Source organism: Rhipicephalus microplus, chromosome 6, assembly GCF_043290135.1.
Source record: "Rhipicephalus microplus isolate Deutch F79 chromosome 6, USDA_Rmic, whole genome shotgun sequence".
Lineage (NCBI taxonomy): Eukaryota > Metazoa > Arthropoda > Arachnida > Ixodida > Ixodidae > Rhipicephalus > Rhipicephalus microplus.
This window is the reverse complement of record NC_134705.1, coordinates 110539411-110611499: the sequence shown is the minus strand read 5'-3', so window position 1 is coordinate 110611499 and position 72089 is coordinate 110539411. Positions and strand designations below refer to the sequence as shown.

At 45.3% G+C, this 72089-nt stretch overlaps 1 protein-coding gene across 1 annotated transcript; it reads right to left on the bottom strand.

The window, feature by feature from the left end:
* Positions 1-33899: 33899 nt before the first annotated feature.
* Positions 33900-42677, bottom strand: LOC142764871 (colipase-like protein 2). The gene is made up of 4 exons (XM_075865415.1): positions 42543-42677; positions 41290-41337; positions 39101-39269; positions 33900-34008 (listed from the first exon to the last, which is right to left on the bottom strand). Exons 1-4 carry the CDS (start codon positions 42621-42623, stop codon positions 33962-33964), a joined length of 345 nt encoding a protein of 114 aa, XP_075721530.1. The 5' UTR covers positions 42624-42677; the 3' UTR covers positions 33900-33961.
* Between the last annotated feature and the right edge of the window lie 29412 nt (positions 42678-72089).

The following is a 72089-nucleotide window of genomic DNA, read 5'->3' as shown; positions in this document are numbered from 1 at the left end:
TTGGGTTACCACGTTGATGTTCTGCGTTGTCGGGCGTCGCGCACTTCGCGGTGAGATCACTAGCAGTTCCGACTTGGTTGGTGAACATTTGAGTCCGGTGGGTCGTAGGCGTCCTTCTACGGCGGCGACGGCTTCTTGGAGGGCTGCCTCGATCTGGCTGTCGCTTCCTCCCGTTGACCACAGCGTGATGTCGTTCGCGTAGATCGTGTACTTGATGTTTCTAACGCGTTACAATCTTCTTGCAACGCCTATCATGACAAGGTTTAACAACAGAGGGGAGATCACCAAGCCCTGCGGTGTCCCCGTGCTCCCTAGCTGCTTGAGCGGTAGTTGTAGTTCTCACAGTGGTACAGAACGAGCAGACGCCTCTACCCACCGCCTCACCGAGACCTACAACGCAGAGAAGCAGCCACACTACGGCAGCTGCAAGTACAAGCAATATGGACCCCCGTCTGGGCAAAGCACGTTTGCCCGGAGGTTTACACAACTGATGTATGCCAACACTGCAAGAAGGCGCGAGCCACCCAGAGACACCTCCTTTGGGACTGTGCACCACCGCCGGGCAACCAAGAAGTAATGCCAACTGCCATAAGCAGCAAAATTATCAGCCGAGAGCCAGGCAATCAAAGAGACGTGTTCCAGCACGTGCTTAGCATCCTGGAACGCCAGCGGCGGAAAGCGGCGCCCCCAAGGGTTTGAAGCGAGTAGGTTGCTGCTCCGGGACGTCCGAGCACGCTAGTGTCTCGCTTTAATCCCCCTACTCCTTCCGCCTTTATGCCGGATCATCAATAAAGTTGTTTCACTCACTCACTCATGCGCTCAAAGCATTTCTGAACTTTCTCAGCTTTTCTATTGATTGTTTGTTTGCTCTCGTACTTTTATCTAACCCTTCACTTGTTCTAGATAGAACGCCTACAAAATACCACCCGTGATGAACAAACCGTACATTGGTGCCGAAACGATGTAGGGCTATTAATGCGGACATTATCAGAAAGTCCATTAAATTTTTCAAGTCCTACGGGCAAAGCTGATGATTGCTGGGATCAAGGATTGGGCAAATTGGTTGAGTGTGCAAAAAAGGGAAAACAGCACTGAATTTAAGACGAATGCAAAGGAAGACATTTCTTCTTTTGTGATCGTCTAACATTCAGGGCTGTTTTCCTATCTTTGGAGAATGCTGACAAGATGATTGCGTTCGTGCGTCCGAAAATGTGTTTGAAAGAATAGTTGTGCAGACGGCGAAACGTTCATGCCGGTAGCGAAAAAGGGAGAGTGGTTATGTGCACACAATATCTTACATTGTATAATTACAACACACACGCAGAAACAACATTTGTGTCATGCACTTTCTTGTGTTTTTTGTGCTTTTTGTGCACTGATTGTGATGGACACAATATCACACTCACACACGAACGCGCGCGAGTGCTTGACACGAATTTTAAAGAAATTCAGACTGTTGCGGCAAATAAAAGCACGAGGGTCGGGAAGCTTTACAGGAGCGTCGTAAGGTTGGAATACATTCAGTATGTTGAATATATTTTGAAAAGTGCTACCATAAATAAGCAACTTCAGTTTCAGTATTGATTAAGGGGCTTCTCAAAGAAGTGTGAGAGCAGTGTGATGCCACGAGAAGACATCAACTGGCGACAAACTAACGGCAAATTTGCAATCTCCTCGTAGTGCACGTCATTACCGCATGTGAATTGTCGTCCAGTGACCCCCCGAGTGACTTCTGCAGCTTATACTAAATGTAGGACGCATAGCATAGAAGGAGGTGGAAAAAAAACTAATGAAAGGTAGAGAGGTCAACCACGCAGACGCGCGTTCGGACGTGGAGCTCACCAACTTATAAACTGTATTCACTCGTCGGAAGAAGGTTCATTGCAGTCTGACTCTGGTATGTGGACAGCGTTGACACTGCCTGCCAAGAAAACGAAAAATGACCTTTTTGCGTTGATTTAAAATCGTGCAGTATTCCTTTATGTAGCTGGCACCTTTTGGTTGCGGATTACTCTTGATTCCACAAAATGCATTATGTCATCATTGGCAAAAAACGATTACAAACTAAAGCTGCTCGCAAGCGAATGTTCCAAAGAAATGTTATGCGGGATATAAAATCGGCGGAAGGTGAGCGACCAATGATGGACAGCCCTTGCGAACGAAGGAAACCTTCATGATTGTGGCTCAGTTGAGCAGTTGGGGTTTGAATACTGGTGGGGAAGAAAAAGAAGGAAATCACAAGTACGAGTGACTGTAAAGTGTAACAATGAGTTATCTAATTAAAAGTCCCCGTTTCGCCAGATGGGCGTAGTAATGAATACCTTAGCAATAAACTCAAGCGCTGTACGAAGTGATTCTTGCCGCTAACACCTTCAGCATCTACCTTTGCACAACTTGACAAAATACAGAGGTAAAGAATTTTGTGTATTGACTTAACTTCAGTGAATTGAAGAGCGCAATCTAGGGTCCCTAAGATAACTCCAGTGATGTTGATTGATTGATTGTTTGATTGATTGATTGATTGATTGATGTGTGGGGTTTACCGTCCCAAAAGCACCATATGATTATGAGAGACGCTGTAGTGGAGGGTTCCGGAAATTTAGATCACCTGGGGTTCTTTAACGTGCACCCAAATCTGAGCACACGGGCCTACAGCATTTCCGCCTCTGCTAGAATTGCAGTCGCTGCAGCCAGGATTCAATCCCGCGACCTGCGGGTCAGCAGTCGAGTACCTTAGCCACTAGACCACCGTGATGGGGCGATCCCAGTGATGTGTCGAGCTCATTGCAATTTAGTTCTGTAGAAAAAGCACCCGCGCGTTTCCTCTCAGGTTGAGCCACGATGGCAAGTGGCCCTCTCCGGCTTTCGCTTGCACATAGACCACACGACGCGGGCAATGACGTCATTGCCCTTGAACTTGTTATCACCCCTTAAAATCAATGCACTGATACACGTGTGTATATGTAATCAGTCCATAAGTAAGAGCAGAAAAAGTATACTAGAGCAGCCAGCTTTTAAACTTTGCATAGGCCAACTTCACATTCGCGCAATGGCACTGGTATGAATGGAGGTTATCAAGGCGAATGCCTTAAATGCCTTGTCAAACACAAAATTTGAGTGGTGCGGAAACTGAGCATGAGGGAAGCAAGGAGGCAAGCAACCGCACCACGCGGCTTGTGGCATGAGAACTACAACTACCGCTCAAGCAGCTGGGGAGCACGGGGACACCGCAGGGCTCGGTGATCTCGAGGAGTTTTAAAAATTACTGTTCAGAATGGTAATGATGGGGGTATAACAGAAAGATTACCAATAGCCTAAAAAGTGTGGTGCCTAATGTAATGCATAGAAATATTTACATAAACAAGTTTATCCTTAGAACAGAGCAATAATCTGATTCTATACGTATATAATTATGTGGACATGATAGGATAATAGAACTGGTTAATTGGGCAACCTTTTACTTTCATCAATATAGTCCCAGACGGCCGCACATATTGTCGCATTAGAGAAATCAGAAATGAATGCTCCATAAGACAGAATGACAAGCACAGATAAGTTCATACTAAAACCACGTAGAGGTATTTTTAAACGGCTTTTTCGTAATGTGTTAAACCACCTGCATGTCAAAAAGAAATGATCTGTTCTTTCCAGTTCGTCACAGAATGCGCACAGTGGCGGAGGTGCATGAGCAGACCCATGTTTTATATAAATTTAGATTTGGTACCCGGCAGCGGAGCCTTGCGATGGCTACTTCTTGTTTACGAGTGCGGCAAAGTCTCTTCGCCAGGGATATAATAAATGGCGATATTCTGTAGAGATTCTTAGTGCTGAACCTTTAAAGACTTCCATAAGCGTACGTCTGCGGAATCGAGCAGCACTCACATAAGCGGATGATGGACAGTGCGGTAAAATCGGTTCGCTGATTGACGACTTAGATAAGGAATCGGATATTTCATTCAGAAATAAATCTTTCTGTTCAGGCACCCAAACTAATCCTACTTTTCTCAAATGCGCAGGTACTAGTGCACGGAACGCCTTTGTTACTTGATTTTCAGCACCAACGGAAAGTGCTGCACAGAGATATAGGGAATCTGTTATTATGACAGCTGATGTATTTGCTGTATCTAACTTGCGTAAAGCGAGCACTACTGCCAGAAATTCTGCCACAAAAACGGGTATGAAATCGGGTAGTCGAAGGGAATAAATCCAATCTAAAATCGGGCTGAAAATACCAACCCCTGACTTTTAGTCATATTGCGATGCGTCTGTAGCAATAATAACGTTCGTTGTAGTACTGCGCAGGTGATCTTGTAGTAAACTATCGAAAAATATTATGGGGAAGTAATTTGGCATTATTAGAAAAAATGTCGTCAAATTGAATTTCCACGGGGGCTGAAGTATCACGACTCGGCACGATGTCGCATATACGTACGTTTAGAGGCTCAAGTAAATTTTGCACAAATATAATTTGTGGTGTGTGAAGTCATGGCCATCTAGCACCAAAAGAATGATTCCAGGGTGGAAATGAAGGCTGTTTCTGAATGTCGTAGCGGTGACTCATAAATTCTTAAGAATGTCCGAACAGTCAGAAGGCAAATTATACAAGAAAGCAGAGGGGCCCTCGATACGAGATAGATACAACACATTGTTAGCAACAGTTTTGGGAAGGCCAAGGTATAGGCGCAAAGCTTCTCTTTCGAGATGAATTATAGGCCGCAACTTGTAAGTTGGAACTTCAGAGAAAAGTACACAACCAAAGTCCAAATTAAGACGAACGTACACGCGATATATCATTCCCAATGTGCCTCTTCTCATACCTATGTGGTAGTTGCTTAGCTTACGTAATATGCTAATGGCCCGCACACCTTTTCCGGTGATATACAGTGAAAGCTAGAAAAGCGGCCTTTCAGAGTTTTTTCTTCACACCTTATTGGTAACTGCTGCATGCAAAGTGCTTCATTCCCACTATGGCATTAATAATAAAAATTTTGGGTAATAGGCTGGCATTCGCTATGCTATATTTCGCCAATCTTCTGAGAAGCGTGGTATTCGCTAAACACTTGGGAAAACTTTCATGCCAATTGTTCATGCAGAAGCTGACGTCGATGAAGAATTATGGCTGAAGTGCGTATGCGCCACAGTTATTAGCAGAACGAAAACAAGCTTTTGTAATCGGTTCGAACCTTGGACGACCCACTCGTTATGCTATTGCCACTGTGCGACGACTGGTTGTTCTGTCGCTCTTTTTAAATGCTTTATAAGTAGTATTCTCACGATTGCTTTCCCAACATCAAGCCCACCTAAGGCAAGTGTTTCAACAAGTCCCAAGCACCGAAGTGGCTCAGTAGTTGAATACTGGGCTGGCACCCTATGAACGTGGATTCGAGCCCCACTTTGTCACTGGTACAATTTTGTTTTCAAATTTTGTGCTAAATGGTTACGCACACTAGCGGCAGTAGTGGTGGCAGCAGCGGCGCCACGCCTGATTCATGTTTTTATCTCATAACAGTTTTCGATGTAGTATTTATGCATATATAAAGAGCGACAGGTTTATTTACAGAAAGGAAAAGAGGTCCGCCTGAGTGATAGCATGCTCTCGCCTGCTACTCGACACGGCGTTAGAGGAGACTGGAAGGAAAAGAAAGATGGATGATAATGGTGAGTCGGAAAGGTGAGTGTATACAGTCCTTTTACACTAGAGAATGTTCAAGCCATGCATGTAGCCCAGTTGTTTTAAGAAGGTTAGGACCGCTCCTACGTCATCAGTTGCACTGTTAGTAATAGGCTAAAGGCCCAACAAAGTCTAACCAGTAAATGTCGTATTGCAAAACTGTTCTGTAGAAAGAAAAATCAGTATTGGTCGGTCACGTGCGTAGGCTGTCAGTCACAAAATCTGTGATCACATTTGTTGCAGGCACCTGAATTATGAAATTTTACACTTTCAACAATACAATAATAAGTACTGAAATGCTAAGTTCTCATTTTGCTAAGTGCACCTACATGCACCTAAATTGGAATTTATTTAGCTTAAAAAGGAATAGATTAGTTGGAAAGGGGAGGCTGTAAAAACCTGTATCATAATTTTAAAGTTGGAATATTTTTGTAACATTTCAATTATGTTCAGCATAATCGAAATAATCGAAAGTCGTATTTTAGCCCATTCGAGTAACGCGTGCACATACTGATATTCTAGTTCTGCTATGTAAATGAGGTGAACACTAAAAGCTCAAAAATTATGCAACAGCAAGGAAACTTTAGTTGTGTGAAAGAAGAAGGGTTCGCTGGAACTTGTAAAAACATACTTTACCGGCAGGTATGCAGGGGCAGTGACCAAAATAAATATTACGGTAGACAAGCGGGCTACACATTCGTCCAATTTTTGCAGCTGGTTGACATGTGGGCATACCCAGGCGCTTTCTCAAGCAGCATGCTCCAGCTGCACATTGACTCGTGGAAGCACACATGTCACCTAACTGCTGAAATAAAAATGCACAAGGAAGTTTTAATTAGCATTGTTCGTTAGCGTGAATTTACCGCACGTTATGCAAATGAATGAAATGTTACCCTAGGAAATCTGATTATCCCTAGACCAAGTGCTCATTTAGCATGACTGCCAGTTGCGCTTGTGCAAATGAACGTACCCAGTGAAATTTATTGAGATATATTAACTGCTAAAGGTTGGCGGATTTGGCCTTTAGAATTCGCCTTTTGGAGTGTAAAGAGAAAATGATATTCCGTCCCCAGTTCGTACTTAGACCACTTAGTGCATAGTTTTTGTTGTATGCGGTTACTCGAGAATCGTAAATTTCGGATTACTACAATGTAATCAACAAAGTTGAAGGTCGCTTGTGTAAGTGAAGCTGTCACACGTAGCTGCGTCCTATGTAATGGGTAGCGCGCTTTAAACTTCGAGTAATGCGCGTGCGTTGTTTTTGAACTTGCTATGCACCATCTACGTAGTCGTCTTGAACGAATACGCACTGCAACGTGTGCGCCTTTCGTTGTAGCTGGCCGACTTCAAACCACAAGGTAGTTATGAAAAGCACCTGTTCTGACACCCGATGTCATTGTGCGCTGCCCCACGCAATATTACTGCAAGCAATATTACATGCTGTATTTTGAAGCCTGTATACAAGTTTCGTGTGTTCTCAAAGCGCGAATGTTATTTTCACTGCATTTCCTACCAAAGAAAGTTCTTTTCACTGTATTTCCAAGCAGAGTTGGTGTGGAAATACAGGCATGTGAACAAGTGATATCATCACGATCCTAGTTGGTACAATTGATTGTGCAGCTAAAGGCCTTTACAAGTAACTTCAGTTTTAGCCGGACAAATATGGAAAGTCCATGAAGTGGACTGCTCAAATACTTTTTTATCCACAGTGCTGTATTGTATGTGTTTTATTATGCCTATTGTATTTTTATCGAAGCGGCTTTAGGTATTTGGTACGCTATGCATTTACGTGACCCACGTTTGTAATAAATCTGCGTAAGATGGGAGAAAGACTTATGGCTGTGTGGCAAAACACCTGGTTGCCACACTGACAGGCCAGAATTTCACCTCGCTCGGACCCGAAAACTTTTATTGATTCTACTTTCATTATTCTTGATTTTTGGTTCATAGACAAGCATAAGCTTTTTCGCTTACAACCAATGATGCCGTCACCTACACAAACGCCTACGCCACACTCGCCTTTATGATTACTAGCGGCGCTGTCTAACACTATTACGTTAAATGCGAATTTCTTTTTTATTCACGTAACTTTGCAGTTGATGTAGTTTGCCGCATAACTCTCTTGAATATTTTATCTAAAATTCGGGGTTACAGACTTTATTTCCGGGAATTTCAGATTGTTGCAATAGCTTGTTGTACTTAAAACAAAGAAAAACTGCTGTATTTGTTTTATGCCCGATGTATTGAAACCTGCATTTATGTAAATGATACGCCCACCTGATATGACCTCGACAAGAGACTGGCTGTATTGTAATTCAAGCAATAAATAAATGAAATAAATACATACAGTCCATAAACTGGACTGGGGATGACCACTATGGTACCTCATTTAGTCGAACCGCTGGACACTATAATGAAAATTTCCCGGTTTTGTCCTATCCAGCCGCAAGTTATTGTTTTGCCCACCTTACTTTTTTATATATTTATATTTAATATTACGAGTATCTTTAAAATCTGCTTGGTTTTCTTGTTAATTGTGATTATTCTTGTTCATAACAAACGAAACTTCTCCCTTTATAAAATGCAAGAAAATCGCATTTTATGTCTTCCAATATTAAAACCTCAAGTTTGGAATTTTTTTACGTGCTTTACAATCGTGAAACGAACGCTTCATCCTACACACTAGCTTTCATTGCTTCACCCAGCTTCCCAGACACACAGGGCACCATGATCCCTAAATAAATTACACATTTCAAAAGCTATATAGGTCTCAGAGAAACAAAGAGAAAACATTCGGCATTGGTGTCGCGAGCGACCTCCATTCGCTGTGCTATCAGTTTCGTTGTCAGCGTCGTACCCAAGCACGCACCCCATTTTGTGCTCAGTCGTGGAGCTAAGCAGGCGCGCACAATTATCTACCGAAAGCTTCTGTATAGGTAAGCCACTGATTCTAAGAACTCTCAAACAGCGGGAAACTGCAAAAGAATGTAGACAGAGGAAATGGGAGAGAGCTCGCATTTGCCGGGCTGATACTGCTGTCCGAGCCAAAAATAGCCCAGGGACACTGAGTGCCGGCAGCAGCTGCGGACCAATTATTCGGTAGCCTTCGAGGCTCCGCTGAATCATGAGGGAAAATTAAAGTGCTGGCGGCGAATAAACCATACAAACTATGCCACCGAGTTATCTCACGAGGTCAGAGCTCTCAACAACGGCCGCCGAAGAGGCGGTGTTGGGGGCACAGCAGCATGAACGTAACGATTTAGGAAGCGCTTTCGCTGGGAGTTTATGCAGGGACACTTTAGCTTCAGTTACGACACCTCCGTGTGGCATTTAAAATTAAAATTTAACCTAAATAAATTTAAACTTAAAATTAAATTAAAACTGTTATAAACCCAAGCCAAACGCGTTCCTAACCGCATTATTAACCACGAACTTGCAACAAGTAATTGTGAATGGCTTCAGTGCAGCGTCGGGTTCAACCCGCTGATAAACACCGGAGCCGTATATTTTAGATTTAGCTGATTAACCGATTGGAAGAAGTGCTTGGGTGCCGATTTTTGCCCTCACACCACAATAAACAGAAATGATTATTTGTTGGCTTCCATCACAGTTCAAACTGTAATAACAATATTTATATTTCCTCTGTGCGTGTTTTTTTGTTTTTTGCCCGCACTCTGCTTGAATCCATGTATGACTCGATGGTTCGCAGCCATCATTAAAAAAAAAAGAAGCAAGAAGCGAAGAATTCACTTGGACAGTGCGCTCTATATTTAGAGGGGCCAGCTCAGCCAGCGTGCATTGCGCTCATAGAGTTGCAGGTGCTAGTGAAATATTCCATCATATTTTGGTATCGGTTATTCCTGTTTTGTGAATTAAAGTAAGTTAATTTTTTACGTCTGTGACTGTGCGGCTAATAAAAAAACTCACATGTTTTCTACTTACCAGCTGCCTGAAACCACTGGCCAAAAATGGTGACTGGTCTGGGTCGAACTGCAAAGGTTTAGTCATTGTTCTCAGTAATTGAGTGGCAAGCTTCGATACCAGATATTTTAAACGGTATTGAAATTGTGTAGCCACAGTTACCAACCAAATGAACCGAGTGCTGCTTTCATCCTTCCCATCACCGTTATCTTCAATATTTCTAATGAAGTGGCTAGAAGGCAACGCAGAAATGTACAGTTCTTATATGCCAAAAGTTTGGTCCTAAGGGTACCTGAGTTTTTGGAGTAAGGAACGTCGCACATAAGATTTAACACACAAGGCTTTCCTGATGACAGTGCCAGATATCTTTTTTGAGTCACTAACAAAACTGTAACAATCTCAAACGCTAGATTCGCCACTCAATAGGAAATATATATTGTGAAGCAATGATATGTACGGCACTACACGTGTGCTTTTTGCTCTTCTGCCTTTTACTTTTTCTTTTTCACCCCATATATATGCTCTGACATTTGCAACAAACGCTAAGTTGAAGCTAAGCGCTTGGGTCGTATGTTCCGTGTATAAGTTGCTGCGCTTTCTACCAAGATGGATTCTTACAAACTGGCCCGATATAACTGTATATTTTCCTAGAGAGAGATGGGTGCTTTGTTTGACTTAGAGGACAACAGTACGAGTCTAACTGACCTGTTCGTGTCAACAAGGTTGCAGTGTACTTAATGGAGTGCATCAGGCGTGTCGATGGTGCTGCTTACGTCAACGGAGTAGTTTCTAGGACTAAAGGTTGTCAACATTGAAAGAAAGCACAGAGATACGTTGCAAGGAGGTAGGGGTTGGGAAAACTATGTTGTCTAACTGACGAAAGACCAGACATCAATCCAGATTCACTATGAAGCATTCTGTGTGGTAGTAAACTGTTCTACGGCACAGCGATGCAAGTGCTTGTTAAACTTACATACGCAGGAAAGAAGTTGGCAACCACTCCGTCTTTTACGCATTGTTTGCGGATGCACTGGGCTGGCCGTGCAGACGTCCTACTCCCAAATTTCTTAGGTAGCCAAGACCGTCGTAATGCGACGCCCTCAGTACGCTAAATCGTTAACCACTTTTTCTAAACACACCAACGTTTGTCATGTTGGCCAAGAAATTACGTCATAACCTATAGATATTTTCTGTGTATCATTTGTAAAATCACTTGAGGTGAACTTCAGCGAAATTCACGGTGAAAGAGTTGTCTAAGAAAGAGAGAGAAAAGAAACTTGATTGCGTGAGTCTTCAGACTTGAGACGAAAAAATCTCAACCAGTGCCAGTCTTAGCCACATCACTAGCGATGTGCTCACTTGCGTAGGTGCACATACAGTCTAGCAGACGCGTAATAAAGGCCTATCTGCTTCGCGAAATGATGACAATTTAGAGCTAGGGCTATATTTTTTACAAATTTAATTTTACTAAACTCCAGAGAGTGTTTGGCACTGCTTATTGTTGAGTGAAAATTGGGGAAGTAACACTGTACGTAAAACCCGACTTTAATGCGGGAGTTTAATTCGTTGTTATTCAGAATATTTATTTCTACAATAATACGATTTTCAAACACAAAAGCAACCAAGCCGGTGAAAATACTCATTTTCTGGGAGGCTTAACCACAGAAATACGTATAAACACAAGCGTAAGTAATTTGTGTAAAGCACCTATGTTTGTGCCTACAACAATTTTAATAATTCTTGTAACACATGCAATCAGTTTTACGAACTGAATGTTTGATGCCTTCTGGTGCACCCCAGTGCCACCTAAGACTCAATGAATCAAGATGGCTCGTGCTCAAGGGCGCCCACATACGTCGATGTCGGTAGTTTTGCGTGCGACAACCCCCCCCCCCCCCCCCCTAATTGCGATGAAGGCGGGCTACAATACATCCTTTTTTTAAAGTAAAGCTTATATAAACCAAACAATCCCGGTGCTAATTACAGCTCAGTACATTTAATTTTCATAAAGAATGAAGCAGGATCATACTAGCCCTTAAAATGAGAGCTCATCGCATAAAACCACATTGTCGGAAAATTCGCTGGAGAGTGTTCGTCAAACTTTGTCTGATTTATCCCAAATTGAAGCCCTATCTAGAGCATGCTAGATACTTGGCGACTATTTTTCAAATCGGCGCCTGAAAATAGTTTTGAAGTGGGCTGTAAAAAGCAGCTCGTCCATCTTGCCTAATGAGAGTTGAAATGCCGTCGCATAAATGGAGTGCATGTGACTCATCTTCTATCATTACTTTACATTCATGCTCGGAGTCGTCATACACTTATGAAGTGCGATAAAATATGTTATACAGGCAGCTAAATCAAGTGGATGCTTATGCCACATGGCACAATTGAGAGAAATTAGACATTTGACGGCTGACAGTATTATGACCTTCTCTGCAGTAAAAGAGAACTTATGATTAGAAATGTATGGAGTTCCTTAAGTATACAGTTTGTGTCATTTGCTTCTGAATAGAAATTCAGCCTCGTGAATGATGGCAGCCCTACTTATCTACATGGATCAGCACAAAGTAGTAGCCTGTACCTCACTTTCATGCAATGATAGTTCACGAGAAAACACCACTGGTTTTAGGCTTTGGAGACAAAGGGTAGTGACCACACCCGACATAACTCAAGAGTGACATTTGTCCAAGCCTCAAATCCTCCAGAGCCGTCCAGTGCGTCGATTCTCAAAAGGCCAAGTTAATCATAGAAGACTCTGTTGGCGGCTCACACGTCCACCTAGGCGATGCAATAAAGAGTGCCATACAGTCCACCACACGTTCGCATTTGGCGAGCTCATCACGCACCGATATGGACTTTAACTCGAAAAACTTCCAGTGATCTGTCTTCGTGCAGAAAGACGTTATAGACGCACGAAGCCGTTTGATGATTTGAGATTGGGCAAATACACACGAAATAAAATACAGCGACACATAGACAAGATGGATAAGCGATGATAAATATGTTTTCACTTGTCCGTGGTTCCATAAAAGCCTATGCCGCTAATCTGAAGAACAACTGGAGTCGTTTTACTCCAGAGTCTTCGTACACTAATCTTGGTGAGCACTACCCATTTAAATCTCTGCCACTTCACTTACGCTGTGAAGAGACTTACGTCGAGAGAATCGTTTAATGAAGGTTCGCCTGAGGGTCAAACTCAACAGGGACCAGGACGCCCGACTGTTCTTTATCTTCACGTGATACCCGAAAGAAGTCTATTTTCAGTAGAAGTAAATGTTGCGCTTGCATGTGTAGACGTTCTTCGGCACCAGGACGAGACGGCGTCACCTGCAGAGCTCTGTGTCACATAGGAGATTAGGCCCGGAACGCACTCTTGCAGCTATGCAATAACTCCTGGCAAACTGGCACGGTTCCACAGGAACAGTAGTGAAGTCACCTGATTTCACACTCAATGCCGACAAGGCACCTTTAGACATTTTCCCCTACCACCTGATTGCAATCGCGAGCTGTGTGGGAGAAGGTATGGAGAGAATGATTTTAGTGCGGCTGGACTCGTATTTAGAGTTCTACGAAATATATACAGATGCCATGTCCGAGATCAGACAAGGCCGCTCATCATTCTACAAAGAAAATGGCTTGATGACACATGTAGAACATTAGAAGGCCTGTAAATGATTATCTGCTGCTTTGTTTTTGACGTTAAAGGAGCTTATGACACTATCATCCACGAAACCATTCTCAGCGCATTAGACAGAGTAAGACTTGGTGGCAAGATCTATGTGTGGGTTCACGACTACTTAGAGAATAGACCAGTTTACGTGTAGAGAGAGAATGGTCCGACACCTGTGTGTTACGGTAACCGAGGATTTCCGTTTGGCAGTGGGCTAGGCAAGACGTTGTTCAGCCTAACACTCATTGATTCAGTTTGCAAATAGCCAAGCAGCGTACGACTTTCTATTTATGCCGATTGCATCTGCGTATGTACGTAAGGTTTGTCTCTACTCAAATTACTCACTCGTCTTTAGAAGGCAGCTTCATTGACATGGCACTATCTATGTAAACAAGAGACCTAGATCGCAAGTGAAAAGTATGCTGTTGTGGCATTCACAAGAAAGCTTATGTACACTTACGGCATATCAATTAACGGGCAATTGGTGTCATCCAGCCAGAGTCAGAGATTATTGAGAGTCATAATAGACTGATACCTGTCTTGTTCCCCACACGTAAACTACGTGAAAAAGCGTCTGATTTCCGTTTCTCACTTGTTCAATTTCTTTGTTCGAAAAACTTGGGGAGTGTCCATCTAGTCTATGCTACAGCTGTAGAAGGTATTTATTGGACTCCTGTGACACAGCCTGCATGTAATGTCTAACTCGTGCCAAACTAACCTGCGCGCACCCCAAAACATTCAAGCCCAGGCTCTCTGTGTATATGCCTTGGTTTGCCCCATTGTGCTTAGACGGCTGAAACTAATGCCATAACGCAGGACTACTTGATCATGACACCTATCATTGTTAAACGATTCGTACTTCAGTCAGTCCTTGTGCAGTCAGTCCTTCGTCGAGGTTGCCATGAACAGTTAACATAAGAGGTTTTCAAGCTTCTTCACCACGTCACAGAAACAGGCCACGAGGTCATTTTTCAGTTCCTACCTGGTCATTGTGGGATCAGTGGTGATGATTTCGTGAACAATGCGGCTCGCACTTCCCACTATGAAGAATACACCCTTCCGATCCTTCTGTTAAGGACACAATCTGCAAGGCAACTTCGTACCCTGGCACATAGTATGTGTCTGCTGGAGTAGAACACCCAAGCATAAAACATACGAAACTCCGCCAAATAAACCCTCGACTGCAACTTCGACCTCCATCTGGACTTCATCGACCTGAATCATCGATGATTTGTCGGCTTTGGTTGTGAGTTAGCTTCGCAAAAGCATATACAACCCTCCTTGGAGTGACCACAATGCGGAATCCAACGACCGCGGCACTGTTGAAGACACTATCTGCAATGCTAATGCCTTGATTCGCCTCTGACAGACAGATACTTTTTGATGCGTTAAGACAATTGGACTATCGACAGCTCTCTGTGCAGATGCTTCTGGAGCACCGTTCTCGTATTTTGTCGTCTGAAAAGACAGTCAAAGCCCGTTTGCATTTTTTGAGGACTACGGGCCTATGTGAACGGCTTTAGGTTTTGTGTACTACCACCGCTACATACGCGTCTGCCCATTTATTGCCCATATTTTTTTTGCATTTTTTCGTCTCTTACCTCTTTCTGTCTTATTTATACTCCCATTTAAAATTACCCCAACTTAGGGTAGAGAACTTGGCTTAGCCAGGTTAACCTCCCTGCATTCTCTCTTGCTTTTCATTCCTCCTGCTTTCTGTAGTTGAAGAATATCCAATTCTTAGCGGCAAACACTTGGCCAGATCAGAGGAGAGAACTGACCTTCCTGTAAAGACTTCGTTGGCGCTTCGAAATTTGCAAAAAGTGGTTGATGATATTTTTTGTGAATAAATCATTCCCACCAAATATTGTCGAAATCGAAACAAAAAAGTATTGAAAAACGAGCACCATGCTCTTGTAAGACGGTCCGAACATAATTTCTATAGGCAAAGAAATTTTGATGAAAGCAGTCACGGGTGCAGACGCAAGCATTAGCACATCGGCTTGATGCCCAGAAGGACTCTCGCATAACTACGCTGACCTAATAAGCTTCACAGACAAATATTACGCAATGCTTCGAATTCATGCTGCCTGGACACACATCGATGACAGCACAACTTAACTAATTTGTCATAATAATTCATAATGCGCCACACACTGAGTATAGATCACTCAAGAATTGAAACACGAAAATAATGTTTGGATATTGCACGTAGTTTTGTTTCTACCATGATCAGTGTGAGTTACATTGACATAGTTTCGACTGGTACTTTTATATCAGAGACAACGTTACCTCTAGTAACCCGACTCCAAATTGACACGCTTCTGTCCAGCAATCGTTTGCAGCAGTAGCTACAACAAAACAAAACCTAATCGCATTTGAACTCGTGTCCAACGTTTGTGCATTACAATTCTACAAACAACTATTCCCGCGAAGCAATACGGAGCCTTCCTTTTCTTTTGAAAATGGAAAAGACGTTGATTTTTTTTAATGAAATTTGTGACGAAAGAGCACTCGAGAATACAATCGGTTGCCGATTTTCACGCGACGTTATGTGCATTATGCATGGAAATATGTTAACGAATTTCGTTTTCTAGTCTGCACGTGTGTGTATTTTCGGCTTCGTAGTAACTGGAGTCTTCAGGGTCAGCACATTGTGTATTGAGCGCCACACTTTTAAAGCAATTTGTATTATTTGATATTACCCATCAGATATTTACTGTGTTTTATTTTGGCTGAGCAAATCCACAATATTTCATACAGAATATTGATAAGCAGGAGTAGCTAAGTTACAGTTAGTCATTTCCAATAAAGTTCAATAACATTCAACTCAATATGTGAGCATAAAGACAAAATATATGACCCAGTAGGAACAATCTGTATGAGAATGGAGCCCACGTAATAAAATATAACAGAAAAAATTTAAACAGAGCATATGCTTTCATTCAGCTTTACGTAGATGTTCGTTTATTATCCGACGATTCATAAAAAAAAATGTGATGGCTGTCACTTACACCTTGAGAAAGAGCGATGCTTAAGTTTTTCCAGAGAAGCAGAAGGCAGAAATAACGTGCGTAAAAAATTACCACGTTCATGAGCTTTTAAACGCCTGCATGCCAAGCGGTGCTGAATGCGGATTGACTTGTCGCTATTAAGAAGGCTCACAGCTTCGCCAGGTCTATGAAGCAATGAAAGTGACGTGGCTAATCAATCCATTGCCTACATAATTAGGTAAAAGAACAATCGTTTTCATGGCCCTGTTTTTATAGCTGCCATGCACTTTACGAATATAAGCATTAAATAGGCTTCTATAACCGTTCTTATGTCGTAGTCCTGAAGGCATGCATGAGGAAAGAGCAGCAGATTCCAGCAATACGTTTGTTTTACACCCTCCATCTCAGGGATTCTAGCTGTCGTTTGACGTCATGTCATGGCGTTGCTTGGTGTGTCGCGGGCCCACTTTTTTTAAACACTCAAATTATTGCATAGAACTTGGGCATTTCTCGTTAGCGTTGTTTAGCGTAAGAACCAAGCTATTGCAAAAAAAATGTGATTTTGAATCCATCTTTCGAAATGGCGAGATTCTAGGCACTTACGCAGAACAACGCCTATCGGAAATTTTTGAACCTTTTTGCATCCAGGAAAGCGGAGAGCATTGGTTCAGCGTGGCTTCACTGTTTCTTCGGAAAAATAGAATGAAGTATCTTCGGAAAATGTCAATCGGCATGTGTCAGCGATAACCTTTCCCTAATACTTTCATTGATTGTATTCTCTTGTACATATTGACGTGTAATTTCAATGATCATGGCTGTTTATTCAGCGCCGTGCTTGCGTCTTCTCGTCTCCGTCCTGTTACAGCGCTGTTACTTCTTTCTTTGTGCGCATGCGGTGCTTACCAGAAGCATGAAATATGCGCAAATGTTGTACACGCAGACATTTTTAGCAGTCACGTATGTTTTGTATACGCAGTTGTTTACAGTTGTGCCATAGTGCTAACAGGAACAAGGGAATGATTCATACCAGACGCCGTGAGGTGATCCATTGCGCGTGTTCTTCCGAGAATGGTAGCCCTGTACAGGGCCGCGTAGCCAAACTTCCGGAGATGGCGCTTAATGACACTTGAGGTGAACGCGAGCTGATGGCCAGATCATAGAAGCAATACGCAATGTTTATAAAGAAATATATTCAGTACTCCGACCACAACTGGCCTTTTATGAGCAGTTGGGTATTTTCCGAACCAGTCGCCTGTCCTGGCGTGGCTCTGTTGTAAATTTTGCAGAATACGTGGTTTGAATGCCTGCTGTGACCTTGATGTTTAGTCCTTGCATTTGCCGAGTCAACGCTGATGATGCCAGTTTTTTGAACTCTTGCGCCTGAATTGCCAATCCTGATATATACAAACTGTCTATCATCTGTGGCTCATACCACACACCACTCCACGTGGCTACGGGTGTGTGCTACACGTGTTTAAAGAGAAGGGTAATACGAGGTACTTGACCGCATATTCATTCATGCCGTGGCTAGCCAGACATTTCGCCAAACACTCTGAACCTCCTATACTCATTTTGTAATAACCCAGGCTAAGGAGGTGACAACGAGAGCACGCAGACTTCGGTGGCTAGATAGATAGATACGCGTTTAGAAATGCTCAAAGTCCACATAAAACACTTCCAATTTAACTAAAATACTTAAAGTTCATATAGGTCAACGTAATGTTTCGCATACGTGTGCGGCTTGCATGCCAGATACACCAATTATTATTATTATAAAGATGGAGGACAGTAATGACTTCAGCTATGCATTGCACTTTCATACTGACTGATTTACGTGGTTCTTATATCTTTGGTATTTCTATTAATGCACTCTTCTTCACCGCAATGAGCGATCGATTTAGGAACGCGTGATGGCTACAGACACTTAACGTAACAGCTGCATAGAAGCCGATGCATTGTTGTCCTCTATCAATGTTATTGCGAGACGCTTTTACTGTGTTTTCAATACAGCTCCATGCCTTTTACGTGGTAAGCTTATGGCTAATTTCAATGCGCTGCTGAGCACATACATGCGTCCCAGCTAACACGCAGCTACAATTAAAAAGAAAGAGGCACGATGTTACGCGAAGCAAACTATAGTGCATGTATTTTCCCAGTATTCTCCAGTAGCCACTACTAGTTTTCGCGTTAATGAAAGTTAGTTAATCGGCCCCAATAATATTCGCTACGCCAGAAGTACCGGCCTAAGTACTAGAATGTCAAGGAGAGAATTGTGCGCACGTGGAAATGACGCCTTTCTGTGCCACTTTCAACAACGTACTGACTGCGCGCTCAATATTTCCTGTTAATAAAGACAGCCCGCGAAATCTGGAGAGTGACTGTTGCTAGACCCCACAGGGGCGCCTGCGGCAACACCACGGACCCGAGTCAACGGGGCGGTTTCAACTCCTTCCCAAGCCTCGCCGTGCATGGCTCAGCTGTGTCCGGGAAAAAGGGGATCCTGGGGGGGGGGGGAGGGGTTGAGCTGATGCTGTGTGCTTGGACCTTTAGGGCTCCCGGCAATGGCAACACACGCCTTTGGGCCCAGATTCACGTGGACGGCACCCCAGCTTTGACCCACCTAGGGCAAATTGGCAGTTGCTTTTTCCTATCTCTCTCTCCCTACATTCTCATCTTTATCCCTGACTTTTTACCTGTCCTGTCACGTCCTCTTTTTCATTTATTTCCACATTTTCTGGCAGCTACGGTTAACCCCGCGTTTTTGCTGAAACTTGGGTAGTTCTATATGGTTCCCGCAGGTTGCGGGATCAAATCGCGGTGGCGCCGGCTGCATTTCCGATAGAGGCGGAAATGTTGTAGACCCGCGTGCTCAGATTTGGGTGCGCGTTAAAGAACCCCAGGTGGTCGAAATTTTCTGTGTCCTCCACTACAGGCTTGGTGGTCGTAGCCACTATCGCCGAAGAACATTATATTCTATTTATGGCACACTACCCCCTCCCCCCGCAATCCTGATCACCGCCCGAAAATGTGGCGCACCGAAGAACAGCTTGTACTTTTCAAACCAAAACAGTCCTTTCCTAAATTTATTGTTGTCCATGGTCAGAAAGACAATCAAACTGTCCGATCAATCTCACCCTTTTTCGTCTCCAAAACGCTCACACAAGCAATAGGGCCAGGCTATAACGTAACCAAGTTGGGAAGCGGCGACCTCCTTCTGGAAGTACGCGACAAGCTGTAATATGACAATCCATTGAAACTCGTAGCATTTGCAGACGTTCCAGTTTCAGTGGGGCCACACAGGTCAATGAATACAGTGTGTGGTGTGGTGACGACCTTCTTGAACTGTCCGAAAGTGAATTATTGGAAGGCTGACAAGACCAGAAAGTAGTCAAGGTCCAAAAAATAAATATACGACGAGACGAAATTGAAACACCCATACAAACGCCTAATGATCACATTGGGTACCAGCGACTTGCCCGAATCAATTGAATCTGGCTACTGAAAGCTCCGTGTCAGGCCATATCGGCAAAATCCACGCAGATGTTTCTAGTGCCAGCATAGTGGATGCGGTCGCAAAGCTGCAGAAGGCCCCTATTTGCGCAAAATGCGCATCCAACCAGCACTTATCAGATACGTGTACCTCAAAACTATTATGCTTTGCGAATCCTGAGGGAGACCATCCTGCCTACTCGAGATTGTGCCCAACCTGGAAGAAATTAAAACAAATCCTTGAAGTAAAGATCACTCTGCCCTATCAAGATCGACGTAAATGGTTCTCCCTTCATCAGTCCAGTCCCTATTTTGCCTTGTGACGCGCCGGGGCACCGCACTACATTTTTCCGTGCCATTCACAAAGACTACCATCAAAACCTAGTATCTGGAGCTTCGACAGTTGAACCGCAAGTAGACGGTGCAATCTCACCTGCTCTGCTGCTTCAACGGAGCTCGAAAGTTCTAGGTTACTTGGCCCAGGTCCAATGGCTTGGGGCTGCGTTGTGTCTGCCTTCTTATGTTCCTGTAGCCAAAACTTGGCTCGTGACACGGCGTAAAAAATTTTTGCGTTGTACTCCCCTGCTGTTTCCACTTCATAATCCATGTTTTCTTCGTCCGTTGCAGCCAGAATGACGTCGTCGAGCCTCGAAGTGCTTTTTATTCTTCAGCGATTCCATGTGACCAGTAATCTGGGAAGAATTTGGATCAAGTTGCTACAGCAAGTCCCCTAACATTGCTAGGGCTTGGGTGACACCACCTCTGATCGAGCCGCGCTTCTTCCCTCAAAGTTCAGCGGTCTCCATGGTCATGACTTTCAAGTAAGTCTCTGAAGGACCGGGTGGATTCCGGGTTTTGTGCGCCAAATGTAGCATATAACCAGTCCGCAGACGTTAGACGGAGACAAACCGTTTATTCTGCATGGAGCCAAAGTTGTTCCTTTTCTAGAGCGTGTCTGTCACCACTTTTTCCTCTTCAACAGCCTGGCTCGCTCCAAGTAAATATTTTACAGCATCTTTCAAGCATGGGCACTACCATGTTGATTTGTAAGCTCAGTTCCTGGCGATTACTGATATAGCCGTTAGAGAAATAGGACGTAAATGTGATGAAAATAAACATAATTTTTGTTGATGTGCATCAGCTGATTCTGAATAAGGGCAAATATCTTAACTTGGTCAGCTGTAAGACAATTTTTTCCGGAACTATATTCTCCAGTGCAAGCATCTGACTCGCTTACACTACGTAATTTTTGCAGAGCTCAGCATCAGTAGTGAGACGTGTGAACATATTTGAGTTTGGTTCAAAAACGAATAAAACCAGAGTATTCTTCTAAAGTTAGGCGTTACCGCAATTGTAATGGCGCATGGTGTGTTTATTGAATACTGGCAAGGACGGCCTTTTGATCCATAAATTCCTCAGCTATGAAGCAACTTTGACTCCCGTTTGATGAATGAATCCCCACTCCCTTTGCTCTGGAGCTTTGGTAACCAAATTTAACCGGTGCTTGTGAGTTCGCAGCCAATTATCATGTCTACTAGATGATAAAGATTTCCCGGTTGTGCTCAAACCAACATTACAGATAGCACTCCGACCACAGTGAGACTACGCGACCACGTGCTGGCGAAACATCCATTTAGTTTTACACCCTAGTCAATTCAAGGGTCGTCGTCACATGTGCGTACCATCAAGAGCAAAAGTTTACGGGACGCGAAATGTTCGATAAAACTAAATTGTCGCTTTATGTCGCTTTGTGAATTTGAAATAAATGTTCCGTACTGCGCTTAGAATTCCGACCTATACATCACCAGCTTCATTTCAAGCATTAAGCACTGATATAGCAGAAATTCGCATTGGCGCAAATTGTTGTGGTTGATAGTACATTAGCTGTGTTAACTTTTTTCTCAGGACCAGGCTCTCAAACTTTCGCAAATATGCTGATCTCTAGATTTTGCTGTGCAAGGCGTAGTTTATTATGGCAAGGACAGTGTAATATTGATTAGCTGTCGGCTGTTCCTGTCCATTGTATGGTAGATGGGAGATGTAGGCACACTGTATTGCGATAGCCACAAGTGCTACTAATTCGTGGTGGTTCATGCGTTCTCTACTGCGCAAACGAAAGGTGTGGCTTGAGCGCTGAAGACAGGAGAGCTGCATCGACGGCTGCGAAAAACAGATGCTGTCATTAGCATTGCCAAATTGTTGTTGCCCAAGATCACAGACTCCACCTAACTGCCACAATTTCTTGGCTGCCTTTTTTCAGCAACCGAAATTTCAACAAAAAAACTGTTTTTTTGCCATCTCAATCCCCATTTGTTCTTTCTCTAACTAATGACAGGGTGCAGCTAACCATGTACACATAGTGACGACCTGTAATTTGTTCACTAGCGAGAAACGAATTTGTTTCTCTGTGTTTTCTACTGTTTTTCGTGATTATTCATAGACTAATAATTACATAACTGTCAGCTGTAGTTGGGTAACATTGCTCAATGCTCATTCTCGTTAGATAGTGACGGCTGACTGATCGTCAAGTCATCTGTGAGATACTCTTGCCGAGCGAGAACACATCTTTGCTAGAAGTGGCTACTTCTAGTTTGCAAGAGTAATGTTTCGGTAATAAAACGTCCTTAGACACAACTAACATTTGCCATAATGTAAGATTCACTATTCTCTTTTTATAGAGTTTTCTAACTCGCTTGCGTGCTAACGTGGCTTTGGCACCAGTGCACTGATGTTACAAGATAGCAACTGGAAAGCGGGTATTGACGCTCCAGATGGGGTGTGCGCTAGCATAGTGTATTACGTAGGCTTGTTCGACGTTGCGTTACAGTAGCCCTAACTTTAGACACCTCATTGTTTGCAACGTTGCCATCAGCCACCTGTACAAAACCAACCAATCAACCTGCACAAGATCATGAATCACAGCTATTCAATGAAAGAGAAGAAATCCAACGCCAGCAGATACTCGCCGCTTGTTACACATTAGAGTAATTACCGGGGTGCATGAATATTCGTGCAACGTTTTCATTACTGAGCACTTAGCTTCGCAGCAGACAATATTTCAAACCTCGTAAGAAGACCGTGTTTTAGAAATCGTTAGAATGCAGAATGAGAAAGCATGACAGCTTTTCTAAGATACCATGGATTTTGAATCTTTGCTATGAAGCTAAAGAATGGATGATAGGAGCAAGCGCATAGCCAGAAATTTCTTTTTGGTGGTTGGAGGGTTAAACCACACAGTATATATTGCCGCGAACCATGCATTGGGTTTGTTTATTTGTGTTTTGTTTTTTCGGCCTGGCTGCGCCAGCCTGTGCTATCGCAGTTTTCACAGCGTTTCGAACAAACGCTATCACAGCGTTTCGAACAAACGCTCTCAAACAGCGCTTCGAGCGTTCCGAACGAACAGCGTTTCGAACAAACGCTATCACGGCGTTTTCGATACAATTCGACTACTCGAGAAACCCTCGCGCCGAGGGATATAAATTCCCGCACAGCCAATGCCGCGACATTTGATCGCCGACGCTCACTAGCGTGCCCGTCGTTTTGCCGGCCGCTGCTTCACCGCCTGTGTATTCTTTCAGTTGTTAGGGGCCACAGGTTAACTCCAATAAACTTGTTTTCCTTATAGACAACTTTGTCGTCCTTTGCTGCGTGACATCTGGTGGAGGTGCGGGGTACATGAACCCTAAGCCATTGCCAAGCCGACAAGGAAGCCCAACACGACAGGCACGCCCAACTCGTGTCAGCCGCCGACAGCAAGGCCTTCAGCCAGAGTTTGGACTGCTCCTGGATAAAAAAAAGGAAAGAAGACGTAAAAACCACGATGATCAACGCAGGCACCATGACCAGCACTACCAACCCTCCCGTCGTTCTGCAACAACCTCGTGAGCCCCCATCATTTCGAGGATCTCCTGGTGAAGACCCGGAAGACTGGCTGGAGAAGCTGGAGCGCGTCCGCATCTTTAACAGGTGGGATGACGAAGAAACGTTTGGTCATGTCTTCTTTTATTTGGAGGATGCAGCTCTAACGTGGTTTTAGAACCATGAAGGCTCCCTAACCGACTGGACTGTCTTTAAGAGCGGATTCCTCAAAACATTCGCTACGGTTGTGCGGAAAGAACAAGCCACCCTTTTGTTGGAGACGCGAATGCAACACCCTAACGAAGGTGTTGTACCTTTCGCTGAGGAGATGAAGATGCTGTTCCGGAGAGCTGACCCCGAAATGGCAGAAGAGAAGAAGGTGCGCTTTCTGATGCGGGGAGTTAAACAAGAGCTTTTCGCTGGACTAATCCGCAGCCCCCCTAAGACCGTCGCTGAGTTCGTCACCGAGGCTTCGATGATTGAGAGGACCTTGGATATGCGTTCGCGGCAATACGATAGACCACTCAACACCCTTTCGGCGAACCCCGTAAACGCCCCTGGATTGGTGACGGAAGAGTTGCGGGAGACCATCCGCGCCGTCGTTCGCGAGGAACTGAGGAAATTGTTCCCAGCAACGCCGCAGCCCGAAGTCGTCTCCCTCACGGACGTCGTCCGTGAGGAGGTTCAGCAAGCACTGGGGAATTCCACGCCGTCGGAAGGATCTTGTGAACCACAAGCGATGACCTACTCGTCTGCTGCTCGTCGACCCCGACCCGTCCCAACCCGTTATCAAGAGGCCCCACCGTACCGCCGCCCAATGTCGCCCGCCCGACCCCCTGTAACCCGAAACCAGGCGCCCAGGAAGACCGAGGTGTGGCGAATGCCAGATAATCGTCCGCTGTGCTACCACTGCGGAGAGGCCGACCACGTCTACCGCCGCTGCCCGTACAAGAGGCTGGGTTTGCGTGGGTTCTCCGTCGACGCACCCCGCCTGCGAGCCGGCCAGTGTCCATTTGAGATCGAAGAATACCTGTCGAACACCAGCCGTGGACCATCCCGTTTCAACCGTTCGCCGTCGCCCTACCCGTACCAATCCCCCAACCATCGCAGCAATGCTGACTTCGCCCGTGGACGGTCCCTCAGCCCACGACGGGGAAACTAAAAGCAGCAACTTCTGCAGGTGAAGTTGCACAACGGCGAGAAAATGAACACCCTCCAACGACGCAAGACCGTGATTCACGACATGCCCTCATTCCGACGACCCGACGACACCCTGACGACACCACCGAAAACGACGACAGCTACACTGCGCGAGTACCCGAAATGACGAAGCCTGCCGCTGAGAAGATGACGATGACGACGCATAGTGCCCGATCGTCAACTCACGCAAGCCGCGATACGACGCCCCGACGCACCCGAAATTCGAGGAAAGCGGCATCCGACGTCCAGTTGTCCATCGACGGCCTTGGCGTAGTCGCCCTCATCGACACGGGAGCCGACTACTCGGTCATGAGCGGGTCATTCGCGTCCAAGCTTAAGAAAGTTATGACCAGATAGGACGGTCCGCACATACGCACAGCAGGATGCCACCTCGTGACCCCAAGTAGAATGTGCACATCGCGCGTCACCATAGACGGCACTACGTACCCTTCGGAGTTCGTCATTTTGCCTAACTGCTCCCGCGACGTAATTCTCGGAATGGACTTTTTGACGGACAATGGCGCAATAATTGATCTGCAGACCAGGTCGATAACGTTTTCTTCCGATCTCTCCACGACGCCGCAGCCGAACCTCGGACACCGTGCTGCTGTAAGGATCGCCGACGATCACGTCACCCTGCCACCCCGCGCAAGCTTGATGATCGCCGTCTATTGTGAAGGTGCTGCTCCTGACCTCGACGCTATCGTGGAGACTGACCAAAGGTTGCTTCTAGACCGCGGTGTGTCTGTCGCAAGACGCATTGCGTGGTTTAAGCAACGCAGATCCCACGTTTTGGTCACCAATTTTACCGAGGAGTACCAGCACCTAAACAAGGGCGCTGCGATTGCGTTCCTCGAAGAAACGCAAGAAGCGAGTCAAGTGATCGCGGTCGCCACCTTTGAACGCGCACGCGCAGATGCTTCCAGGCTGCCACATCCTTTCGACGTGAACCCGGTGCTGTCGCAAGAAAATCTAGACAGATTACTGGAGTTGCTTCGTCGCTACAGCGAGTGTTTTTCCTCGAACTCGAAGTTACGTCAGACACCTTTGACGAAGCACCGGATAATAACCAAAGATGGAGCCCGAACTACCAGACAGTCACCGTACCGCGTTTCTTCACACGAGCGCGAAGCCATCCGGACTCAAGTAGATGACGTGCTCAGCGACGACATAATACAGCCATCGAAAAGTCCGTGGGCTGCGCTGGTTGTAATCGTGAAGAAAAAAGATGGCACTTTAAGATTCTGCGTTGACTACCGGAGACTAAACAAAATCATCAAAAAAGGACGTGTACCCCCTGCCACGAATCGACGACGCCCTCGACCACCTCTGCCACGCCAAGTACTTCTCATTCATGGATCTGAAGACCGGCTACTGGCAAATTGAAGTGGACGAGAGAGACCGAGAGAAGACTGCATTCATAACCCCGGACGGTCTATACGAGTTCAAGGTGATGCCGTTTGAGCTGTGCACGGCGCCCGCAACATTTCAGAGAGTCGTGGACACTGTGCTAGCACGCCTGAAGTGGCTCACTTGCCTCGTATACCTCGACGACGTTGTCGTATTCGCCCGGACTTTCGACGAACACCTCACAAGGTTGGAATCTGTACTCGAGGCCATTCGTACGTCGGGGTTAACGCTGAAGCCTGAGAAGTGCCGTTTCGCGTACGAGGAACTGAAGTTCTTGGGTCACGTCGTGAATGCCGCGGGAGTCCTACCTGACCCAATAAGACCCAATAAGACTCAATAAGACAATCGCGGATATGCTGTCTAGGTACGTCGACGTTGAACATAAGACGTGGGATGAAGTCCTCCCGTACGTCACGTTTGCGTACAATACGGCTATTCAAGAAACCACGCAGATGACACCGTTCGAGCTCGTCTACGGAAGACGGCCGACTACGATGGTCGACGCCATGCTTCTTGGGTCACGTCGTGAATTCCGCGGAAGTCCTACCTGACCCGGCAAAAACATCAGCCATTGCGAACTTCCCAAGCCCGAAAGATAAGAAGGGTGTGCGAAAGTTTCTCGGACTGTGCGCATACTACCGGCGCTTCGTCGCAAACTTCGCACACATTGCAGAGCCACTCACGCGCCAGACGAAAGAAAGCACCCCTTTCAGCTGGGAAAACGACCAAGAAAAGGCATTCTGCGAGCTGCAACAACGCCTGCAAAACCCGCCCGTGCTCGCTCATTTCGACGAAAACGCCGAAACGGAAATGCACACGGACGCCAGTGATATGGGTTTGGGTGCCGTTCCCGTCCAAAGGCAAAGCGGTTATGAAAAGGTAATCGCTTAGCAAGCTGAAATACGTGGTCTGTCGAAGGAGGAGAGAAACTACTCTGCCTCCGAGAAAGAGTGCCTGGCTATCATATGGGCCATTTCAAAATTTCGCCCATACGTCTATGGTAGACCGTTTAATGTTGTGACAGACCATCATGTGCTGTGTTGGCTCGCCAATTTGAAGGACCCCTCTGGCCGTCTTGGGCGGTGGAGCTAGCGCCTGCAAGAGTTCGACGTTACAATATTCTACGATTCCGGCAGGAAACACTCCGACGCCGAATGCCTGTCCCGCGCCCCCGTTGACCCACCACCACAGTACTCCGATGAAGACAGCGCGTTCTTCGGAGTCGTGACAGAGAGCGACCTAGCCGCCCAGCAGTGTGCCGACCCTGACCTCCGCGCCATGATCGACTACCTCGAAGGACGCAACGTCGCCGTGCCTAGGGCGTTCAATCGCAACTTACCAGCATTCAGTCTCAAAAACTCCATCCTAGTGAAGAAGAATTTCAACCCTGGAACGAGAATGAATTATCTACTTGTCATCCCCGAAGACCTTCGTGACGAAATTTTGGAAGCGTGCCACGACGACCCGTCTTCCGGACATCTCGAAACAGCTCGCACGATTACAAAAATCAAGGCGAAATACTTCTGGCCCCGCCTTACATCCGATGTCACCCACTACGTCCGGAGCTGCCTTGACTGCCGGCGACGAAAAACACCACCGACGAGACCCACCGGACTTCTGCAGCCGATCGCCGTCCCAACGAGGCCCTTCCAATAGATCGGAATGGACCTTCTGGGCCCGTTCCCTACATCCCGATCCGCGAACAAATGGATTGTCGTAGCGACTGACTACATGATGCGCTACGCAGAGACCACCGCTCTTCCTAGGGGAACTGCACAAGAAGTTCTTTATTAACCAAATTGTGCTGCGACATGGAGCCCCTGAGGTCCTAATCACGGACCGCGGAACGACCTTCACTGCGGAGCTCATGCAAGGAATCTTACGCTACAGCAACACAGATCACCGAAGAACGACAGCGTACCACCCCCAAATGAACGGACTAACGGAACAGCTGAATAAGACAATCGCGAATATGCTGCCTATGTACGTCGACGTTGAACATAATACGTGGGACGAAGTCCTCCAGTACGTCACGTTTGCGTACAACACGGCTATCCAAGAAACCACGCAGATGACACCGTTCGAGCTCGTCTACGGAAGACGGCTGACTACGATGCCCGACGCCCTGCTTCCGCTCGTAGAAGACGGCGACCTCAACGCCGACGTCCAAGGATACCTCCAACGTGCGAATGAGGCCCGCCAGCTCGCTCGAGCTCGTATAACGGACCAGCAACTGGTGGATGCCGGACGCTACAAACTCCGACGCCGAGACGCCGAGTACCATCCTGGAGATCGTGTGTGGGTTTGGACTCCCATTCGACGACGTGGACTCAGTGAGAAACTTCTACAATGCTATTTCGGACCCTACCGGATTCTACGACGTGTTGGCGAACTAACGTACGAAGTGATCCCCGATGGTGACTCCCGTACATAACGACGACGCACGCGGCCCGATGTCGTCCATGTGGTTCGCTTAAAACCTTTCTACGGACGATGACAAACTTTTATTTTTAATTTGTTTAGACTGTCCCTTATGTTAGCATCGGGTCGATGCACTCTTAGAGGGGGGGTCATGCCGCGAACCATGCATTGGGTTTGTTTATTTGTGTTTTGTTTTTAAGGCCTGGCTGCGCGGGCCTGTGCTATCACTGTTTTCACAGCGTTTCGAACAAACCCTATCACAGCGTTTCGAACCAACGCTATCGAACAGCGCTTCGAGCGTTCCGAACGAACAGCGTTTCGAACAAACGCTATCACGGCGTTCTCGATACAATTCGACTATTCGAGAAACCCTCGCGCCGAGGGATATAAATTCCCGCACAGCCAATGCCGGGACATTCGATCGCCGATGCTCACTAGCGTGCCCGTCGTTTTGCCGGCCGCTGCTTCACCGCCTGTGTATTCTTTCAGTTGTTAGGGGAGCACAGGTTTGCTCCAATAAACTTGTTTTTCTTATAGACAACTGTGTCGTCCTTTGCTGCGTGACAATATGTACGCGCTTTCGCTTGCATGCCTGCGTCTATTGGTACACAAGCAAAATCAGAAACATTTGGAGAACTTTAAATCCCGGCCCACAACTGCTTCCGTTAGGACGAGAGAATGCAGAATGCAACGGTAGCATGCGACAAATCTTAGTAACACTGCTCGTACAGGATGAATTCCTAAAAATTTTGCGCCGCTTCAATTCATTTGCAATAAGCCCTTCTAGTGAACACAGTTCATTGTCACTTGAAAAAAAATTGTTTAAGGGCCACTTCAAAGAGTTCGAGGTTTGAGGAAGGATTCGTAGTACTTTAAACTTAGAAAAGCAGCACATGAAGCCTATTACTCGTGATTTGTCGCTGCATTCTGGGTAGCAACACTTTATTTGTGATGTAAGCTATTCATGCTGCTTGATGTATCTAGTCTTATCACACCGAACCTCATCAGATGGAAATGGGGATATCTTGCTCCATGTCAGAACACTCAGCGATGACTGATCGTTGGTCTTTGAACTGAGGCTTCGCCGTACCTGCCTTGCAATATCACCTGCTTCGTATGTTAGATAAGAAATTCAGAGGATCAAGTTTGTCAGTCAGTCTTGCGAATAAGAACTCTTTCACATTCTCTCTAGTGTTTATTCTAGCTGCTGCAGCATACAAGACAAAAGAACTCACAACATCTCCCACTAAATGAAGCCATAAGTAACATGCGAAGCAGCGCATGTGTTGGCCTAAAGTATCGTTTTTCGTGGGCACCTTGGCCCACGTTAACGCGTCCTAGCAGGAGGAGCACATTATAAATTGACTGCAGTTTCTGTTGCTGTTACTTCTCCCGAACATTTGTAGGAGAAAGTCACGCGGGTTCATGGCTACGTCACGCGCGCACGTTCATCGTGCGTTTGCAGAATCTCGTTCCCCGCCACCATCACGTGAGCCGAAAGAGTGTAAAGGGGAAAGGGCGCAGTGGCTTACACATGCCTAAACGCGCTAGCACCTTTCAGCACGTACTGCCCAAGACACCACGTGTTAGATCATTGGGCGTCTGTAGAATCTCCCGACGCCGTCACATGATTGGTGAGAGTGTAATGGGGAGAAGGGACAGCTTCTTTTCCAGCCCCTTACAGAGATGGGAACGCACTAGAGCGTGAGCGCACTGTCAGTACTTTGGCCAGCAGTTGCGCATGTACAATAAGGGTGGTCACGCACACTCGATAGAGCTCCACCACGACCTGCTTCACATCTAAGAATGTGGTATAACTCGCAGTGCCCGCACGGGCATCTGGAGGCTAATTATGTAGTATGAGGTGCAAGCATCAATTATGTCCACTCCGCCTGTGTTAGTATTTTTTGACCACGTGCAGCTGCTTAACGTGTCTGCCTGAGTTGGCAGCACTGAAAGCTACTAATATTCAGGCGCTGGTGTCAGGTACTAGTAGCGGCTGCCAGTGGCGTGGGCAAAACTTTTTCGGGGTTAGGGGGGCTAAAACACGGACACGCCCTTAATGCTACGTATGTCTTGGCAAAGTGTCTTGCTTGTCATGTTGCGCTCAATGCCCGACCGTAGAAAACAATTTCAAAGGGTAGAAGGGGGAGGGCAATGGTCAATGTGCCACCCACCAGCCACGCCACTGACTGGTAATAGTAGTCAGATTCTAGTTGCTACCGCGACTAGTCAGTTAGGCACCTCGCAGAAACGCGTTTGAAACATGGCATGAAACCCGCAGTGCCCAAAAGTGTATTCTTAACATGCGAAGACTGTATGATTGCGTGCAACAAAAGTTTAAGATCGAAATTACTTTCAATATAATTTTCGTACGCCTACAGTGAACAAAATGTACTAAAAAGGGCGTATTTAGTGCTACAACTAAGCAAAGGATGCTCTTACACATTATGACGCCACTGGTGAGTCCTTTTGCTGTGCGCAGATATAGGTAACAAAACATATCGTGTTACCTATATTCTATTCTACCTACGCGGTACGGCATGCGCCTGGTATGAGACGCATAAAGAAGAGATAACCAGCTAGGACACATGCAAGCAAAAGCTTCATGATTTGAATGGTCGGTCAGTTGCTCGTCAGATAACAGGCAGGCAGAAACGCGAGTCGCGTTTTCAATCATCGATGGAGTCGTACGTCACGTACATTCAAGACGTACTGGCACTGTGCCGGAAGACTGACAAAAACATGTCCGAGGCGGACAAGTTCAGCAACGTGTTGAAAGGCATTGCTGATGATGCTTTCAAGATACTCATGTGTAAGAACTGTACCACTGTCGACTCCATATTATCTGAATGCCGACGACTTGAACAAGCTAAAAGCAGGCGAATAACCCACCACTTTACGAGACTACCAAACACTGCTGCGACTTCATCTTGCGAGGATTCTGCAGCGCCCCGATCACTTGCGCCTCCTGCCAATATCGCAAGGATTGTTCGCCAGGAGCTGGAGGCCATGGCACCCGCTTCCCATCAGCCCCTTTCGCAAGACAACTGGGCAACACTCTCGCTTATTCAAGCCGTCTTACATCAGGAGCTTGATAACCTGGGCGTGCAGGTTCCCCAGCCCGCCAGGTTCATGCCGCAGCACATGAGCACTCCCGTCCACAACACTGACCACCACTCTGTTCCACTTGTCGCTGCGGCAGCTTCGACTCCTCAGTTTTCACCACGCTACCGAAATCCATCTGAGTGGCGCACGCAGGATGATCGACCCATCTGCTTTTCTTGCTCTCAAGTTGGGCACATCTCCCACCAATGCCGCAACAGGTGATATTTCCGCCCAAGCTTTCCTAATGTCGACTGCCGTCAGGACCGCGGACACTATTCGCAACCCGCTTTTCCGGACGACCACGTTTAGGACCCTTAAGCTCGCTGTTCATCTCAACGCTCCGAACCGTCCTACGCTGACGTCGTCGCCCAAAGTAACTGGTCTAACCGCTCGCCGTCCCCTCAGGGTCGGCTGTCACGCTCCCCTCAATGCCACCACCCTCCGTCATCTGCCTATTCTGGTCATTCTCCGGGAAACTGACGAGTACAGCTCCTGGAGGTGGCGCTGCGTTGACGACTTGGAACGAAAACCCTTAACCGGCTACAAATTCAAGACGCAATTTACTTCGGGTGTTCGTTGATGGCCACGCCGTTACTGCTCTAATTGACACTAGTGCCCAAGTGTCTGTTATGAGTTCTACACTTCGATCTCGCCTGAAAAAGGTTCTCACACCAGCTATGTTTTGTACTGTTCTAGTGGCCAACGGAAGTCGAGCATCGGTGCTTGACATGTGCACTGCCCGCGTTACTATTGCTGGCCACCACACTTCCGTTCTCTTCGCAGCCCTCGATGCTTGCCCCCACGACGTCATCCTTGGAATTGATTTCTTAACCACTCACTCCGCCCTCATCGATTGTTCTACCGGTGTCATGCGGCTCGAATTGCATTTGTGCACCGATTTCACTCCTCCAAGTCGCACTCGGCTTCGATCCGTGGAGTCTCTACGGCTACCGCCCCAGGTTGCTATGCACATTCCTCTGTCGCCTCCCTGTCTGTTCCTGATGGAGACTACATGATGGCTCCCCTTATTGATCTGACCCTTACACACCATATTGCACTACCACATACTATATTGTTTGTTGCTAACAACACGGCGCTACTTCCAGTTCTGAACTTCTCTACATCGGCCTAAGTTCTTCCCCAATGCTTCACTTTAACCGATCTTTCCACCCTTGATGAATGTTTGATTTGTTCTTTTACCCCTGACACTAAGACCGTGGCGAAACCTGTCATCACCCTGCAATATAAAGCGTTCTTCGACAAAATGATATTCGGTGACCTCTTACTTTCCCAAGTTGCCGCGCTCCGGGGTGTTCTATTTTCTTACTTCGATATCTTTGGCGTCGACGACCGTGCCCTGAGTCAAACAAGTGCCGTAACCTACCGCATCGACCCCGCGGCGTCGCCAGTTCACTGCACTAACGCCCTTATCGCGTGTCACTTGCTGAGAGTCAAGTTATACAGACGGATGTCGAGAGAAGGCTGAGCAAAGACGTCATTTAGCCTTCATCGATTCCTAGGGCAACCCTGTGGTCTTAGTTAAAAAGAAAGACAACACCTGGCGCTTTTGCGTCGACTATCATCACCTAAATCGAATCACCAAGAAGGACGTTTATCCTCCACCCCGCATCTCCACCAAAAGATGTTACGGGCAAGATTTATTCACCGACAGCTGGTTTTGCTAACGACTTAAAGAGCGCGCATTCATGCAGGCCAACAGGGGAAGCTGGAGAGTCCAACCCACAACAACCACGTTGTCGTCTTCTGCCTTTTGGGTGCCAATTCAGCTGTGTCGGGGCGACAGCTCCATACACGTATCAATATGACTTTTGCAGAGAGACGTGTTTTAACACGTGAATTTCACACTGTCTTAATTTGTAGCCTTTTAAACAATGGTACCTATTTGGGTGTTCTGAGTGTGATCAGTTTTTAATGGAAAGAATATGCACTCTAGGTTTGCTTCACTCAGCGCTGTTCTTGCTTGAACTTGATGGTCCGTCTCAGATATAGGAAATGATTAAGCTGTGTGCTTCGCTCGACACTGAGTGGTAAAGCTTAGACCGACACGGCTTTGAACTAATAACCCCTTAGTATTCTTGAACTATGGTTATAATAATGTTTCTATCGATATTGAAGACGACGATGCACAAGAAAATGTTTTGACTGATCATATTTATTCATTTTCTGTGCAAAAGATGCAATCATGATCTGCGAATATTAGCTCGGCACTCGTTCACAAGTACGCCTCAGGGGGTGGCACCATGCTGCAAGCAAACATAATAAAATAATGAGCAAGAGTAACAAGGTGGTTACTGTTTACTTAAGCTGTGCAGGCATCAACGTTTTTAATAATGTACGGACAGTGAACCGACAGATTTGGCAGCTTGAGGCAATGGTCCGCGGCTGCTAACAGCACCCAAATCGAAGAAACGTTTGCTTTGCTTGACGATTAGCGCTGATTCTTTACAAAACTAGAATAACGGCACAGAAGCATAGGTGAACGTAGGGAGCTAGAATAGCACCAGAACAGGAAACTATGCTTATGCGAGCAGTGTGTATATACAAGTTGGCCTTTGATTGTCACTAAAATTACAACGCCATTTATGGTGTTTCACTATCTCCATAAAGTTTTCTCCAATTCACTTTATAAAACTCTGGCGCCGCGATGATACTGACACCATAAAAATGGTGCGTAGTACACGGGCTTAACAAATCTTCATGTCAGCGGCTCTAGAAAGCACTTGCGTCTTCGTTTATTGTTATATTTGCTTTTAATTCGAATCAAAGAACGAACCGTCGATCTTAGAAACAACGTTGTTCTCTTGAGAGGCCAGAAGCCGAGTATGCGCGGTTTCGCGTGCATAGGAACCCGGGCGACAGCGTCAAGGGAATATTCGTTTCTCGGTAGTGCGGGAAACGGAATGAGTGTATCGAGGGGCAGCGTTGGTTCTCGGCCGAACAGCAGGAAAAAATAGGGAATAACGAGAAGTGTAATGGCTTAAAACTTTGTGCGCCAATGTCACCTACGGCAAAGCAAAGGGCAAATCAGAATGGTCCAAAGAAACAGATTTCGCCGACATTTCTGTGAGTATTTAACTAAAATGTTCCGAGAGTCCATTCGCCTGTTGATGGTATGACGTAGTGTGCTTGTACTCGTTTGACATGACTGCAAGACGTCGGCTATGACCTGCGATAGAAGTGTGTGGCCGCTGTATGAAAGTAACTGTAGTGGCGCTTCATGTTGCAGAACCACGTCGTATAGGAGGAACTTGGTGACATCTGTGGCGCAGCTTGTTCGAATAGATTGTGTGATGGTGTATATGAAGACGATTTAGGGAGCTTATGAACAGACATACATCGGAGAGCTGCACTATGTACGTGAGTGCGCAATAAACTTTGCAGACAAAAAACTATCTTTATTTCGCACGTATTCCGCCAGGAGGAGCAGATGCTGTGAGCAGCAGCACACTGTGCGCACCTCTCAGACTTCCTTTTCCCGTAAGAGCGAGGAAGACCTAGATGCCAGAGAACTCCTTTATCCCTCCTCCTTTTTCTACCAAGCGGTATGACGTGATATGCGTTTTGTACACACCGAAGAGCACAGGCAAACACCGGAATCAACGCCAGCACTTGGTGAACGCTGCGTGAGGAGGGAGCGTGATATATACTCCATGCGTTCTACGAAAAAAAAATGGTTGCTCATATAGCTCCTATATATATCACAGTTTATAGTATTAACACGAAAGTGTATTGTCTCGGGGTCCACCAAAGTTTTAGTGACGCATTTCTGTCACAAAATTGCCGTCAAAAATACGCACATTCCGAAGGCAAAAGTTTCATCAGTGGGAGTCAAACCCGTGACCTCTGGGTCAGAGACAACAGATTCCGGGCGTGCTGTCAGATGCGCCACGGTCACATTCACTGTAGGTGTTAAAACACGTCTTTTATGCCTACCACTGTCATCTCACATTGGTATTCATAAAGTGCCGTAATTAAACAAGACTGTGAATACCATGGTTAGTTCCTTGAATACGTCGTTTTCAGGGGTGTGCCCAATTTGGGGCGTTCCTACTAGGAGAAGTGCAGTTTATTCAACGCCTTAACACACCAACTAGTGGTGACCTTACCTCTAGTGTTAGCGGCGCTCATGAAATCCATCAATGTGAACAATTCCTCTGAGACTCTGCCGGTTTCGCCTGGCTTTAACTCCGTGTACCCCACTCACTCGGCAATTAATCGTGGCTGACCAAAGGGACGTCACAAGACGCGTTGCGTTTCACACTGCTCGTGTTGTGGTATTCAATCTCTCAGACATGCCGCGACTAAGCGACCTTAACCCAAGATTGGCGTCCAATTAGTCACGTTCTTCTGGATGTCACACTCTTGTTTTAACAGGAAAGTGTTTATGGCGGGGCCAAGCACAGCACCGTGACATATTCCCGTCACGGATAAACCATTTACTAACCGGCTGCAAAGAAAAAAAACATGGCATGTCCAAGGAGTGGGGATGAGTGGGCGAAGCTCCAAAGGTACATCAGTAAACCGCGAGGCCTCCATATATCTTCGCAGTCATTCATCATGTAAAAAACGGCGAGCAAGCGCTGCACCCGCTTTCCGAGCCGTCCACTCCACCCCCCATTTTTTTTGATGGAGGCAAAAATGCTGTTGGCCTGTGTTTTCAGACTTGGGTGCGCGTTAAAGAATCTGAGGTGGTCGAGATATCCGGAGCATCGTAGTTTTGGGACGTTAGACCCCACATAAATATCAATCAACTCCACCCACTTGTCCTCATCGCTCATACTTGACGCACACAGACTGCCGGTGCAAGAAGAAGCGCGCCAAGAGCGAGCGCATTTTACTTAAGAATGAACGCGGTCTTCAATCTCACGAGAGCACGCATCGGAGTGGAGCGATATATATTGCAAACTGAGTAGTAGCAGTTCAAGCGCCATAGCACCATCCAGTGGGCACTCCGAATACTAGCGGTGGCTACGATGAGGTGACGGCGGACAAGCTCACACCATATGGAACTTCGCTCAACAACAAGAAGGGAAGGTCCCACTGCGGGGCGTTGAACCAGCGATCTTGCACTCCTCAGAGCACAACGCTAACCCCCAAGCCACACAACACCCATTCTACAACTCTTTAACAGCAAGTCATTCTAAGGAACTTTGCCCCACAACAAGAAGGGAAGGTCCCACTGCGGGAAAGTTCACTTTAGAGCTCAACGCTAACCACTAAGCCGCAGAACGGCACTTTTTCATCCCGTTACAGCGAGCCTTTGTATATACCATATACCGCTGGTGATCCTCAGAGGCCACAAACTTCAGCATGATTCAGTAATCACTTGGAAGATGGCACGACGGGCGCGCGTTGGGCGAGCACGCTCTAAAGGTAGTCGTGCCGTGCCACCCCGAAGTACGTGCGCCTCTACAAGTCGTGGTCAAAGTGTGCACAGATGTTCTCTAGCCTGGTAGCTCACTCGCGAGCGCGCCTATATTCCTCTGAATTCGGATGATTCGCACTTGTTGTGATTCCACCGAATGTTCACTTTAAAGTTAGAGTAGTTAAAGAGAGCACGAACGTGAATTTGCTGGTTGGCGCGGCCCTGCTTACGAAAAGAGAACGCTGCTCACACACCATGTAAGAATTGTCACAGACATTTGACCGCGCTTGTCCGGTGTGTGATCACTTAATTAGTGCGTGTTTTCTGCGTGAGGTGTGAGCTGCAAGTTTCGAGCTGCGTGTCGTTTTTCGCGCGACATGGCAAGTTGTTACCGAGGCATTAATTTCTTCGCCCTTGTAGTGAAACAATGCCCAAAGAATGCCAACTACCTGTGCGAGGACACGTTTCTTTTTCGTGTTGTCATCATCATCAGCTTGACTACGCCCAAAGCAGAGAAAATGCATCTTCCATGATCCACCAATCGACCAGGTCTCGTGCTTTCTACTGCCACGTCGTACCTGTGAAATTTTAATTCTCATGAACCCCCTTACTTTCTGTCTCCCCTTCGATCGTTTGCCTCCTCTGCGAATCCAGTCAGTTACCTTCAATGAGGAGCGGTTATCCTGCTTATGTGCTACGGGCCCATCCCATGCCCATTTCTTCTTCTTGATTTCAACTATGATATTCCTAAACCCTGTTCAACTGCGTGTTTTTTGTTGCTTTCTTACCGTTAACTAGTACAGCTGCCAAAGGCACACATGACCACAAAGAACGTTTAGCCATCTATCAATCATTATTCATGGACGGCAGTCATCGGCATGACGAAGTATCATTAAGCGTCAACGTGAATGCATCCTCCCTAACACTGCTATAGTATACAGCTGTCAGACACCAATATACAGAGCGTAAGTTATCTTATATAACTGTACAGTAAACATTTAACCACTTCTGTAAGGACACGTCTTGCTTTCTTGTTCTACCGATTCCAATGACGAAGGGATCCACAACGCTTTTCCGAATGCGTTACCCCGCCGCGGTGGTCTAGTGGCTAAGGTACTCGGCTGCTGACCCGAAGGTCGCGGGTTCAAATCCCGGCTGCGGCGGCTGCATTTCCGCTGGAGGCGGAAATGTCATAGGCCCGTGTGCTCAGATTTGGGTGCAAGTTAAAGAATCCCAGGTGGTCGAAATTTCCGGAGCCCTCCACTACGGCGTCTCTCATAATCATATGGTGGTTTTGGGACGTTAAACCCCACAAATCAATCAATCAATTTCCGAATGCGTTTTCTCAAGCCGTTATTTTTTTATTAAGAAGGTCATACTGCTACATTAGTGCTTTTTTCAGTCATAAAGAAAGGCTGTTCTCGATGAATTTGCCATGATGTGTTCTTCAAATTTTCAAAAAAATGAGTCGACTGGCAAATTCGTTTGCACAGTGCCTGGGACACCGTGGCAGTTGGCAAATACTACAGCAATGATGGATCATACTAGCGTGCTATGTATTCTTGCTTTGCTTTAAAAAAGCATATGTCTCTCGCCTACTGCGCCCTTCGTTTTTCAGGGCCCTAGAAATCAAAGGAGTGCACAGCCAGCTAATACCGATTGAAATCGTCATCTATAGGCTAAATATACGTGGTTAGTGGGACAAAATCGCATGTGCCACAAAGCGGACATGTTACCGTGGAATGGACTGTGTTATCGTATCGAAATCGTAGTAACCACAGCGTGTGCGTTCAAACTTACATTGTATAGAAGTTATTCATTTTCGAGTTAACGCATTGACTCTACTGACAAGATAGCTCTGCTACGTAAGTGCCAATTACAACTAAAATATAAACAAGCTACAACAGCTCCGCAACTTCTGCTCTAAGAAAGCAGAGTACTCCGCAGAAGCTCGTAATGATTCAGCTTACCTCCAGGTCTGCATGGGCAGGCATGTGGAAAGATGTTTCGGTAGAGTAACACGGTGCAGCCATCACCAATTCTCGGAGATGGTCGGCAAAAGGGATAGCGGCGACCCCTCCTGACGCAGCATGATCCTTGGGGACATTGACTGGTGGAAGAACACAGACCACCTAGTGGCTGCAGTAAGATGGTTACGGATCTTTCCATTAGTAATCTTTTGTTGCAAAATTATTGTCCATGATATTATATTGAAAACAACTTTAATACATAACCTTAATATTGTAGACCCCGCGTCCAATTTTCCTACCCTAAATGTACCAGTAGCACAATCTTACACTTCTGTGAATATTTGCAGTACACTACCCTTCTACCAACTCTGCTATCTAAATTGGCCAAAGAAAGGCTTTAACAGAATTCATCGGTCATTGCCACCACATGTATTTTGCCATTTGCCAAAGGTGAAAAAAGCGATTTGTAGCATATCTGCGTATAACCTTGACATTTTGACTTTTGTGGTATTACATGACATTGGCGTATTTGAAGCTTTCATGGGCATTAGGCAGGCTGGGCAATGGTCATCAATCGTCAGAAAACTTGCATATGCGATATCATAATCATAAAGTACCCCCCCCCCCCCCCCTTTAACACACAAGTGCGGAATCAACTGTTGCAGTATTCTTTGGGGGTACCTATCATCTTAACACAAAATGATAGCTTTGTCGCTGTGCTGCATCGCGGAAGCCAGTTTGAAATTACCGAGTTTTAAGCAACAGATATGGGAAATGATCTGTGCTGAAGTGCCTAGTTGGCAAAGCTCATCAATACGTTCAAGTTAGCTTTCGCGATGCTCCGCTGACTGTGTTGATAACATAGAAGCCATTTTCACCATGATAGGTCTAATATACGCGCCATGCTACCGAGGCACTTGCGTTACTTTTATACGAGCTTTGGTGGGAACATAGAGGCAGTGGCAATAATGTTTCCACAGGCAAGGTTAGCCTCGCAGACAATGCGCGGCAATTAATTTCCCTAACCGACTCTTTCCAAGTAGTATGTCATCAGTACTTAACCAGTGAAAAGAAACGCTCAACATAGTTTTAGAAGTCATGTTTGAAGATCCTGGGCATACAATGTCCTAATTACCGTCGCACACTTACCACAACTGCTTCGTATGATCCGAAAGCCTCCCTGTTTGAAGGTGAAATCCTTGTGGTACTAGGTCCAATGATTTGAACGGGTGATTTCAATGCAGCGTATGGACTGTGAGGAACGGTGATGCCTGACGTTTAGGACCCTGCCGAAGGGCTGAGAAATTCTTTTCATTCTTTCTGAGGCAGACAACTGAGTTCCGAGGACCGCAAAATACAGGCACGTGGCTTGCGCACCCCGTGTTGTTGCCCTGTACAATATAGAACAGGGCTGCCCCTGCGCAACTATGCTTTCTTGCGAAACAGGGCTTATGTAGTCGGCCTATTGAAGAGTGAAAATTGCATCACATTGCCTTGTTTTATAGTCGCTAATTACCAGGGTCTTTTACAGTTTGCCTGAAAGATGATTTGTTTGAAGGGAATCTGCTCCATCGTTGTGCCAACATTCCAACGTATTGATTAAAATGTTATCTTCATTCTTTTGTTATACCTTCTTCTAGTGAAACCATTTGCGTTCGGCTGAACATTTGTGATAGATTACTGTTTAAAAGTCATGACACGCCCGAGAAATTATGGAGTTTTGAAGCCTCCAAATATTTGAAAATGTGTTTGAGAGTGTTTCTAGGCAGGTCGCTTGGGTTCCATAAGGTGGTATGTTTTATTTTTGAAAAGTGTCACTGATGCATAGTCTCAGCTATGGCTGGCAAGCTGCATGACAGTAACTGTTGTCCTGGTAAAGCACTAATTTGGTGTACTTCCGATCGTAACTGCCCTTTTAACTTGGTCTGCGAATGATTGACCGGTAAATCCACTGACGATGAAAACAAAATGGCTGTCCCAACAACATTACAAACTTTCTGCAGTGACGACGTTATTTTGCACACCGTCGTGCGGAGGCACATCCTCATAAGCGTTTTTTTCTTTAATAAAGAACGTTCCACTTGTTCGGCTACTCAATGCCAGTTTAACTTTTTCAAATAAAATGCAAGTATTCCTGCAAGTTCCGAATTTTCACTGGGAATTACGAAAATTAGGTATGCTCTACTTACCAGATTTCTGAAGCCAGAAACAATGTACGGAAGCACGGCTGTATCAAACTGCAAAAAATTGAGCAGTTTTGTAAAACAATACTTGTATGACGCATTGTGTTATTTCTCAAATGTTGTTGACCTCGAGTAACCGCATATATTATTCGATTGAAAGTTGAATAAATTACATGTTTGTGGCTAACTTTGCCTCTTAGTTGTTATTTAAAGCAGGGAAAGCATTCTTTGACTGCTGTTGCTTTTTTTGGAGACTTACTTCACAAAAAGAGACCTACTGCAAGAAAGGAGACTCACTGCACTCTGTCTCCTCTTTTTCAGGCGACAATTGTAGGCATTTATTTGTGTGAATGGCACCGTCACAGGAAATAAACTGCAACGACTTTATTGTGAGTCCTAAGTGCTTGAGTACAAGTGCCACAATGAGAGCCACTTCCACAGACTGCTGTTAGGCTCGAGATTAAACGTGCGGCATTTCTTATTGTTGTCAGTCCATTTAGCAATCCTCGTAGCGTTCTCCTTCCCCATCTAAAGCTTTACGCACGTCACAAGGTTCCACACAGCCACCAGTGTTGGGAATATTTCAAGAATTCTAGATCTTGCCTGGTGTTTCAATTGCTCTGTAGTCTAGAAATCCCTGACTGTGCGATGCATACACGTGTAATGAGGTCGCAGTGACATTACAATATTAGGCCATGAAGCCATGATCTCTGATTGTGCGACTTTTCGTATTACTAGTATTGGTGCCACCACTGCCGACGTGTAGTTTACACTAAAATCAAGATCAAAACGTAACGCTTGCGAAAGTTGGAAAGGAAAAGTGCTCGAAAGCCCATTGCGACATACATAAAGGCATGCTGAGCGATTGAAGCGGGACATGCTGACGAGAGGCCAAATAACAAAAACCCTTAACTCGAACGTTTTTTTTTCGAATATTCCTAATTTCATGCGTGGTAATGTAAGCTAGATATTGACGTTGCAGCTTATATTGCACTTCAACAATAGGTGAACACTCAGTTTTTTGTTTGAGAGCCAAAAGCGGGGAAGGGGGCGTGTGCAAGTGGTCCGCTATTTGGGCTTGCATTTAGTGCCACATGCACATCAACATCATAGTATTCATAGCTACCCCGGTACCAGTGCAGTTTTAAGTTCAGTGAAGCTGTAATTTCAAGGTGTATTAAAATTAGTTTACCGCTTCAGCTCTATGAAGTGTGTTCCCTCAGATTGTACGTCGCGAAATTGCGATATAATTTACTTACACCTTGAGGTACTACGATTGTAAAATTTGTCAAGAGCACGGCAATGCAGAGATGATGCTCACAGCAACTGAATAGCTTCATGATTTCTTGCCGTTCGTTTCTGAAACTTTGCCAAATCTAATGACTTGCACATAGGCCACGTCTGAAATGCTATAGAAACGTCATGAGTGATAGGCTTGTTATAAATGTCAAGGGGCTGACATCATTGCTGTGCCGATTTCATTGTTGTATACTGCTGATCACCAATATTACGATTAGAGAGGTATTAGAACTATTCCCGCTCCATACATTACGCGCAATAGATCTGCCGTATTAGGTACCTCTAAGCAATGGGCGTAGCTAAGATGAAGGGGGTGGGGTAGGTAGGGATTCCAAGTTTTCTAGAATTTTCTGGTTTCGCTTGTGTACCAATAGACGCGGGAATGCAAGCGAACGCGCGTACATATATCCTGTGTGGTCGAACCCTCCAACTACCAAAAAGAAATTTCTGACTATGCGCTTGCTCCTAACTATCATCAATTCTTTAGCATCATTAGCAAAGATTCATATTTCATGGTATTTTATTAAAAGCTGTCATGCTTTCTCATTCTTCATACTAACGATTCCTAAAATACGGCCTCCTTGCGAGGTTTCAGATAATCTCTGCTGTGAAGCTAAGTGCTCAGTAATGAAAACGTTCCAGGAATAATCATGTACCCTTGTAATTACTCTGATGAGTAACAAGCGCGAGTATCTGCTGGCGTTGCATTTCTTCTCTTTCATTAAATAGCTGCGATTCATTATCTTGTGCAAGTTGATTGGTTGGTCATGTACAGAGTGGCGGCTGATGGCCACGTTGAGAACAATGAGGTGTCCAAAGTTACTGCTACTGTAACGCGACGTCGAACAAATGTACGTAATACAGTATGCTAGCGCATGTTTCATCTGGAGCGTCAATACTCGCCTACCAGTTGGTATCTTGTAACATCAGTGCACTGATGCCAATTCCATGTTAGCACGCAAGCGAGGTTGTTAATTTACGTAAAAAGAGAATAATGAACCTTACAACATTGTGGCGAATATTAGTTGTGTCTAGGGAGGTTTTATTACCAACACATTACTCTTGCCAACGAGAAGTACCCACTGCTAGCAAAGGTCAGTTCTCGCTCGGTAAGAGTATCTCACAGATTACTTGACGATCAGTCAGCCGTCACTATTTAACGAAAATAAGCAGTGAGGAATATTACCAAACTAGAGCTGTCAGTTATGTAATTATTTGTGAAATATGATTATTCACGAAAAACAGCAGAAAACACAGAGCAACTAATTTGTTTCTCGCTAATAAACAAAAAACAGGTCAGCACTATATGCACATGGTTAGCTGCATCCCATCAATAATTAAAGGAAGAACAATTATAAATTCAGATGCCAAAAAAACAGTTTTTTTGTTAAAAATTTTGTGTGATGAAGGAAGGGCAGCCAAGGAATTGTGACATGTGGAATCTGTGATCTTGGGCAACAACAATTTGCCAACGCTGGTGACAGCAGCTGGCCTTCGCAGCGGCCGATGCAGCTCTCCTGCCTTTAGCGCTTAAGCCACACCTTTCGTTTGCGTAGTGGAGAACACGTGAACCACCGCGAATTTGCAGCACCTGTGGCTATCGCAAGATAGTGTGCCTGGTTCTCACACCTAGCATATAATGGACAGGAACAGACGACAGCAAATTAATATAAGATTGCCCTTGCCAGAGTAAACTACGCCTTGCGCAGCAGAATTTCAGAACGACCATTTTAGCGAAAGACCGAGAGCCTGGTCATGAGAAAGAAAATTGACGCAGCTAATGTACTATCAACCGCAAAAGTTTGCGCAAATGTGAATGTTTCCTATATCAGTGCTTAATGTTTATAGTGAAGCTGATGCCTGTAGTGGCCGGAATTCTAAGTGCACTACGGAACATTTATTTCAAAATCACATACCCAGATAAAGCGGCAATTTATTTTTAGTGGGCATTTCGCGTCCCGCAAAGTATTGCTGTTGATGGTACGTACATGTGACGACGACCCTTGAATTGATCAGGGTGTAAAACTAAACGGCTGTTTCGCCAGCACGTGGTCACGAACTCTGACTGAGGTCGGAGTGGTATCTGGAATGTTGGTGCAAGCGCAACCGGGCAATCTTTATCATCTAGTTGACATGATGATTGGCTGCGAATTCACGAGCGCAGGTTAAATTTGGCAACTGAAGCTGCAGAACAAAGGGAGTGTGGATTGATTTAATAAACGGGAGTCAAAGTTTGTCCATAGCTGAGGACTTCAAGAGCCAAAGGCCGTCTTTGCCAGTATTCAATAAACACACTGTGCGCCATTACATTTGCGGTAACGCCTAAGTTTAGGAGAACACTGTGGTCATATTTGTTTTTGAACCAAACCCCAATAGCTTTACACGTGATTCTTATAGCCCGTCTCACATATACTGCTGAGCTCTGCCAAAATTACATGGTGTAAGCGAGTCAGATGCTTGCGCAGGAGAATATAGTTCTGCAGAAAATCACTTACAACTAACCAGATCAGATATTTGTTCTTATTTCGAAGGCTGCTGAAGTACATCAATAAGAAATATGTTTATTTTCGTCACATGCCTCACCGTGGTGCTTTTGTGTCTAAGGTACTCGGCTGCTGACCCGCAGGTTGCGGGATCGAATCCTGGCTGCGGCGGCTGCATTTTCGATAGAGGCGGAAATGTTGTAGGCCCGTGTGCTGAGATTTGGGTGCACGTTAAAGAACCCCAGGTGGTCGAAATTTCTGGAGCCCCCCACTACGGCGTCTCTCATAATCATACGGTGGTTTTGGAATGTTAAACCCACATATCAATCAATCAATCAATCAGTCAATTATATTCATCACAATTACGTACTATTCCACTAAGAGCTTTATCAGTAATCTCCAGGAACTGAGCTTACAAATCAACATGGCAGTACCCATGCATAGATGATGTTGCAAAATATTTGCTTGGAGTGGGGCAGACTGTTGAAGAGGATGAAGTGGTGACAGGCATGGTCTAGAAAAGGGACAGCTTAGGCTTCATGCTGAATAAACGGGTTGTATCCGTCTGACGTCTGCGGACCACTTATCTGGTACATTTAGCGCACAAATCCCGGGATCTGCCCCTTCAGAGACTTCCCTGAACGTCACGGCCATGACGACCACTGACCATTTTGCGAAAGAAGCACGGATCGATCAGAGGTGGTGTCACCCGAGCCCTAGCACTGTTATCAGACCTGCTGTATCAACCGGATCCTGATGCTTCCCAGATTACTGGCCACATAGGATTGCTAAAGGAGAAAGAAGCAGCACTTTCGAGGCTCTACGACGTACTTCAGGCTGCAACGGACAAAAAAAGCATGGATCATGAAGTGGAAACAGCACTCGAGTACAAGGAAACATTTTTTACGCCGTGTCACGTGCGAGTTCTGGCTACAGGAATATAAGAAGGCAGACACAACGTGGTGACGAGCCACTGGACCTGGGCCAAGTAACCTAAAACTTTCGAGCTCCGGCGAAGCAGCAGGGCAGGTGAGAGTGCGCCATCCACTTGCGGTTCAACTGCCAAAGCTCTAGATACCAACTTTTGATGGCAGTCTTTGTGAATGGCAGTCTTTTTAGGATCATTTCTACGCTACGATCCACAAGAATACCGGGCTACCGCGCATCGAAAAATTCAAGTACCTCCTCACTTACTTAACTGGAAGCGCGAAGCGAGCTGTCGCCGGCATTAGTTTAGCAGAGCAAAATTATGATCTTACAATCAAGACCCTCACAGATTGCTTTGGACGCCAGGATCTCCTTGTGAACGAGCAGGTTGATAATCTCCTCGCGCTAAGCCCTGTTAAAAGCTCGTCAGACATCCGAAGGCTTCACTTGCTGCACGATAGTGTGCAGTTCAAAGTTAGTGCAATGGGAGGCCAAAGAGTAGCGCCCGACCAGTACACTGTGGTTTTCAACCATGTCATAATGCAATATCTGTCGGAGAACCTTGCCATTACGTACAGGCTGAAATTGAACGAATCAAACTGCGTCTCTAGTATCGCCGAAATGCCTGAAGACCGAACGCAGCTAGCCAAGGAGTTACTAACGTTTCTCTACATTCATGTGGAAATGCGGGAGGAGGGCCGGTTACAATCTTGTAGTTTGTCGCAAGACGAAGCCAGAACCCACATATCCGAAGCAATGTATGGTGGTAAAACTATACTGTCGGAATCCACACTAACGGGGTCTACCTCGCCTGTTAGGCTGGCGTGCCCACCCTGTCACAGCAAGGATCACATGATCGCTGCCTTCAATGCCAACCTATCGGCTGAAGAGAAGCGGGCAAGGCTACAGTACACCAATTGTTGCTTCCGCTGTGAAACATGAAACGACATCGCCAGAATGTGCAGGAAGTCATTCAACCTTAGTGTGGTACCTGCCAGCGACGACACCTGACCATCGTCTGTGAGTTATCACGCCCAGCCGAAAATCCGCACCCGAACGCAGGATTTCCAGACTTTTCTCAATTACCCCCATTAACCAAGCGGACGGTCACTACCTCCCAGAGTCACGTTGAGTACACTCACTTATTGTTACAGGCAGACTGAATTCGGGCAGATTGTGGAGGCCACTGACTCCTCGTGTGGCTACTTCTGGACAGCGGCAGTCAGTGCACCTACATTCGTGCAAACCTGCAAGGTTGCTTCAGTGCTCCGTCATTGGAAAAGAAGAACTCTCCCTTGAAACGTTTGGAGCATCCAAGTCATGAAGGCAACTTTGCACTGAGCTTGTCAACGTGCGGCTTCGAAGCCAGTTAAACAATTCAGCGGTTATCTTAGAAGCGTTAACGATTCCCGAAAATTGCGTTGTCCCAAGCCCACCATTCGACTCCAACGCTTTGCACCTACTTCTCGAACAGGAGTAGAACGTAACTGACTGCTTTTAATCAAGTACGTGGCAACCGGGCGAGACTAGTGTCATCATAGAATCGAACGACTATTGGAAGGTCACCATCGGCAAAATCGACCACGTAACTTAAACGCTAACAGCGATAGAGACAATGTTTGACTGGTTGGTACTAGGACCCTTGTCATCTGACAGCATCCAGCGCCTGTCTTGCACACTGTTTGTCTTGAGCCGGAATACTTATACAACGCACACTGACGTACCTTCAATGTGGGGTTTTCGTACCATCAGGAGCGATAAAGTGCCTTCACGAACCTCAAACAAGCGCCACGATCTATCTGTATCGGAGCAAGGTATCTCCACAGAAAAGAAGTTTCATGAACCTAATTACTCAGTTCCTAGCTGCAGGAACTTGGAAAAGGCTGATACGCCAGGCAAGCAGGTCAATGCTCATCACTGCCGCGTGGATCGGCGTCGTCAGCACCAGCGTGTTGGTGACGCCGGCCTTGAACAACTCGTCCCAGACCAGCCGCCTTTTGGGCTACCACCACGACAGGCATCACGTCATCGTAATTCTGCACTCCGAGTATGTCGTCCTAACACACGTCAAGAACAGCCTCCATCTCAACAGCATCGGTTACACAGACGGCAAGGGCTGCGACAGACGCAAATTAACAGCCTTAGTGCACTGACACTTGGTAGCAAAGCAATTTCACTTTAACACGTACTCTGCTCTCGGTGGGTACGATCCCTCTTGGGACCCACTGGGACGATGTCTAATAATCTGGATCGGAGCAGCCTGGAGTGGTGCAGACTTCATCGATGCGTGCGACTCATCCTAAGCTCCTGGGAGGAGGTTGCTAAATATTCTCTTGGAGCGGGCCAGACTGTCGAAGAGGATGAAGTGGGGAAAGGCACGCTCTAGAAGAGGGACAGCCATGCCTCCATGCTGAATGAACGGGTCATCTCTGTCTAACTTCTGTGGACCGGTTATCTGTTACAGATGATATCCCGCTTCAATGCGAACTTGACCTTGAGGCATTAAAAAACGCTCACAAAAAAAAAAACAGATCATATAGTGTCATCTCACAATCAAGACAAAGCATGAGTTAGGCTGTGTCGTTATTGGCAAGATGAGTTGTTTATAAAGCTCGTGTGCTAAGACCTACACGCCAAGAATTCGCTAGCGGTTCATGGAATCAGCGCAATGCAGTCACGAATACATTCCTGCCGAAGTGCCTTGACATAAGTATTGACCAAATACAACTGAAAGCTTTCAACTTACAAGCACTGAGCGCATGAGGATGACGTGCTACCTCGAGGTGGAGGGCACAAGCGTCCGTAGGGGCAGCCATGTCGGATTTTTTTTTAAATGTTGTTATCTCCTTCTCGAATACATGCACACAACAGCCGTGAAACAGGAGGACGCTTGGCATACGACGCGGCACAGATGAGTACATGTGGAGAGGCTGATCACCTTTCTTACTGGTGAAGAGGCCTTGTAGCATCGCTGTGCTGAAGGAAACTCCTGAGATGCAGTGTAGGTTGTCAAGTGTTAAATCAGGGGGTGCAAGCTCCCTATACCTTCAATATATTCGCATTCGCATGCCCACCCGAATTCAAGAGAGAACTTCACGGAAACAATGTTTTGGCAAGTTCACTTATCCGGGTCAGCGCAACAGCGCTGCCTTGCGAAGAAAGCTTCATTTGTCAAAGCGTTGGACCGAGCGACATTTCTTGTACTGATTGCTAGAACAATTTAATCCATAACATGTATTTCAGTGACAGCTTTAGACGTAACGACTCACAAAGTTTCAAACAGTGGCGTACCAACAATTTCGCGTGTGGGATGGCAAATATATATATATATATATATTGAAGAAGTTTTTCCAATGGGCCAAACGTACTTAGGAAGAGGAGAAACACAACTTAGCGGTTGTTTTATTTTATTGATAAAGATTTCGACCGGTGGACTGGTCTTCGTGAGGGTTTACGAACAGTTGTCATATATATATATATATATATATATATATATATATATAGGCAGGCAAGGCGGTTGAGTGGCCGTAGCGTTGCATATAGTTCAGTAGATCCTCCGTGAGCGGTCACAACGTGGTTTATTTCGACGTTTCGGCCTAGAGTCTGGCCTTCATCAGGATGAAAGGTACAGTTTGTTGGTGCTCAGCTTTATACAATCTCAAGTCAGAGGGAAAGGAAAGAGGAAAAAGACAGAAAAAAGAAAAAAAAGAAAAGAAGAAGGAAAAAGAAAGAAAAGAGAAAAAAATATTATAAGGTGGACTCCCCCCGGGCGCCCCCTTCCACTCTTCCTTCCACTTCCACTTCATCTCTCTCCCCTTGCTCCCCTTCACCTTTCTGATGTCAGTGGTCTGTGTATGCTTCCTTTCACTAACGCATTCTTCCCGACCAGATGGCGCCTCTTGGCACTGGCGGTTCGGTGTTGGGCAAAAAAGAGATTTTTTAGGAAGTTTTAAGCCTTTAACTACTCGGAGCCCTGTCAACATTTCGTCGTAGAAAAAGAGGTACCGCGTATTGGGGCAGAGGCTGGTAAGCGGGCATGTTAGTAAGTTTTAAACATTTAACTACTCGGGGTCCCGTCAACATTTCGTCGTAGAAAGACGGGTTTCGCGTATAGCGGCAGAGGCTGGTAAGCGGGCGCAATGCGAATTCCTTGCCCGCTTCTGGATTACGCGTGAAGTGGGGGCCTCCCGGCTGTGCACAGAGTTGCTGTTGGGCATGGCACAATTGATTGGGTAGTAAAATAAAACAGAAAACAGACGACAGCTGCACTTAGGAAGAGTAGTTACACTTGGAATCGTTTTGAGCGGTCCAGTGCCCTTCGCAGCTGCAGTGCCGTGAACTCAGTTACTATTTTCATTATTGCTGTTATTGTTTTCTAATGCTTTAACTACTGCAAGTGTTCCAGGATTCTCATTTATTCCTCTTTCGAGGGTGTTAAATTGGTGGATAAGGTATGACTGTCGTTGTTCACGTTCTTGATTTGATTTGAATCCCGTCTCTCAGAGCGTTACTGATAGTTTGTCGAATGCATGGTCGGGAAGGTTGAGATGTTTTGATAGAGGTAGACTTGGGGCTGATTTCGCATGGGCTCTGTGATTATTGAAGCGAATCCTAAATGGATTTTCTGTTTGTCCGATGTACTGCATACCACACACGTTGCATTCGAGTAGGTATACGACATTAGAGGAATCACATGTTAGGTTTCCTCGTATGTTAATCGAAAACTTCGATTGTGTGCTGGTTACTTTGTGTGTTTCTCGCATCACCTTACATACAAGACATCGTGGCTTTAAACAAGGTCGGCATGAATTATTGGGGGGTGATGTGTTATTTTGAGAGTGGACAAGTGTGTATTTGAGGTTACGTGGTCGCTGGTAAACGACGCCTAGAGAAGATGGAAATGCGCGTTTCAGACGTTCACTTTAATCCAGAATGTTGTATTGTCGTTTAAGAATTTTGTTTACATTGGGGAAGTTTGTGCTGTTAGTCAAGCAGAGGTTTGTTCGTTGTGAGTTTTTTTGCGGTGGTCGCTTCATAAGTACGTCTTCACGCTTTAGTTTTTTCGCTTTTTGAACAGCGTCATTGATTACATGTGGGGGGTATTTTTGTTTCTCGAGCATAAGTTTTAGCCTCTGGGAGCTCGTGTCAAAGTCAACGTCTCTAGAGCAGATTCGCTTAAACCGGTGAGCCTGGCTGTATGGAATACTGTTTTTACAGTGGCGGGGGTGATCGCTTTGGTAATGGAGGTATTGTTGTCGATCCTTTGGTTTGCAACATAGGGTTGTAGAGAGCGTCTCTTCTTCTATTGTTATGGTAACATCAAGAAAATATACAGTTACTTGCGAGTATGTGTGTGTGAAGTGTATGTTCGGATGTACAGCATTTTAGGTGTCGATAAAGCTGAGAAGTTCGTCCTCGCTGTGGGTCCAAATAAGAAAGATGTCGTCTATGTATCTTCTGTATAACATTGGTTTCAAGGAACTTTGTGCAAGAATATCAGATTCTAGCTTTCCCATAAATATGTTGGCATAATTGGGTGCCATTTTGGTGCCCATAGCGGTCCTGCTTATTTGTCGAAAATACTGTTGGTTAAACTCGAATGAATTATATTCGAGGACCATCCTCGTCAAAGTTGCGATGGCAGAGAAATCTGGGGTGTTAGATTGTGTATGGTTTGTGTACATGTTTTGTAATGCAGCTATGCCGTCATCGTGAGGAATATTTGTATACAATGAAGAGACATCAAGAGTAACCAAGTACGAGTTTTCTGGCACACACCGACCTGCAATGTCTCGAAGAAAATGTGTGGTGTCTTTTATGCTAGTCTCGAGGGTGCATTGAATGTGGCTTATTAGTTTGTCCACGTACCCTGATATGGGTTCAGTTATTGTACCGATGCCTCATATGATTGGTTGACCTGGGTTACCAGGTTTATGAATTTTTGGGAGGATGTAGAAGTGACCTGGACGAGGGTATGCTACTCGCATCAGTTTGTGGTCAGTGTCGGTTATCGTTTCTGCATCCAACAGTTTTTTTTAGTTCTGTTGATACGGTACGTTTGTATTCGTCTGTCGGATCACCTGGGAGGCGTTCGTAAATTCTTGAGTCGTCTAGTTGGCGGTATTCTTGCAAGTAGTTGGTTGTATTAAGGGCTACAATTGCTCCTCCTTTGTCAGCGGGTTCTATTGTTATGTCTGTCCTAGATGCCAAATTTTTCATACTTATTTTTTCAGATTTTGTCAAGTTTTCTCGGTTTCCTTTCTGTCTGTGGTATTCGTATACTATATGTTTCTGTACTGCGGTGATATAAAGTTTCAAGCACTTGTCTCGAATGCTGTTCGGTGTCCAATCATTTGATTTACGACGGTGAATTGTTTCGTGGTTAGAAGGCTTCTTCAAGAAATATTCGCGCAACCTTAAGCTTCGAGCGAAGTTGTCGAGGTCTCGGAGCAAGGGGAATTCATTGAAAAATTTTGTGGTCGGGCAGAAGCTTAGTCCCTTAGATAGCAGTTTTTCTTCGTCAGGTGACAAGCTCGTGTCCGATAAGTTTCCAAACACAGTGTCACAGGGTGTGTTCCTAGATGGGTGCTCGTTTGTACCGTTAGTGGTTTCCTGGGTGGTGGTGTTGTAGTGATAAGGAACTATATCAGGGAACGCGGGTTCGGGCACATGGTCTCTTTTGAGTTTATGAATTTTTGTGGTCATGATGGCTTGGTATTTATTCTGTTCAAATTCTGTTAATCGGGTGATTTCTTCGTTCGATAAAGTGTTGTGGCGGAGAATAGTGTTGGTCATAGCGACCAGTTTCTTTACCTGCTTATCACTGTAATAAGAGCGATTTCCGTTAATTTAAGAGATGCCTCAAGGAGAACATTTTTCCATGTCATTTGGTCGTGTTCACCTAGATTTGTAGCGGCTGGTGTGAGGGAGAGTGTCATACCCTTGGGGGCTATTGTAGCATGAAGGTACACTTGCAATGTTGATTTATGCATTTCATGTCTAATTCGTTTGTCAGCAAGTTTTCGTACTTTAAGGAAAGTGGCACTGCAACTGGGAAGTGATGAGCTGGACTTACATTTCAGAAGTCAATCTTCTTTTGGGTGCGGGGATGGCACTGATGAGGTGCGCAGGTTGTAGTTATGTCTGGCAGGCCTTCGTCGTTGTGGGATGGATTTCGGCGTTGGGCTCCCGGCGAACGTGTTCGTAGGCAGTTCCGAGGCCCGCGATAGGGGGACGCGGTTTCGTAGTTCGGCAGGCTTCCCTTTGAGGAGTGGTGTAGTTATGCTCTTATGCTCGAGAAACAAAAACACCCCCACATGTAATTAATGACGCTGTTCAAAAAGCGAGAAAACTAAAGCGTGAAGACTTACTTATGAAGCGACCACTGCAAGAAGACGCACAACGAACAAACCTCCACTTGACTTACAGCACAAACTTCCCCAATGTAAACAAAATCCTTAAATGACATTACAACATTCTGGAAGAAAGTGAACGTCTGAAACGCGCATTTCCATCTGTTCCAGGCGTCGTTTACCGACGACCATGTAACCTCAAAGACACACTTGTTCACTCTCAAATTAAGACATCACCCCCCAATAATTCAGGCTGACCTTGTTTAAAGCCACGATGTCTTGTATGTAAGGTGATGCGAGAAACACACAAAGCAACCAGCACACAATCCAAGTTTTCGATTAACATACGAGGAAACCTAACATGCGATTCCTCTAATGTGGTACCCTACTCGAATGCAACGTGTGTGGTATGCAGTACATCGGACAAACAGAAACACCATTTAGGATTCGCTTCAATAGTCACAGAGCCCATGCGAAATCAGCCCCAAGTCTACCTCTATCAAAACATCACAACCTTCCCGACCATGCATTCGACAAACTATCAGTAACGCTCTTAGAGACGGGATTTAAATCATATTGAGAACGTGCACAACGAGAGTCATACCTTATCCACCGATTTAACACCCTCGATAGAGGAATAAATGAGAATCCTGGAACACTTGCAGTAGTTAAAGCATTAGAAAACAATAACGGCAATAATGAAAATAGTAACTGAGTTCACGGCACTGCAGCTGCGAAGGGCACTGGACAACTCAAAACGATTCCATGTGTAACTACTCTTCCTAAGTGCAGCTGTCGTCTGTTTTCTGTTTTATTTTACTACCCAATCAATTGTGCCATGCCTAACAGCAACCTTGTGCACAGCCGGGAGGCCCCCTATGCACGGGTAATCCAGAAACGGGCAAAGAATTCGCCTTGCGCCCGCTTACCAGTCTCTGCCGCAATACGCGGAACCCCTCTTTCTACGACGAAATGTTGACGGGACCCCGATTAGTTAAAAGCCTAAAACTTCCTAACATGCGCGCTTACCAGCCTCTGCCTCAATACGCGGTACCACTCTTTCTACGACAAAATGTTGACAGGGATCCGAGCAGGTAAAGGCTTAGAACTTGCTAAAAAAGCTCTTTTTTGCCCCACACCAAACCACCAGTGCCAGGAGGCGCCGTCTGGTCGGGAAGAATGCGTTAGTGAAAGGAAGCATACACAGACCACTGACATCAGAAAGGTGAAGGGGAGAAAGGGGAGAGAGATGAAGTGGAAGTGGAAAGTAGAGTGGAAGGGAGGTGCCCGAGGGGAGTCCACCTTATATCTTTTTTTCTCTTTTTTTTTCTTTTTCCTTCTTTTTTCTTTTATTTTTTGTCTTTTTTTCTGTCTTTTTCCTCCTTTATTCCCCTCTGATTTGAGATTGTATGAAGCTGAGCACCAACAAACTGTACCTTTATTCCTGATGAAGGCCAGACTCTAGGCCGAAACGTCGAAATAAACCACGTTGTGACCGCTCACGGAGGATCTACTGAACTATATGCAACGCTACGGCCACTCAACCACCATGCCTGACTACACAAGACCGGCCACAGGCGCACCTCCAGTCGAGCAAGTCTCACGGAAGTTCCCTAAACATGCACCAACATCAGCCATCATCAGAAACTCGCAAACAAGGTATTTACATCGGCATTTGAACCCGCATGAGAAGACGACACCTGCGATCATTTCAATCCGCTGAGCCTCCACATTCGACATCGAGAAAGAGCTTGCCGGCATACCACGATCTGTGACCACGCTCGTTTTTCACGTCGGTACGAGCGAGCTTGCGTCATACGGACTAGGGGAATCGCTTCGCCGCCTTCGCCGCCTAGTGAACAACACGCTTCGATCACGCCAGGAACTCAAAAGGCTCGTTGTTTCATGCGTGCTGCCCCGTTACCTCAACCTACACCAGGAACGATCGAACGAACAATTTGTGCACTGCTTCAACCGGGACGCTCGTCAATTCAACGAGACAGTCAAGGCCTACTGCCGAGGACCCAGCAAGGTGGTGTCATACATCGACTACCAAATTTAGCAGTTGCCACCAAGACGCTTTCTTGCCTCGGATGGGCTTCATCCGAGTTTTATGGGCGTCGCTTTGATCGCCGAAACCCTCAAGAGTGCTTTCGGTCGCGCAGACTTGGAAGCTACAACGGGGTGGTCGGCTCAATTGATTGATATGTGGGGTTTAACGTCCCAAAACCACCATATGATTATGAGAGACGCCGTAGTGGAGGGCTCCGGAAATTTCGACCACCTGGCGTTCTTTAACGTGCGCCCAAATCTGAGCACACGGGCCTACACTATTTCCGCCTCCATCGGAAATGCAGCCGCCGCAGCCGGGATTTGAACCCGCGACCTGCGGGTCAGCAGCCGAGTACCTTAGCCACTAGCCCACCGTGGCGGGGCGGGTGGTCGGCTCAACCAGCAGCTCCCGTCAATATCCGTTCAACACAACAAGAGACCCCGGACAAGAACTCTGCATATCAACATACACCAGGAGCCCCACACCAGAAGCCACACCCACCCAACATTACAGATGAGTTCCCGAGGATCGGCGAAACAGTGACTCCCGCGAGCCACAAGCACCCCCTCACCATCATCAACAGCGCACCACTACTAGGGGGGAAGTCTGCTGAACAGCCAACACGCGTCCCTCTATATCAGGTGTCGAGACCAAAAGCACTACACGACAGCACCACTACACCACTCCTCAAAGAGAAGCCTGCCGAACTACGAAACCGCGTCCCCCTATTGTGGACCCCGGAACTGCCTACGAACACGTTCGCCGAAAGCCCAACGCCGAAGGCCTGCCGGACATAACTACAACCTGCGCACCTCATCAGTGCCATCCCCGCACTCAAAAGAAGACTGACTTCTGAAATGTAAGTCCAGCTCATCTCTTCCCAGTTGCAGTGCCACTTTCCTTAAACAACGAAAACTTGCTGACAAACGAATTAGACATGAAATGCATAAATCAACATTGCAAGTGTACCTTCATGCTAGAATAGCCCCCTAGGGTAAGACACTCTCCCTCACACCAGCCGCTACAAATCTAGGTGAACACGACCAAATGACATGGAAAAATGTTCTCCTTGAGGCATCTCTTAAATTAACGGAAATCGCTCTTATTACAGTGATAAGCAGGTAAAGAAACTGGTCGCTATGACCAACACCATTCTCCGCCACAACACTTTATCGAACGAAGAAATCACCCGATTTACAGTATTTGAACAGAATAAATACCAAGCCATCATGACCACAAAAATTCATAAACTCAAAAGAGACTTGAAGGAAGTGACTTGTTCACTTCCTTCAAAGAAGTTCACTTCCGTTCACTAGAAGGAAGTGACTTGTTGATCATTCGGTCAATGCTGGCAGAATAATCAGGGTAAGAATTGGTGTGGGGTTTCTTTACATTCACCGGCAGTTCAAGTGACCGTATGGTGAGAGTACTTTGCTCTTGAAAGCTTGCCAATTTAACTCCTGCAGGCAGAGGTATGGGCTGCGCGGAAGCGTTCACAGTCTACAAATCGGCACAACCATCGACGGTGAGCACGAGGCAACGAGGCTCAATAACGTTTTTTGAAGGTTCCCTGAAACGGTGTTTTCACACTCCGTTTTTTATTAAACCACTACTGGAGCAAATCAATGCCACCATAATTAAATCAAAACACCCATTAATAACGGAGCTACGAGTACTGAAAAGATACCTCCTTCTGCTCCGCCTTTCACCCTCAACCTTTTCTTCGAGCGCTCGGGGCTAAGCTCTACCTTCACGGAGCCTGCGTCACGATGTGACGTGGCAGAACGCGTGCGTGATGTTTTGTCGTCTGCTTCCGGTAAGTCAAAGCCAGAGCAGAGCCGCCGGCAGTCAGGCGATTGACCGCGGCTGGACCAGGTGGGTGATCATCTGTTTGTGCGCTTAACACGAGCAGCCTATGTTTTGTTTCACAGTGTTTGGATCACTGCTCATCATTGACCCCGAACTTGAAGATAGTTTGCGCCGAATGAGCGATGAAATGGTTTTCGAACCATAGATTGACACGGCGTTTTGGGATTCTGCGCTTCGTGCCGAAGATGACAGCAGTGATCCGCCGCCACCTGACTCACCGGACTTCCATGACGATGTCAATGATGACGGGTAAGTGTAAATGATTTAGGTAGCCCATTTTGTTCGATACTTGTGCGTCCTCGCGTCCGCGTTTGCTCTGTCGCGCGTGTAACTTGTACATTGTGCTGCAAAATCACGAGCGTTGAAACAATTTCGTGATTGTCTTTCATTTCACGGTGTTTGTGCGGTGTCCACGATAACGATAACTTAGGCCGCTTTTCGCGAGTGCAGGTGCGACAGCGGGCTTGGTGGAGCAGTGCCAACGGCCCTTGAACAACTCTGCTGTCCGGACATTCCGCAAGTTGTTCGGGAAAGTCCGGACTGCTGCATAACTCGGCACAAAGACTTCCGATGCGTGTGCCTGCACTCCGCGGTGCTGCTTGCTGAAGAACGGCGTCGCGGTTGAAAGAGAAGTGCACAGATAATAGTGTATCAAATAAACAAAACAAAAACATTTTGAAGTTCCAGTTCCAGCAACGTCATCCTATGTCTTCTTCCAGGAAATATAATTTTCTAGAGAACCGCTTCTTCACGCGATGGATTTGGCATAGGCTTAGGGGCTTAGGTGACGCAACGCACTTGTATTACCTGCGTGCGTAGTCACCGTCACCCGAAAGCAGTACCTGTCAGCCGACTACGTGGGCTTCTGATATACTTTTGTGTGCACGTGAAAGCTTTGGTATCTTAACTTGAAATTAAACTGCAAGCTGCCCGTGCTTTCAACTATGCATCAAGGATATCCGCGCATAAATGATTTCCGCATTCATGTCCTTTTAGGTAGACCTGTTTTGCACAGGTTTGTTTTTTCAATGAACTTCTTATGCAATCTTTCGCTCCAAAATAGTTGTGCTTCGTGCATGATTATTCAGGAGAATAATAAGTAGGGCTTGCTTATCACATTGCTTATTATGATAATCACAGACTTTTTATTAGTCAACTGTTAAAAAGTAGGTGCACAATTACCAAACAGATGCAACTCCCAAAAAGAAGACTCACGCAAACAAGAAACGAGGGGTATTTCTCAAAGCGCCCATTTAGTAATTCTGTCAAACTTGTGATGTCATCTCAAGTAGATCTAGCTCTGTTTGGGCTGCCTCCCGTAGCACACAGACGCGAAAATATGATGTAGCTCTCTAGCTCGATTCACAAAGTGGCTTTTATGTGCTGCCAGTCGTAGCACACGTGTAAAAATAACGTTTCACGCCCTTCCCAAAAAGAAATTATAGCTGCATCGTTGCCTGACTTCCAGGGAAGCAGTTTCTTCAGCCATTTGTGGCTTTCTCGATTGGTTCACCAAGTGGCTCTCTGTATGCTGCCAGCCGTATAAGAAACACGTTAAAATAACATTTGACAGCACTTTCCACAAATCAGTCATAGTTGCATGGTTGCCCAACTGCCAAAAAGATTTTTTCCATCGCGCTTGTGTCAGAAGACTTCAGCTGCGTCATAACTATGGTATCATTCTCTCTGTTTAACCGTCCTTTTGACGTTGCCCCATTCACCAGTGTGAGAATCCTTCAGCTGCGTCATCTCTACGGTTGCATTTTCTCTGTTTCACTGAGCTTTCCACATTGCTTCAATCTAGTGAAGCTCTCTCGTTCGATCCACGCAGTGGTTGTCTGTGTGCTGCCAGCCATAACACACACGTGAAAATAGATTTGATGCCAGTTTTATGGTAAGCTTTTGCTGCTGTGCTAAGTATTGGTGACTACCCGCCATGGTGGTCAAGTTGTCGTCGTACTTAACTGATAACCCGAAAGACGCTGTATCTCTACCGTAGCGGCTGTGTTTTCAGTGGAGGTGAAAATGGTTGAGGTCTTGTACTTAGATTTAGGTGCATGTTGGAGAACATCATTTTACCGAAATTCTAGGCATCCTTAACTATAACGTACCTCATTATTATTGCATCACTGTTTTGGAGCATTGAACCTAAATCAACATCATCAGAATGATTGCATGTCACTTATTCGATTTCGATGACGTCGGAAAGCGTGTGTGCCTCTGAGCAATTAGCTCCTCCTTAGATGACCATTCATAAGTGAGGGATATATGCCATGGCTTTGCTGCCTCATTGCTTGTAAAGCTCTCTTTAAATGATGACAGTTCACGGAGGTCCAAGGCAAGTTCCAACAGCTCTTAAAATAGCCTGCATGGTGAAGAGAGACAAAGTCACTATCATAAAAGGACACATTACAAGTTTACCATATTACCAAGTCACCTCATGAAAGAAATATTTACTTGATGGTAGGTCAACCTACCTCGTGAATGATATAAATCCACATTTTGGTGGAGGGGGGAGGGTTCATGTGACCATAAAAAAGTTATCTAGTGCAGCTGGTGATGACCACTAACATGAGAAGCACGCATGCTTCGGCATGGTTACAATCTTATATTTCCTTTTAGGCTGTGCTTTTAGCATATATTTATTGCACGCTTGTTCAGACGAATTTTTCTTTAACTATTACCTTGTCATTGCTTGTCATCTGAAGTGCTACAGTTTGTTAGAAGCGCATCTGTTCAATAAACAGCCAATACTCGTTATCAGATGCATGCCCCTTTTTTGAACTGTTATTACTAGCTGCACCAGCTGAAAGCTCCTCTGCAGTGGTGACAATACAAAATGTATAGGGTCACCTTCAAGCCTCCTTATATGAAATTATTGAAAACTAGCTGATGCAAAAACCAAGGAATGTCTAGAGTACGTTAATTGTGCTCTTTTATTGGTACTGTAGTAGTAATTGTGACATAAGTGTGAAAAAAAGACAGCTTTGTACCTGCAGTAACCAAAACTACAACCCTTAGATTACATGCCCGGTCATTTACCTTATTTAAACTACACTGCCAGGTATCGCATTTTCATGTACAGTAGAGGGACTTGCTTTTAATGTGATAGCATATCAGAGCTATGATGACAAAAATGTTCGTGTAAGCTCCGTTTGGTATAGAGAACTGTAGAATAGAAAAGTTACTCTGAGAGCAATGTCTCTATTGAAAGAATTTGGGGATGTGCTTGCTTGTAATGTCGAAGCACGTTTAAGCAGCCAAAGTGGTGATGGGGGCTAGTTGTTTTGAGTCACTTGTGTTCATATTCGTAGAAAAAAAACAGATGCAGACATAAGGAACATATATATAGGACCAGTGCTCGTACTGTGTCTGACTTTATTGATTGAACCTGCACATGTTTTTTTTTCGCTACAAATATGAAGTATGAAATACAAATGTTTCAGGAAACTTTCGGTACCAGTTTCTTCAAAGTTACACTAGTCGCAGAATTTCTTACAAGCTAGTATGTTATTGCTGGTTGTCTTCAATATTGTTATTAGATCATGCATGCAAGAGGAAAATTGCAAGTTGCAACATCGTCTACCATGATTACAAGTTAAAAAGCCAGTTTTGAAGGTGTTACTCATGTGTAAACATCAGCCTTTTAGGTAATTTATCAGAGTGGGCCAAATGACTGTACATGTGCCACACTAACTTTATAAACAGTGTACATTCATACCTTTACCAACGTGCCAAACATCATACTAGTGTGGCATGTTTGCCTTGTGCTTGCGGTAGTATAGCTTGGCACTAGGATGTTGATTTGAGAAAAAATATGCTTGAAAAGTCCCTTGGACCTGCTGTTATGAGCACACACAGTGCTTTCTACAAGACTGATAAAACTCCCATGCCCCCGTTGCATCCAACATTCCTTCTTCAAACAGTAATTTAACAATTTCACATAAAGATATACATTTATTAACGTGATGTTTCTTAAATTCACTTAAAAATTTCGCACAAACAGATGGTACTTGTTGCCAGCGAGCGTATGTGGATGCCCAGATTCTTAACAGCAGTCAGGCACTTAGCAAGTCTTTGCTTTTCCATGGAGACATTGTATGGGACTTCAGGTGGCGGTGAACAAACGTGTAGCAAGAGGTCTCTTGTTAGCACTTGAAAAGTATACTAGTAGCACTGAAAGCTTAACTCTCCGACTTGCACCAGCTCAGTGTGTAAAATACAGCCATTCTGCATGGCAAGCACACTGTACGTGAGATACTTGGCGCTGTAGCCAGGAGAGTCACTTCAACCATCACCGAATGCATCCACCATGGCAGCTTGTTTTTTTAGGAAGTGCTGGAAAGACAAGTGGCACAATGCATAGGTTCCTTTAGTGTTCCACAGTATAATCAGGGGGTGGAAACTCCCTGTACCTCCCATGTATTCGCTCTCAGCAGCGGAAGCGCTGCTTTTACCACTGGCGGTTGCCGGGTATCCTACTAGAAAGAAATCACGAACAGGAAATTTCTTTCATGAGGTCACTGGTTGGGTCGCGAAATAGAGGGAAAGGACAAAAATGAAGAAGAGGAACTTGCTGCTGTAGGCCTCCTTTCCCACTTCGCATGCAAGCGGAATGCACTCGTGCCTTCTTGCAGGTCTGCTGGCCGCTTGGGCAATGCGGCCATAAAATTTTGGTAATCTTTTTTAAAATTTTGTTCGTGTTTCTGAAGGGGCAAAAGTTGAGCTGACTAATTTCTCAGTAAGAACAACTCAATCGACACGAATGAAATGCTTTTTTATTGGATGTTTTGCGAAAAAAAAACAGGTAAATAGACGTAGTGTGAAAGTGTCAATCTATAGATGCAGCTTGCATTTACAACTGACATATGAACATAATGAGGAAACGTTGAATCCAATATCTTAACCAATGTTAAAATCATCAACAATCTAGGATAGGACATATATATGACTCAATCACGTTTGTTATGATGACGGGCATAGAAATTGAGTATCAAACGAGGCTGAACTTCCGAGGCACGAAGAGGCTTGAAGCGATCAGAAGTTCTTCGTGAAAGAACGTCGCTGGAAACAGTGTTTCGGCAAGTTGACTTGTACTCATGAAAGCAACAGCGTTGCCTTGATGAAGAAAAGTTCACTTGTCGAAACGTTGCCTCCATCGACATTCTCTGTAATAATATTTAGGAGCAGTTAGTCCATCACGTGTATTCGAGTGACACTAATAAAGTAAGGACTGACAAAACTTGAAACTACGGCTACATGAATTTCATAAGCAGCAAGTGGCCAATAACTATTTGACATCATTTGAACTAGTTGCCGAAAGTAAAAGTAGCTAAAAGTATGTAGCTGAGCCAACTCAAATTCAAGCCTTTCATTGAACCTATTTTCTCAGCAGGAGCTTGGCTGCCAACTTAACCAATTAGTCAAGCGACACTGCACTTTTCTCAGTCCAGTCAGGCTTGCGGAGAACTGGGTTTACTCATATGTACTCGTTCAAAATCGATACCTGCTCCAATAATTGGTCCAAGTTCTTGTGCTCACCCGTCGCTTTTAGGAAACGCTAAAAAACTTTCGCGGAACTAGAAATCCCTGGGTTAGCACACCGCGAAGCCGCAAGAAACATGTGTTGCCCGATTAAGCCTTCTCCAACAAATGATTGATATGTGGGGTTTAACGTCCCAAAACCACCATATGATTATGAGAGACGCCGTAGTGGAGGGCTCCGGAAATTTCGACCACCTGGGGTTCTTTAACCTCCCACATGCATACTTCAAATAACTCACGGAGTTCTTTAACATGCACCCAAATCTGAGTACACGGGCCTACAACATTTCCGCCTTCATCGGAAATGCAGACGCCGCAGCCGGGATTTGAACCCGCGACCTGCGGGTCCGTAGCCGAGTACCTTAGCTACTAGACCACCGCGGCGCGGCGTTTTCTTCTCCAACGAACGCATAGTTTACTTGTTCGGCCCAGGTCACCGTGGCCCATACTCTGCCCGCCACAACTTGCCGTCTTTATCTTTCTCGTAGTTGACACGGCAACCGACCGGTATAACAGAGTGTTATCCAGCTTCTAGTATCACTGTGCGAGGGGCAAGAAGGAGCAGAGGCAAGTGCTGTGAACGCAAGATAATCACTCTCCGCGCTTCACCTGATTTAAAGTTCACAAATTAAGGAATAAGAAAAAACATCAAAAACAAAAGAGAGAAGTTTTTACGGGGCGTAGATTTTTTTGTTTGTAAAAACTTGTGATGGCCAATAAATGCGATCATTCACCTCAACTTCACACCGTTCAACCGGATCTTAGGATGCCCAACAACCGCTACGAGCGTGCATGTACTTTCAAACTAAATCTAGTGCCGAGTTTCCAGGGCCTGGTATAAAAGCAAAAATGTTTCATGCCGTCGTGACCACTAGTATTCCACCACTGCTTTATTTTTACCACTGTACAAGTTCATCAACTCAAGCTCAGTTCTATCATGAGTATTTATATTACACAGTAAGATAAATAAGGCAGTATGCTAAAACTGTTTGTAAAACAATGATTTTTCCAAATGACTGGTTTCTACAGTTTGATATTAGCGTGCAAAAATGTTAGGCTGTCTTTCGCATTGTAACCATAAAATCAGATGGGCTAGTTTTGTACAAGTTTTATACAAAATGATTTCATGTTCTGATTTTAGATAGCATTGACAAAGACATACAGATGGAAGCAAATGCTTTGCAATGTGTAAATCTATGGAAAAATTATGCTAAAAAGTAAGATTTACTTCACTGCAAGACGAGTATAAGCATTTGTGTTCACGCTGCGTAATATGTCTACAAGTCTTGCTATAGTTATATTTAGATGTTGATTAATAAGTGCCCCTGTTTTACTACAGGGAGCAAGTAGGCTTTCTGGTAGTTGTAGAAAGTGCACTCCGTGATTTCTTGAGCACCAAGGCATTGGATGGTTGCAGGCACCACGCAGCCCTAGTAGAGCATGCCAGCGGCCAGGAAAAAGTTGCCGGCTCCAGTTCCCACTACCTGGAAAAAGTGGCTGGCTTCTCCACCAGAGCTTGTGCAGTTGCTTGCACACCCCTTCTACAATGACCAGAGTTCCCATGACGCTGAATTTCAGGGTGGCAACTACTTGGCCACATGTGGAGCAGTTTATGAAAGGAGCCCGCAAACAGAATGAACTTTCATTCCCTGTGAAGAGGCTCTTCCATTGTTATAATTCCGGTGCTGTTGTCCTGATTAATGCTTGTGTGTTACTCAGTATTGCACAATGGACAAGTCACATGGCTTGGTTGAAAGAAATAAATAAAAATTTTATGAGTTCACTTTTTTTTGCTAGACACAATAATAATGAGAACCAACCTACCGTAATGTCATAAAAAGTATAGGGGACACAATGTAAATACAATGTAAATGAGAAGAAATTAAGGTGGACGAAAAAATTGCTTGCGAGGAGCTGGGACTGATCCTGCGACCGTCACATAACGCGTCCGATGCTCTACCGAATAAGCTAACATGGCGGCCATTCCATCGTCCTCTTTATCCAGTATATATGTGCATTTACAAGTGCTAGCGTGAGTCAGCGCTACTAGCAACCATGACGGCGAGTGTGAAACACTTTTTCTACCTGTTGGTGTCGCTAGCACGTGGCGGCGCTGATTGATTCACTCGCGTTTAAGTGCACATATGTCTCCCATAGTAGAGCATCGACTGTATAATTCGAAGTTCACAAGTTCATTCCCGGCTCACGAAAAGCAATCTTTTCATACACCTTTATCGTTTCACATTTACAGTACAATCACAACTTATAAAACCCCCTATGCTTTCTTTGGCATTAATGTTTGTTAGTTCTCATTAATGCGGCTTGGTTAGGTTAGTGGTAACTGACAGACAATTATGCCAAAAAGTATAGGAAATGTTATTAAAAAGTAATTTTATTGTAACTGTGAAGAAAATTGTACGAAAAAATAACTTGGCGTGGGTAGGGACTGAACCTGCGACCTTCAAATAACGCATCCGACACTCTACCAACTGAGCTACCATGCCGGCCATCTCCTCGTCCTTTTTATGGGATATGTATGTGAATTTAAATGTGTTAGTGTCAGTCAGCGCTGCCAGTTGCCATTGCAGCGAGTGTGGGACACTCAATCTTTGCCTATAGGCATCATACAACAGGTGATGTTCTTACGGCTGGCAGCTGACCAATATTCCCTGGCATTCTACCCGATGGCATTAGGTCTGCCAGATTGAGACCCTCGCTATGAATGGAAAACTAAGTGTGAATTTAAGGGCATCTCTTCTTTCTTAGAAAATGTAATGAGAACTGACAAACAATTATGCCAAGGAAAGTATAGGGGATGTTATTAAAGTAATTTTAATGTAACTGCGAAGGAGGTTTTAGCCGCAATCATTATGTCGCCTGTAGTATGTGTTGTGTTGCTTAGCATGTAAGTGCTTATCATGTGGGAGCATTGCACAATGTCACAGAAAGTATATAAAAAAAGCCCAGGCCCACAAAAGCAAGGCTTTCTTTGACCCCTATTTCTTCAATACGAGACAGTCTCCTTTTTTTAGACTGACACGAATAAAGTAAGACTTTTCAGTTTCCTTGAACCACATGGTCTGCCCTTCTTGCATTTCACCTTGCAACAAATCTAGCGATCAGTGCTAATGCCAGGCAACCTTCGAGAGAAGTTGCCGAGGTCAATCAGTTGAGTGAGCCCTGGTATATCAAATAGGTGTCAGCATCCACTCACCTGAACATATTACTTTACCTCCAAAGATACAACTACAGTGTTTTATTGCTTATAGTTTCGAATAACTAAGGAACAAAGACGGTAGTGCATCAGATTTCAGGGGATGCCTCTTCACATCGCCGCATAAGCACGGAATATATTTCGTAGTCTTCCAGCTTTAAGCGGCGACCGCATATCTCTGCTGATCTGCTACGGGCAATTCGATGCGCTGCAGTCCCTCGGTGCACCTGCTGTTTTTTTAACAGGTGCACGGTGTCGTAACTTCACTTGTCGCCAATCAGAATTTCTCCAAGTCAATTTTAGTGTTTACTGATTATAAGTGCACTGGAGAAAAAATAAGTGACAAATAGAGATAGTGTCATTGTAGTAAAAGATTCAAGTATAATGTTGACAAATAGCGACAGCTCAATCGTGCACTAGTGACAGTGCCATTCTCGTTAGGATCAAGAGGAAAAGCACTGCTAAAAAGCTTTTAGCTTTTAGCCGTCATGATGCAAGGTGAATACCTGAATTTACGGTGCTTATTATTACATTGTGCTGTAACAGAAACGCTAAAGCAGCTTCAATTAACCATTGCAGTGACCCTTTACGTGCATCTCTTTACAACCAAGAAAACGTAACTGGCACACTTCATTTTAATAATAGCCGTAAATGCGGCACAAGTATACTATCACAAAACAGTCACTCTATGAGCTAAGTTTAGCATTATTTGGAAGTCTTATATAAAGTAACCAGCAATGTCTTATACGAAATAATTTGGTCGATTAGCACACAAAGAATGTGTAAATAGTGTCACATGAAATGATTTTACTGTTTCTTTGTGTCCACTGTGAAACTGCTTTGGTTGGTGGCAGCTCATTGTAGATGCTGCGAAAAATGTAGTTGTACACATGTGTCAGTGTGCCCCTTCTTATTTGGTGAACATCTGAAAAGAAGTACTTGTAATAAAAGAAATTGTTCATGAACCACAGTGTGCTTTCGTGTGAAATAAGTCTGACTGCTTTCGGCCGGGCTGTGTTCTAGCCAGGCATGGGTTTTAGCATAAGTGCTGCACTAATCTTACCACTGGGTCTAAGCGTACTCACTGCATAGGAATGTGGTCTCCTATGCTCTTCGTTATCTCGTTAGAGGTTGTGGCAACATCTAAGAACACTGCTGTATTATAGAGCATTAGGAATTGCAAAGGAGTACCAACATTTTTCATTGCTGTTGTCATAAAAATCCTTTTGTCTAGCTAATGTCAACAAAGAGGCTTTATAAACGCTGCTTATAAAGTCTTACTCCTATTTAAGATACACGCATATAAGAGACAAAGTGGCATAAGGAAAAACAGTGTGCCTACTTTGAAATAAGGTTGATAAGAAAATTCGCATGATTCTTCAATTGCTCCCCAGTGCATGTCTCTTATACAAATGCTCAACGAGGCCCATGACCAGAATGTAAGGTGCCCTAGGGGCCTGCCCTACCCTCCTTGAAATTTGGATGGAGAGCTGTGTTTTACCGAACATGAACAATGAAAATACGGGTTTTTAAAGGCCCTCAGCAGGTGGGCCACTCCTGAAAACTTTCCGGCGACGGGCCTACATGCACTTGCACAAGCTCTTATGTACATCATTATAAAATCTCAGGTTGCCCCGTAATGCATGAAAGTGTCTCGGCAGGCTTTTCACAGGAATGGAACTGCCTCGTCACATTCGCATAGTTTTCAAACACACAGGTGGGAAAAATGTGCATGCACTGCAGAATGGACTAATTTTGTTCTGGCAAAGATACGTGAACTACCAGCAACTACTCTACAGCGAACTAGCTCAGGCTGACCTCTCTGCCATCTGATAAATTCTCTTAACTACTCTGAGGTGAAATGTTTCAGAAACTAAGAGGCTTAACTTCCTTTGTTGCAGACATTAAAGGGCACACACAACCCCAGAGAATACATGTCTCATGTGGTGGTTTCAGTATGCCAACTAGTTTGCGACTACACACCCACCACATGCTAAATATTTCTGAATGCTTATAATACCTGCAGAAACTCTCGCTGTATGAAAGCAAGTATGTGAGTCAACTTCAGCAGCTGGCTTTTTTTCCTCAGCAGGGAAAGATCCGTCCATTTGGACAGATGTTTCAGCAGCTGGCTTTTTTAGCGGGGGAAGATTCATTCACTAGGAGAGGTGTTGAGCCACCGAGAGGCCTGAAACCTCTGGGAGCTGTGGCACTGAAGCAACATCGGCTGAAGCTGCTAGTGCTGCTCATGTGGTGAAGCACCACACTGTGTCTGCACTGCGGATTCTGTGGTGAAGGCAGCTGCTGTCTTTGTATTGGCCGAAATGAGCACCTTCAGGCTCATGTTCACCTGCGTAGCTGAGATGGTTATGAAACACTTAAATAAACAAAACTTTTTTGAATGATGTCATGCCTGATCGTTCATCATCATGAATTATTTCCTGCTAATTTATTTGTTTAAGAGCTTAGGTGTAAATCCTGTAACTGAACAGCTAATGTACATCTTATGCCTCATACGTGCATTTTTCAACCTTTAGGTGAACTTACCAACAGACCGGTATTTCATTGTCTTCCGAGTTGCCACTGTGCTCGTGGTTGCCTTGTGCACAGTTTTTTGTGCGGTTGCCTGGATATCAGATGGTGATAATAAACATACCATGTTACATCTGCACTTTTGATAAACTATATTTTATACACCACACTTTATTTGTGGCCATGTGGTATTGAAATCACTTTATATAAAATAGCTTGTGTTTGTTTTAAACAACATCAACACGCTTAGGATTATTAAACTGCTTCTGGTTTTTACAACTTCCCTGGTGAAGTAATGTGTCAGAAAACACAAAACCTTTTTCATCTGGGAGCTGAGAGCTGTGGAAATCGAGCTGTCTTATCCAACATCAGCTAGTTGCACAGTGTGTGGCTGCATAAGAAAGGTGTTACTGAGTTATTTTTCATGTAAAGCAGCAATGCTATGCAACACGTATACATTCCACTCTAACTTTTGTGCAGTGCCAATGTACGCAATCAGAGCAAGACTAACCTGCCTAGCTGAAGGTACCAAGACTGTGGCACACTTTTCGACATTTTTCTGGAGCAATGTGTGATCCTGAAAATGCAGCAATTTCTTTTACCACAGGCACAATGGATGACAATGGTTTTCTGTGTTGTTTTGGCATTGCCATTCACACATTTTATGTGCAATAGTTCCACATACATAGCTTGAATGGTTTTATGTGTGTGTACTAAAACATGCTGCCAAGAAATCTTGTATAATACTCAAAGAGGCTGGAGAGTTTATTGTGTTAGTATAAAAACTACTTCGGCATTTTCGTTTTTGCACATCTCGGATAGAATAAGCACAATAACGCTGCATGCAGTTCTACTAATTAGCAGTTCTTTTTTTGATGCGCTGGCAAGTACTTGTTAGATGTGAAGCCAAGCTTCATTGCACTGCTGTGATTAGGTGATTATGCAATATGACGTAAACAAATTGAGTATTGCAGTTATACAATTAATTTATTAAGGGACAATGTGGTGCAAATATTTCTCGGCTTCTTCGTTTTCCCGCATGATATGCCACAACTTAAAGCTGCATGCTTATAATCGACCCCGTAAGCAGCCATAAGCTTCTTGGATGAAGCTTTCCAAGTACAGTTGATGAATTCAATCACCCATCAATCGACACGCTTTTTCTTGCAAGGCCACCTTTACACATACATAAAAGTGCAATCCCACCGGGAAATAAATGAACAAATAAATGAACAAATGCGCTACAGTTGAAGCACAAGCTTCATTGTACTTGGGACGCCGGCACTGCGAGACGATTTTCTAGCGCGCTTTGCTATTGCTATTCGGCATGAATACAACACGAGCAATTATACCGTCGCCTATCAATGCCGTCGAACACGTGTTGCACAACTGCGGGGCTTTCTGTGAGATCATCATGTGCAAAATGCATGCCGTACATTTGAACCTGCAATTTAAAGCTGGCCCTAACATATACACTTGTGAAAAGCGGCAGCCTGTCATTTTATAATCGGTTCTGGAAATCGTGAACCGGCGAAAGTCTTTCAGCGTGTATATAATTATTGCAAAGTGGACCACATTGCCTTGAAAAGACAGAGTCGTTATAGTTATAATTACCGATGTTACATAGTACTCTCTTAACACACACGTGCAAACCACGTTTTCATTGCGTGTCGCACGATTAGGATTGACCGTGAACTTACCTTTTCACTAAGAAGGAACAAAGACGGCAGTGCATCAGATTTGAGGAGATGCCCCTTCACATCGCTGCACAAGCACGGAATTAATTTCGTATTCTTCCAGCCTAAAGTGGCGACCGCATACGCGTAAATGTCTCCGCTGATCTGCTACGGGCAATCCGATGCGCTGCAGTTCCTCGGTGCACCTGCTGCTTTTTTCACAGGTGCATGGTGTCGTATCTTCACTTGTCGCCAATCAACGGACTTGCAGCCGCCAACGAGGCAAGGGTGATTCATGGTGTCACAGTGTATAGTTGTTCTGTGGTGTCACAAACACCGCGTGATGCCCACTCGTTGCGCAGATCACGTCAACATGCATCGTGTGGGATCCACGCAGACAACGTTCGCCGTGTGCCGGAAGTTCCAAAAGTTAGTTGCAAACTTCGATCGTCTTTTTTTTGTAAAGTTTTTAATCAAAGAAATTAGAAAATGATTTACAAATTACGAACACCATTTTCCCCTGTTAATGAGGAAAGAAATACCTGCGCCGCGTGTTCCACAGTCGAGCACATCAGCTGAAAACGATGACGTCAATGGGGCAAATCGCGTCGCTTGGTGTGTGGGCGGTTGAAAATGCACTTGGCCGAGTCGCAGCGTTTAGCAGCGATCTCGGGCGATTCACAGCTTTAAAGCGTTGTAATAAATTGCACAGTTTACGCAGAGAGCTTAAATTGGTCTCTAAATTACCCTTGCGACTTATCCTACCGGCCAAATGTGTAAGTAAAAAATCGCCAAAACCGTTTGAGGGTCCCTTTATGTGCCTTACTGAAGTTCGGCTCGGCTAAACCCCAGTAAGAACGCGCACAAAAACGTGAAGAGTTTACACGCACAAACATTGCGGTATACGGGGCCAAGCAGACGTCTTCAGACATGGAAAACACGTCCAAGCTGTCATCAAGGGTATCTTCCGTCAAAGGAGAGGGCAACACGGAACGAAAAATAATCCCACCACTACCACAATCTAGAGTGGCACCACACTCATGCAACAAATCTATACCTAGAATGATGTCGTGGGTTGCACGTGCAAGCACCGTCAGTTCCGACCTAAACGTTTGATTTCCGGCAGAAAGCAAAACAGAACAAACACCAACCGGGCTTAACGTTTCTCATCTGCGCCGCGGAACGTAGCACTCCGATTTCAAGCAAACTTTACTTTCGTCCCAAGGCGATTTTTAAAAAAAACATGCTCATTGTGGAAACAGCAGCACCGGTATCAACTAATGCAACCGTACTCCCATTGTCTACAAAAACACTCACTTTGTTATCAACCATTACCACACAAGGGGGTCTTGCGGAAGATAATTTTGCGCCCTCGCCCCCATCTGTCGCACCAATTAGTTTCTTTGTGTTGGTGGCGTCCCCGAGCGGCGACGCGGGGACGGGGATTGGTGTTGGCGTGCGGGTGGGGGGTAATGCTGCGGTCGGAGCAAAGCGAGTCAGCACGTGCTGCGTGTGGCCGTAGGGAGGAGAACTGATATGGTCGAGACTCGCAAGCAGGCACATAGGGCGTGTGCACGTTGAATCGTGGAGCTGGCTGCTGGCGACGGTAACAGTACCTAGCGATGTGTCCAGGTAGCCCGCAGTTGTAGCATGTACGGGTGTCGCGTCTAGTCGTCCCCGGCGAAGTAGACCTCGTTGGTTGATAAAAGCCTGGCGATGGCGGCTGAGGAGTGAATCACCACGATGGAGCTTGCCTGCGTTTCTGGTTTTCGAGTTGCCGTTCACTTCTTCGTTCGAATCCATCGGTGTAACTGCGGCGAGACTCAAGGTAGCTCTGACGCATCCGAGGTACCGGTG

Coding starts and splice junctions, on each gene's coding strand:
- LOC142764871 (XM_075865415.1), bottom strand. CDS start 42,623: ATGAAGCTATTCAGTTGCTGTGAGCATCATCTCTGCATTGCCGTGCTC. Junction 41,338..42,542: donor CAATCGTAGTACCTCAAGGT/GTAAGTAAATTA, acceptor AATTTTTTGCAG/TTTGATACAGCCGTGCTTCC. Junction 39,270..41,289: donor TTTCTGGCTTCAGAAATCTG/GTAAGTAGAGCA, acceptor ATCTTACTGCAG/CCACTAGGTGGTCTGTGTTC.